This window comes from Peromyscus eremicus, chromosome X (assembly GCF_949786415.1).
Source record: "Peromyscus eremicus chromosome X, PerEre_H2_v1, whole genome shotgun sequence".
NCBI lineage: Eukaryota > Metazoa > Chordata > Mammalia > Rodentia > Cricetidae > Peromyscus > Peromyscus eremicus.
In genome coordinates this window covers 25,676,792-25,748,880 of record NC_081439.1, presented here as the reverse complement: position 1 = coordinate 25,748,880, position 72,089 = coordinate 25,676,792, and the positions used below count along the sequence as shown (strand labels likewise).

Below are 72,089 nucleotides of genomic sequence, written 5' to 3'. Positions count from 1 at the left end.
GATTACTTTGAGACTTAATTCTCTCTCATTCTCTAGTTTCCTCTTTCCTGATCTCATACATATATTAAGATTTTCTTTTTTTAATCTTCATACCTCTAACATCTATTTTAGCATCTCTCTCTGTAAACTAAATTCTGGGTCGATATTTATACCTATATTCCAGTTCCCTGATTATTTCTTTAGTTACTGCTTATCAGTGACTCAATATCACTGAGGTATGACTAGAATTTATATAGCCATATTTTTGAGCTAACACCATAATGAAACTATAGTGAGAAAAACAGGCACGTAGGGAGTGTTCATGTCTGCTTCAGAATGAGATCTGAAAGAGACAAAAATCCTAATAGAGGTAGTAGGAAACAATTCGTTAGTATCTGTAACTTCAAAATAGTAAGATAGTAATACAAGCATGTTATTTCAAGTGCTAGAAATAAATACCAAAACTAAAAGAAGTTGGAAATGTTGTCTTAACAGGTAAAGTAGGAAATAAGGAGAGAGACTGGGAACATAACAAATACATAACAAGTCTTGGAAAGTATTTGACTTTAAATTATGCAGAAAGGCAACTGACAGGAGAAAGAGGAAGAGGAGGAAAGGGAAAGGGAAGGGGCTGATGAGTTGGCTCAGCTTCATGCTCTGGTTGCACATGGTGGAAGAAGAGAACAAACCCAGGTTGCTCTCTGACCTCTACATGCCAATCATGGCATGGATGCACCCTCTCTCTCTCTCTCTCACACACACACACACACACATCATACACAAGTATACAATCAAAATATTTTTAAATGAAATTAGAAAAAATGATCTGAATGTAAATGAAGCTATTGAAGTAGCATGTTACCTTCCATTGTGATTTAAAACTCTAAGAAAAAGGTCAAATGATATGCTCTGGGTGCTGGGAATCAATTTCAAAAGTTTGCTGTGAACCTGGACAATTAGTTTGCTATGTCAAAGGCTGTGAAAAGAAACCCTGACTTATTTAGCTTCATATCCCATGGTGTAATTTATAAATTTTGCAAACTACAGAAGTATGAATAGGCAGCTAACACAAAAAAGTCATGTGTTAATCAAATGGCTTCAGTTTTTTAAAATTACTATAATTTGGAAAATGTTATTCAAAAAAATAAAAAAAACCTCTCTTTGTAAAAAAAAAAGTGTATTCTATTTGCAACAGTAAATAATTAATTTTACTGGTAATTCAACAAATTTGGAAGATTCTGACCTTCATTAAAACATAGTCTACCTGCCTGGCTGAGAAGCCAACTGTCTAAGTCTCTTTTCCTATTACTGTGTTAAAATACCGGGGCAGGGGAGGTCAATGTAGAAAGGAAGAAAGGGTATATTCTGGCTCATAGTTCAAGGGTACAGAGCATCTTTGTGGGACAGTCAAGGTGGCAGGCGCTGAAGCAGCTGTTCACACAGCATCCTTAGTAGAGAGGCAGGGAGGGAGGAATGGGTGCTGCTGCCTGCTAGGCTCTCTTTCTCCACGTATACAGTCCAGGATCCATCCACAGTGGATGGCTCTTCTCATCTTGATGAATGTAATCAAGATGATACATACCCTACAGACCTGTCTCCCAGGTGATTCCCGAAGCTGTCAAGTTAACAAGTAGCAATAAGCATCAATTAACTTTCTGCTCTTGCTGGGAGGAGTAGTTCAAGTCATATCAGAAAGGCAGTGAGCTCTAATAAAGCCCATGTTGTAGTTACTCTAGTTACCTACTGAAAAATTGTAACTGGGAAACCAAACAGGAAGTAAAAGAGAAACTGGGCCTAAAGGCATGAGGCTTTAATCTCTGCTACTAGAAAGGCTAAAGGATGAGGATTGCCCCAAATTCAAGGCCTGCTTAGTCTATAGAATGACTTCAAGAATAGGCTGATGAATTTAGTGAGACCCTATTTCAAAATAAAAGTCTTAAAAAGGGCTAGGGTATAGCTCATTAGCGGCCTGTTTGACTAGCATGGGCAAAGTCTGGTTTCAATCCACAATTTATTTAAAATTCATATGATATATATATATATATAATATCATAAACAATATATAAAACTTCAATGTTTCTTGTAGCCATATTAAAAAATAAAAGGATGGGGCCAGGGAAATGGCTCAGCAGATAAAGTACTTATGCAAATGTGGGGACCACAGTTTTGGATTTAATTGCTGGATTGGTGTGGTAGCATGCCTATAAAACCAATGCTCAGAAGGCAGAGACAATGGATACCAGGAGCAAACTAGCTGGCCAGACCAGCTGTATCAGTGAGGTCTGGGTTCAACTGAGAGACTCTGCCTCAATGAACAAGGTGAGGGGAAATAAAGACTCCCAATGCCAAACTCAGGCATTTGTGCCCCAAACACATGTATGATCACATATGCAAATATACACATGTATGCCTACATATGCAAGCATATACACGGACACACCAAACACACACACACACACACACACACACACACACACATATATGGAAAAGAAAACAGTCAGGTGGCAGTCCATTCCTGAAATCCTAGCACTCAGGAGATTCAGCTACATGGTGTGTTAAACAACAGCCTGGGCTACATGGGACCCTATCACAAAACACAAAAACCAAAAATAACAAGAAACAGGTAAAATTTAACTTTAATAATAATATATTTCAGTTAATTTATATTCATATATACTAAATATTATCATTTTAACACACAATAAAATACTGAGAGATTTTTTGCATTCATTATTTTTCTATTAATTCTTCAAAATCTGATGTTTATTTTTTTATACTTGAAGCACATCTCATTTCAAATGCCTAACAGGCATATGTACCTAGCATCTGCTACGTTCAGCAACACGGGTCCAAATGATCTCCTTTTATGCTCGGGCAAAACTCAAACAAAGGAAAGGAAATGTACTGTGAAGAATGACAGAAGCCAGGCAGTGGTGGTGGCGCACACCTTTAATCCCAGCACTCAGGAGGCAGAGCCAGGTGGATCTTGGAGTTTGAGGCCAGCCTGGGCTACAGAGTGAGTTCCAGGACAGGCTCCAAAGCTACACAGAGAAACCCTGTCTCAAAAAAACCAAACAAAACAGCAACAACAACAACAAGAATGCCAGAGCACAGGAAAGACCTGTTAGACACACCTAAGTTTTCAGGAAGTCTCACCTCTTTTTGTCTAAAGGTCTTGGTGGTGAGGATTGACTTAGGAGAGGCTGCACGTGCCTTCTATAAAGTGCCGAAGAGTCTTTAGGGGTGAACGGTTATCCATTGCATATAGTATACCGTCTGTAACAGGGTAGCCGGCTCTGCTGTTGAAGGGTGAAAGCATCCACAGACAATACAATACATGGACAGGAGTGATTATATCCCAAACACACTTTACTCAGGAACACAAATTTAAATTTTATGAAAAATTTAGAATGCAGTGATTTTTTTTCAAATATATAAAATTATTGAGGCTGGAGAGATGTGATTAAGAGCACATACTGCTCTCACAGAGGAGTTGAGTTCAGTTCTCAGCAACTATGTTGAGTGGCTCACAAGCACTTATAACCCCAGCTGCAGAAGATCTTATAATGGGGGTGTTGGTAGTCATCTAAAGGATTGTCCTGGCACATACAAAGAATTGAACATCAGGGAACGATAGGAATCTGAGCATGGGAGAAAGAGAAAACAAGAGCTTTAGCCTTTCGAGATGGGAGGGGTTCTAAGGCTGGGAGTCTGTTAAGTGAGCACTGGCTTGGGTATTTTATAGGGCTCCTGGGTCCTCTCCTTTCTCCTACTGGTCCTTTTTGGAAAATCCCTAACCTCCCATGCTTTCCAGACATTTCTCCTCAAAGTGTCTTCTGGAATCAAGCAGCTGCCATCCCCATGAGCCCATTTTCCTTATCTACATGACCAACTCTCCCTCAACCTGATTACCATTTCTGCCTTCCACGGGCATCTATACTCATATGCACATAGCCACACACAGCCATACACTTACACATAATAGAAAACGAAAATAAACCTTAAAGTATCTATGTATCTTTCTATCTATCTATCTATCTATCTATCTGTCTGTCTGTCTGTCTGTCTGTCTATGAGCCATTCTTAGCTCACAAGGCACACCATAACAGAAGGAGGGGCCAGATTTGGGCTATTAGCTGTTATTCACTAACTGCTGACCTAGAAGATAAAAACTTTAGTATTTTATTAATTTTTTCTTGTGTCTGTGTTGTATCCACGTATGCATGTATGTTCACAGCTAGCTTTTGTGTAGGTTCTGGAGAACCAAACTCTGGTCTAGAATCAAAGCTGCCGTTATCATGCTTGCACAGCAAACGTGTAATCCACCGAGCCACCTCCCAGTCCAAGAATTTTAACAAGGAGTGCTAAGAGGTTAATTTAATTACAGGATGTGGGGAACCAGAATATATCACTCCCAAGCATACAGGATTCTTGAGTTACAATCAATAAGCAGATACAAGAAAGTCCTTGTATCTGCCTAAAAGCAGGACATAGATTTACAAAGATAAAAGCTATCCAGCTACTGCTCTGTTAGGAAGAACAAAAAATCAACCCCAGAGGGCCTGGAGAGATGGCTCAGAAGTTAAGAGGACTTGTTGCTCTTGCAGAGAATGCAAGTTCAGTTCCCAGCACCCACATGGCTGCTAACAACTATAACTCCAATCCCAGAGGATCAGACACCCTCTTCTTTTGTTTGTTTTTTTGTTTGTTTGTTTTGAGACAGGGTCTCACTATGTAGCTCTGGCTGTCCTGGAATTCCCTATGTAGACCAAGCTGGCCTCAAACTCACAGAGATCCACCTGCCTCTACCTCTTGAATGCTGGGATTAAAGTCATATGCCACTACACCCAGCTCAGACTCCCCCTTCTGAACTCTAAGGGTACTTCATACACATGTTGTACAGACACATGCAGGGAAACCATCCATATACATAAAATAAATATAATCTTTTTTAAATCAACCACCAAAGACCATTTGAAAATCCTACTGGCCTGAAGGCAATGGAGGAGGAATTTCCGTTAACCAGCTTCATAAACAGACTTTATCTTCCAGTCACTTGCCTCCCCCAAAGTTGCTCAATCTCGACTCTGACTTCTTGGTCTTTGCCTTCTCACTTCCCTGAAGATTTCCTGTGCTTAGCTGAAGATTCTGTATCAGCTAAAACCAGAGCCACTTGTTTGTGTGGCTATCTCCTAGTACAAACAGAAGTGGACTTCAGCTTTTCTTTGTTAATCTCTTCCATTGCAGGTATCTGTTATGACTAAAACCCTGTGAGGGATGGAAAATATGTTTTTCTTCTCCCACAAGGACACGTGTTGAAAGGTAAAAACTAGAACTTTGGCCGAGCATGAGGACACATTCCAATAAACTCAGCACTTTGGAAATGGAGACCAAGGAACAAGTGTTCATAGCCAGCCTCAGCCTTACAGAAAATTTTGAGCAAGCCTTGGCTATGTAAGACCTTGTCTCAAAAAGTAAAGTAGGACTATGGCCAAGCATGGTGGATTATTCCTGTAAATCAGAACTGGGTTACAGAATGACATATCCTGTCTCAAAAAGAAAATACAAAAATAAAACAAAACCCTTTGGAATCAGGAGAACACAGGTTCTCCAGCCATCTCTGGTTTGACCCTCATTTTGATATAGGTAAATTCTTACACCCCCATCATAATGATCTTCTCTGGCCCTCAGCTTCTGCCTGCCAGCTAGATAATTACCATGGCAACTTTAGTGACGTCAACAGTAGCTCACACACTTACATTAAATGCATTAAAATCAAAATTAGTAACATTTGAATAGAGTCTGGGCAAATTTGCCATTTAAAAATATAAGGAAAGTGGTTTTGTTGAGAAATAAATAGGATTGCAAAGACATAAATAACTTTAATATTGCTGGGGCTGATTTGGAAACAATTCTTACTATAAATAAGTCAATTATCATTATTATCTATGCATTACAATGAAAGGAAATTATGTGACAGCCTTGAAGCCCAATTCTAATTATTATTTATATGTAAAGAACTAATAGATCCATACCAGAAAATATTCAAATTTCAGACTCTTTACCATAATTAGCCCAAATGTGTGGTTTTGTGCAGTATTTCACATTGTTTCTTCTTTGGCTTTAGTTCACCTTATTTTTAAAATATTCCACTAAATTTCAATAAGGCAAACTCAGCCAAACACTTAACCTAATAATAGAACTAGTTAAACATAAAACCTGAGCTGTCTTGGCAAATTAAAGTAGAAATAGAACAAAAATTTGTTTGTCCTATTTCCTTATTAAACATTAAGATGATCTGATGTTTGCCAGATGATTTAGCCCAAGATTTTCAACCAAAACCCAAACAAAACAAAAACAGAACTGGCCATGGAGCCTCATGCCTGTCATCTCAGCACTGGGAGGCCGAGGCAGGGGAATTCCATTGAACTTGAGGACAGACTGGGCTACACACAGTGAGTTCCAGGCCACTGTAGGCTTCAGAAAAAGACTATGTCTCCGAAGAAAGCAAGGTGTGTTGGCACAGGCCTGTAAGGCCAGCACTTGAGTAATGGAGAGAGGAGAATCAAGAGTTGGTTATGGAGAGATGGCTCAGCCAGTAAAGGTAAGCTCACAACGAAAAGTTAAGAGCCTGAGACCATCTTTAGCTACACAGGGAGTAGGAGGCCAGCCTCGGCCACATGAGACCCATCTTAAAACAATAAAACAAAAAATTTAAAACTATCCCCCAAAAAGAGAAAGCTTCCGAATTAAGTACAAATTACAAATTAGAGAAAATAAGAAGTATTGTCTTTCTCCAAGCTCCTCTTAGCTCCATCCCTTTTCTCTGGCCTTTCCCTGTCACAAAGACTGAAAATCTAAAGTTGATTTAGCGCCTACTCTTGTTACAGTTGGCCATATCATATGGTTCTGGCCATGAGATAAAGGCGGACATCTCTGGACAGCTACTTTATCTGAATGAAAAATGGACAAGCCTTTTGTCCTTCTGTCTCTTCTGTTCCTGAACATAGAAATAATGTCTGAAGTATAACAACCATCTTTCAACTCTGGGCACAGAAGCTACTTTCTAAGACTGGGAGGGAGGATGGAGTCTGGTTCCCTAGAGGTCACAGAAGAGCTATAGACAACCTGCACTGCCTGCCTTGGGCTTTCTTGTTTGATGGGAGTGATAAAACTCTTTCTTACTTATACAGCCAGTGTTTGCTGGGTTTTCTGGTGGTTTGGTGGGGGGAGGGTTGTGGCTAACTGTTTTTATAACTGATAAGCAAGATAAGACAAGATTTGCTTGCCATTTATTACACCTGAAGCATGAATTAGAATTACCTCAAAGACTCATCAACATTCATATTGTTGGGCACTGGTTTCAGAGCTTCTGAGTCAAAAGGAGTTGGATGGTTCCCAAAAGACCCCAGGCTTACGTGTGTGTACACACACACACACACACACACACACACACACACACACACACTGTCTCTGTGTGTGTCTGTGTTAAATACTGAGCCCAGGGCCATGTCCAAATTCTCTACCAGTGAGCTACACTTCAAATTTCATTTCTAACTGATACATCTAGGCTGCTACAAACTAGCCCAGGATCCTCATTTTTAGAAACATTAAATTCCAGGCATAATGGTGAACACTTGTATCCCAACACATGAGAACTACAGGCAGGAGGGTAAAGAGTTCAAGGCCACTCTGTTCCACATAGCCAGTTTGGGGCCATTCTGGGACATATAAGAACCCATTGTTTTTTGCTTTTTACTCTTTTGAGAGGCCTGCCACCCAGCTCCCAAATAAATCACACATGGAGGCTTATTCTTAATTATAAATGCCCGGCCTTAACTTGTTTCTTGCTAGCTCTTCTTAACTTAAAATTATCCTGTCTATCTTTTGCCTCTGGGCTTTTCCTGTTCAGTTCCTATATAACTTTCTTTCTCTGTGGCTTGCTGTGTAGCCAGGTGGCTGGTCCCTGGGTCCTCCTCCTTCTCTGGCTACTTATTCTCCCATATTTCTCCTATATATTCTCTCTGCCTGCCAGCTCTACCTTTTTCTTTCTCCTGCCTCACTACTGGCCGTTCAGCTCTTTATTAGACCATCAGGTATTTCAGACAGGCACAGTAACACCGCTTCACAAAGTTAAACAAATACAACATAAACAAAAGTAACACACCTTAAAATAATATTCCCCAACACCCCATGTCAAAAGATCTAAATAAATAAATATTAAATAAATAAAGCAATATGAAATATGGAGAAGAGTGGGCTTTAAAGACAGAAGAACCTCATCCAATCCTAGCTTTGGCTAAGTAATAATTTTGTGAGCCCACACAAACTACATAGCCCTTCTTTTTTTTTTTTTTTTTTTTTTTTCTTTTTTTTGGTTTTTCGAGACAGGGTTTCTCTGTGTAGCTTTGCGCCTTTCCTGGAACTCACTTGGTAGTCCAGGCTGGCCTCGAACTCACAGAGATCCGCCTGGCTCTGCCTCCCGAGTGCTGGGATTAAAGGCGTGCGCCACCACCGCCCGGCTACATAGCCCTTCTTATCTTTGTTTCTTTTATGGTAGAATAGAGATCATAGGGACTAAGAGGTGAGTCTTTGTTCTCATAGCCGAACACCCCAGCCTCTAGACTTTGGGCTCAGAGGTACAACCCTGCACCCTCACACCACCACCCACTGCAGTCCCAGTTTCAGGCCAGCAGACCTCCTGCAGACAGGTCAGACTACCACCATCCCCCACCAGACCTTGTAACCCACAAGCCCCACCCCTCCCAACCCACCCACCCTCCAAGACTGCAGCTGCTCCCTGAGACAGAGCCTGCCAGCTCAGATAAGAGGTGAATCTTTGTCTTCATACCCGAACACCCCAGCCTCTAGGCTTTGGGCCCAGGGGAACAACCCTGTGACCCCACACCACCACCCATTGCAGTCCCAGTTTCAGGCCAGTCGGCACATTCCTGCAGACAGGTCATTCTACCACCATCCCCCACCAGACCCTGTAATCTACAAGCCCCACCCCCCCAAACCCACCCAGCTGCTCCCTGAGACAGAGCCTGCCAGCACCCAATGGACTAAGAGCTGCTCCCTGAGACACAGAGTCCATCAGCACTGATTGAACCAAGAGCCCCAATTAGACCAAGAGCTCCCATTGGACCAAGAGTATCAATCGGACCAAGAGAGGCTCCCTCAGACACAGCTTGCACCAAGTAGAGGAAGAAATGGGTAGACACCAGTGGAAAAATAGTCAACAGTATAAAGACCAATATGGCACCATCAGAACCTAGTGGTTCTACATCAGCAAGACCTGAACATCCCAACACAAAAGAAGCAGAAGAAATTGACCTTAAAAATGACTTTAAGAAGATGATAGAAGCCTTTAAAGAGGAAATGAAAAATTCCCTCGAAGAAATTGAGGAAAAGACAAAAAAATTGGAAGAAATCAATAAATTCCTTAAAGAAAGCCAAGAAAAAGCAATTAAACAGGTGAAGGAAACAGTTCAAGATTTGAAAACTGAAATGGAAAAAATAAAGAAGACACAAACTGAGGGAATGCTAAAAATGGAAAATCTGAGTAAATAAACAGGAACTACAGATGCAAGCATAACCAACAGAATGCAAAGAGATAGACGAGAGAATCTCTGGTGTTGAAAATATGACAGAGGAAATAGATTTGTCAGTCAAAGAAAACACTAAAGCCAACAAAGTCATAACACTAAACATCCAGGAAATTTGGAACACCAAGAAAAGACCAATCCTAAGAATAATAGGGATAGAAGAAGGAGACGAATACCAACTCAAAGGCACAGAAGGAAGAAATAAAGAAAGAAATTAAAGATTTTCTAGAATAAAATGAAAACGAATGTACAACATAGCCAAACTTATGGGACACTATGAAAGCAGTGCTAAGAGGAAAATTCATAGCACTAAATGCCTACATAAAGAAGATGGAGAAATCTCACACTAGTGACTTAACAGCACATCTGAAAGCTCTAGAACAAAAAGAAGCAAGCTCCTAGGAGGAATAAATGCCAGGAAATAATCAAATTGAGGGCTGAAATCAATGAAATAGAAACAAAGAGAACTATAAAAAAAATTCAATGAAACAAAGAGTTGGTTCTTCGAGAACATCAACAAGATAGACAAGCCCTTATCCAGACTAACCCAAAGGCAGAGAGAGAGAGAGAGAGAGAGAGAGAGAGAGAGAGAGAGAGAGAGAGAGAGAGAGAGAGAGAATCCAAATCAACAAAATCAGAAATTAAAAGGGAGACATAACAACAGACAATGAGGAAAACGAGAGAATCATCAGGTCATACTTCAAAAACCTGTACTCCACAAAATTGGAAAATCTGAAAGAAATGGACAATTTTCTAGATAGGCATCACATACCAAAGTTAAATCAAGACCAGATAAACTATTTAAATATACCAATAACTCCTAAGGAAATAGAAACAGTCATTAAAAGTCTCCCAACCAAAAAAAGCTCAGGACCAGGTTTCAGCACAGAATTCTACCAGATTTTCAAAGAAGAGCTAATACCAATACTCTTCAAATTGTTCCACACAATAGAAACAGAAGGAACATTACCAAACTCTTTTTATGAGGCTACAGTTACCCTGATACCCAAACCACACAAAGATGCAACAAAAAAAAGAGAATTACAGACCAATCTCCCTCATGAACATTGATGCAAAATTACTCAATAAAATACTGGCCAACTGAATCCAGGAACACATCAAAAAAAAAAAAAAAAAAAGATTCACCATGACCAAGTAGGCTTCATCCCAGGGATGCAAGGGTGGTTCAACATACGAAAATCTGTTAATGTAATACACCATATAAACAAACTGAAAGAAAAAAAACCACATGATCATCTCATTGGATGCTGAAAAAGCATTTGACAAAATCCAACACCCCTTCATGATAAAGGTTCTAGAGAGATCAGGAATAGAAGAAAAATACCTAAACATAATAAAGGCAATTTACAGCAAGCCGACAACCAACATCAAATTAAATGGAGAGAAACTCAAAGCGATTCCACTAAAATCAGGAACAAGACAAGGCTGTCCACTCTCCCCATACTTATTCAATATAGTACTTGAAGTTCTAGCTACAGCAATAAGACAACAAAAGGAGATCAAGGGGATACAAATTGGAAAGGAAGAAGTCAAACTTTCACTATTTGCAGATGATATGATAGTATACATAAGTGACCCCAAAAATTCTACCAGGAACTCCTATAGCTGATAAACTCCTTTAGTAATGTGGCAGGATACAAGATTAACTCAAAAAAATCAGTAGCCCTCCTATATACAAATGACAAATGGACTGATAAAGAAATCAGAGAAACATCACCCTTTACAATAGTCACAAATAATATAAAATACCTTGGGGTAACTCTAAGCAAGTGAAAGACCTGTATGATAAGAACTGTAAGTCTCTGAAGAAAGCCTTTGTGCAGGGGGGAGGAGCTTGGACCTGCCTCAATTGAATGTACCAGGCTCTGCTGACTCCCCATGGGAGACCTTGCCTTGGAGGAGGTGGGAATGAGAGGTGGGTTGGGGGTGAAGGCTGGGGGGCGGGAGGAGGGAGGAGACGGGAATCTGTGGTTGATTTGCAAAATGAATAGAAAATTTCTTAATAATAAAAATAAAAAAGAATAGAGATCATAATACACATAATAGTGGTAGAGGTTAAACTAGATACTGCTGTAAGCTGTCAGTTCTGTCCTTAAAACACAGCAAGTATATAATAATTAGAAACATTAAATATTAACATAATTATAGATGATCCTAAACTTATGACACGTTTATTTCCAGGTAAGTCTATTGTAAGTTGAAAATATTGTAAGCTGAGAATGTATCTCATGCACTCAGCTTACCAAACATCAGAGTTCAACAGCACAGCTCATTGCAGAGTCCCAGTTGTTTACTCGCCTCAGGATTATGTGAACTCAAAAACCAAAGCAACACACACACACACAAAGAAAGACCACTGAATTACATACATTGCCGCCTAACACAGAAGCAACCTACCATTACATAATTACATAATATAGTATATCACAGTAGCACGGCACAAAACAAACACAGCTCAGGATAACAAGAACATCTTCTCTCCGTGTTCTTACTCCGTCATTGCTTTGCTATTGAGAAAATACATTTCCCCTCTAGTCTGATCTTCGGGCCAAACATTCCTTGGTAATGTGCACTGCAAGTATAAAATAAGTGGCAGAAAGATCAGTCAACACTATGGCTCTGTTCCCGCCTGGAGCAAAAAAGATAGAGAAGGAGCCACAGCACACTGGCCAGGCTAGACCATTCGCAGTGCTGTTTCCCTGCACATAATTGTGCTGCTTGATGACAACTATTCTTCCTCTCCTTCTCTAGATTGTGAATGACAACTTGGAAGCCATTGGCTTCAATTTCTGAAAAAGAAACCTTGACAAAGAGAAGCGAGGATAAAATTGCAGTCAGTTTAAAGTGGTTGCTGATAAGCTGGCGGCCCTGAGAAGCATCCTCAAGCTGGCATGCTGTGAAGCAAATGGAATTTTCTGTCTCTTCCTCTTCCCCAATCCTTTTCCCTACCACCTAGAGTCTCAGAGCACGTGTTCCAGTCAGAACTCCAAATTCTAAAAATGAAAAGACAGGGGGAGAGAGAGATTCAGATTTCATGGGAATAAGCTGGAATGTGGAGAGCTTGGAAGCCTTTATTTCTTGGTAGAAAAAGAAAGCATTGAATTTTACACCTCAAGAGGAAAGACAAGCTTCTACCATGGTCACATGACCTATACTGGCAGTCTCCTCCTCCTCTCAAAAATGCTTTTCTTCAAAAGGCCATCAGAAACACTCATTTTGGCCAGGTGGCATGTCACACCTTTAATCCCAGGACTTGGGCAGTAGAGGCAGGTGGATTTCTATTAGTTCTATGCTAGCCATATGTAGTTAGAGCCTGTTTCAAAAAGGAAGTCATTCTTTGAAAAATATCTAAATCTGTCATTTTCCAGATAAATATTTGGTCTCTCATAACTCCTTTCTCAGGAAATAGTCGAGTCATGTTTCTTTAAAAATCACAGCTCTCACTCAAAGGAGTAAGAGAGTTTATTCTAGAACCAAACACGAGTGACCATAACCCAGGGACATATACATTCAAGTTGTCCCAAATTCTTTGTCCCAATGTAATAACGGTTTTACAGTTAGAACAAAGGAAATTAATAAATCAAGACATTTCAAATATATTAGTGGCAACAGGTAGATAGTCACAGGGGACATTTCTACTATAAGCTTCATATGCTATCTGATGACATTTTTAGCCTTTGGGTTGCTTGATAACCTGTTAGTACATTCTGAGAGGGTTTCCCTAATTGCTAAGAGGATGTTAGGTCAAACACAGAAGTGGGCAATGAACTGCAATAAGGTGGGGCTTGGGAGGGTTTGCTAAAGATAGCCCAAGATGGACCTGAAAGGTGGCTCAGCAGGTAAAGGTGCTTGATGCCACGCCTAATAATCTGAATTTGATCCCCAGAAAGCACTTGGGTGAAGGAAAAAACTAACCCTGGAAAGCACCAACAACTAGGAACCGTATGTTCAAATACCCAAGCCTGTGGGGCCCATTTCTCATTCAAAGTACCGCAGAGCCTACTGGGAGCCAAGGAAGCATTGAGGTCTGGTGAATGGGAGCTGGGCTTTGGAGTCAGGTAGATGTGGATTAGAAGCCATTGGTTAATGCAGGGGTTGAATGAGTTAATCTGATGCACTGCATGCTTGCACTTCCTTATTTGTGAGGAAGGAGGAATAGTAGTTTCCTTGAAAACAAACCAGAACAGGGAGGAAGAAAAGAAAGGAACGTCAACGCAGAGCTCAGTCAACGGAACTATCGCTGCTGAAAGCCTGGATGTGGCACTTATGAAAACAATGAGTAGACCTGCTTGTGCTGGAGGGAAGGCTTGTCACAATTAATTAAGAGAAATGACAAATGGAAAAAAAAATGGAATCTGAAAATGAAGTCTAGGTTTCAGCAAGTTTTGAAGCCTGAGTTTCGACTTGGTTGGGGAGACAGTGTGAAGAAGAAATCTATTCAAGATTTTTCAAGAAAGGAAATGATATGTTCAAACCAGTTCCACTAAGTAATTAAGACTCTTCCTGTATTGGCTAGAGGTGACTATATTAGATGTTTATTCTCAGATGAGTTAATTTCCTGTTCATACTTAAATTAACACTCCACACCAGTTGAGGATCTGATTTGTCATGGCTAGAGCAGCCAGGCTAAACAAGTCACTAAATCCTAGTCTTGGTGGCTTAACCACTAAAAAGTATGTTTTTGTCTCAAACATCCGATCTACCCATACATGGTACTGGATATCTGCAATATTATCACTCAGAAAGCAAAGGCAGAAGGATTGGCAGTTCAAGGCTATCCTTGGCTACAGAGGCCAGCCTGAGTTACATGAGATCATACCTCAAACTGGGGAGACAGATCAGCGATAAGAGAACTTACTACACAAGCAAGATCTGTATTTGAATCCCTATACCACATAAAAGCAGAGACTAGCCACATATGCATTTGAGGGTAGAGACAAAAGAATCCTAGCCTGGCTACAACAGTGAGCTTCTACCTAAATGAGAGATGCAGACAGATTTCTGTGAATTCAAGATCATCATGGTCTACACAGCAAGTTCCAGGCCAGTCAGAGCTACATCAAGAAATCCTGTCTCAAAAAAAAACAAAAAACAAAAAACAAAATAAGATGAAGAATAGAGGAAGATGACCAATGTCCCATTCTGGCCTCCATATGTGCTCCAGGGTGCATGTACATCACACACACATCACTCTATGACAGGAGAGCAGAGAAAGAGTGCAAGAGCAAAGCCTCTGACCAAGAGATGCAGCCTGATCCAAGAGGCCAAGGGACAGGTGTAGCCAAAATGGCTGAGTTATATAGGGATCAAGCTGAAAGAAGGGGACCAGAGGTCCAGCCCCTGGGTGGGAGAGATTTAGGGCAAGGTGTGGGGGTAGCGAGTGAGAAGTGCTGGGAAGACTGGGAGAACTGGCCAGCATCCATTCTGATATTCTGATAGGCACCACAGTTAGCCATTTATCCCAGGTTTGAAACCTGACAGGGCCTACATTAGATGTTGCTAAGAGGCAGCTATAAAGAACCATACAAGCACACTTTGTTACAGAGTTCAGTTTGATATAGAGTTTGAGTCACTGAGAAACCAAGCACAATACCTCTTTTCTTTTTCTCCTGCCTGGCCTGGAACTCACTATGTAGATCAGGCTGGCCTCACGGAGAGATTCATCTGCTCTGCCTCCAAGTACTGGGATGAAAGGCACATGCTGCCTGGCTGGGCAACAATGTCACTTCAAGATGCATGCTCTGATTAACTTTTGCCGTGTTTGCAAGAGGTCTGTATGTGCCATTCAGTCTCAGCGGAACTGCAGTGATGGCTACGAAATGAACTAAAGTCCACCCGGTAGAAGGCCAGCTTCACTACTACCAAGAAGTCTTCCTTCATCTTTCCGCCTTGTGCAGCTGCAGCCCCGCCAGCCTGGACCATCAGAGAAGCTATGCCAGTCAGGCCTTCCTCCACATCCTTTCAGTAGGTTTACTTCCACTCCACGGTATGTAATTAAAGAATATGCCCTTTTATCCTCTGAGGATACAAAACAGTAAAACTCTGTCTTTGCAGAGATAAAGACATACAACATCATTGCTCTCATAGTTGGGCATGTACTTTTGACATAAAAATACAACTTTTGTTTATGGGATCACTTATTTTTATTGATTGTTCACTTAAGAATAGGCCTTCCTTGGTTCCCCCAAAGAATAAACTAGTCCTAGAAAGCTCCAAAAGTAAATATTTGGGGCTTTTCATAGACTATAGAAATAAATGGATGTAACTGTGTTCCTCCAAATGAATTGAAGAGCATAATGTAACTTAAATAACTCAGATGCAGAAGACAAATGTTATATGCTTTCCCTTGTGTGTAGAATCCAGATTGAATATTCTATCTCTGTCTCTCTGTCTCTGTCTCTCGCACATGACAATGAAACAGAAAAGAGATTATTTTTAAACTTTTGTATTTATTTTTTATGTGTATGAATGTTTTGCCTGCATGTATGTCTATGTGCCACATGTGTGTCTGATGCCTGAAGAGGTCAGAAAAGGGCATTGAAGCCCCTGGAGTTAGAGTTACAGGCAATTATGAGCCTCCATGTATCTGCCGGGAATGAATTTCAGGTCCTCTGCAAGAGCAGCCAGTGCTCTGACCCCTGAGCCATCTCTCTAGACAGTCCTGGGGATTATTTAAGAAAAAGAAAGGAACCAAGAGGAACAGTAACAAGAGACAGGATTGTGGATGAATATGATCAAAGTACATAATACATATGTATATAAACATACAAAACCTGTTTTTTCAAGTACTGGACACCATTTGGTTTGTAGACCATAGTTTGCTAAGCCTTGCTCTGTCAAATAACATGTGCTCAAATACTGGTTAAATACTTGGATATTTTTTAAAGAATTTTTTTTCATTCTTATGTTTATCTATGTAAGTATATGCCATGTGTTCATGAGTACCTATGGTGGCTAGAATAGGGAATTAGATCCCTTGGAGCTGGAGTTGTAGGTGGTTGTGAGCTGCTTGATGTGGGTACTAAGAACTGAGCTTGGGTCCTCTGAAAGAGCAGCAACTGTTTTGTGTTGTTTTTTTTTTTTTTCAATTCTTTTATGTATATGAGTGTTTTCCCTGCATGTATGTCTGTATACCTCAGAGGTCAGAAGAAGGCGTCAGATCCTTTGTAACTGGAATTACAGACATTTGTGAGGCACTACATAGGTCCTAGGAATCAAACTCCGCTCCTCTGGAAGAGTGGTCAGTGCTCTTAACTAGTACACCATCCATCTCTCTAGCCCCATGTAGATATTTTTAAGGGCTGGAATTGGAAGACTAAGTTATAAAAAAAATTAATGCATGAACTTTCCTCAAGTGCTCATCTCTTCCCTTCCACACAGGTTTAGAGCAGGCCAAAGCAACTTCCTTGTCAGCCTCACAAGACCTCCTGAAAGTCAAGGTCTACACACAAAGGGATAAGAGCACGTGACTCGCAGTCTTTGAGAACCAGCTCAGATTTTTTAAAAGCAGCAAAAATGTTTCAAGTGAGCAGATCAGGATTTGTGGGAAATCTGGAACTGAGATAAAGAATTCAGGAATGAAAGTATGGTGTGTCCATTTTTAACAATAGAGCTGTTTCATCAACTGCAAGGCACTGCTTGTGGGGGAAGAATCCTGCAAGATGTACCCCAAGTTCAGAGGTATCATAATCAGAAAAAATGCCAGAGAACCGAGGAAGATACCAGTGTGTTCATTCGTCCGGAAAATAAACCAAGGTGAAGGACTAGCTAGAGATTACCTGTAAGTCCCAAGCACTTCAATACTTATGCACAACCTAAGCATTTGTGTGCAGTCCCCACGTGCGCTTTATTGGCTCATTGTCCTATTGGCGTTCTACTGTCCTGCCCTGCACACCATATTTAGCTTCTTGACCAGGCCGTTCTCTTCCCTAACACCTTACACATAGTACTGTAATACCTGTCCCGTCCACCAGTCCCTTCCCTATAATTGATTTCCCCGCACAGTCTTCAGGCATCAGCCCTTTGAATTTGCCCCCCAAAAGAGTTTTCTGACCACAGTGTTCACCTTACTACAGTCCAGAAAATCTAATCTACATTAAACGTAAGACAAACAATTATTTCACGTATCCCTAGGGAAGGTTCACTGACAGCTAAAGCTTGATCCTCTGTCAGCTATCATATCCATCACAAGCCAGGCAGTATGGCTTACACCAGTCATCCCAGCACTCCAGAGACTGAAGCGAGAGGATTGTCAGGAGTTCAGGGCCATCCTGGGCTATATAATAAAGTCCAGGCCAGCCAAAGGCCCTATTTCTAAAGAATAAAATAAGGCTGGGGGCAGTGGCACACACCTTTAATCACACCATTGAGACAGGTGGATCTCTGAGTTTGAGGCCAGCCTAGTCTACCTAGTGTGTTCCAGGATAGCCGGGGCTGCATAGTGAGTGAAAGCTTGTCTCAAGAAAACAAAGATACCAATTTTACATTGTCAAATATGGGTCACATTTGTTACAGTGGTGTATGTGCTTTGAAACTGATAAAATCCATACTTTGATACACATCAGTAATTTTCAGTAAGACTTGATATCTGTGCTGAAAGGGTACACATACAATGATGTTTCTCTCTTTCATTCTGTGGTATGAGATAGGAGAAAGTTTACCCAAAAGAAGATTCTTGGTGAAACCACAGGTCATGATGTCAGCAGCGGCAGCCTGAGGAAATGCTTGGTTAGGGACCTCCGTTCAGGTAAAGCTAGGTCCTTGACTAGTCTATAGGAAAGAATTTCAGGGTGAGTCAGAGTGAGACAAGAGATAGTTTGGAGTTGAAATCTAAGCTAAGAAATATTAAGCTATGGAGAGGAAGAGAAACAGATGCGTAGGCGTCTTCACGGTGGCAAAATAGAATTTCTGTGGCTTCCTAAAGGGACATTGTTCAAAGGGTGTAATTTACAAGGATCAAAAGTGAAGCAAAAATTAAGTGCAAAGATGCAAGTTGGTCAGCTGGAGAGATGGTTGAGCAGTTGGGACAGCTTGCTGCTCTTCCAGAGGACCTGAGTTCAGTTCCCCACACTCATACCATAGCACTCGGCTCACAACTGTCTGTAACTCCAGCTGGCCTCCAAAGGGCACCTGTATACGTAAATAAATATAAGATAATTTTTTAATGAAAGATAGTTTCCTTACTCCCTGTCCCTTCTTAGTAGGGGCTCACTATATAGTCCAAGCAGGCTTGAAACATCTTCTGTAGACCAGGCTGGCCTACAGGTAGACAAAGATGGGTATATGTCACCACCCTGCCCCTCTTTTCCTTTATCTTAAAGAACTTTCTGTGTGGTACATGTCACCACCCTGCCCCTCTTTTCCTTTATCTTAAAGAACTTTCTGTGTGGTACGTGCCTATAATCCTGGCACTTGGGAGACAAATGCAAAAGGATCACACCCAAGTTCAAGGCCAACCTGGTCTGTGTAGTGAATACCAAGCAACTGAAGGCTACATAATGACACTCTACCTGAACTAGCACCACAAACAAAAATATATTTTTTCTTCTGTAAATGAAATTGTAGCGTACATTGTTTAGATTTGGGGGGGACGGAGTTCTAATGTGTTTAAACTCAAGGCCACAAACACTGTAACCTTAAATAGTGTAGTTTATTTGTTGCTTCAACGTTCCTGTTGGAGATAGCTTAGAAAGTGAGTGCTCATCCTGCAGACAATGTTGATTTTTATCCGCACTGTTGAGGTTTCTGACTCCCAGCCAGGTTCTGGAGTAAGAGATGTCCCCTTAATTTTCCCTGCCTCCATGGGAAAACTCCTTATCAGAGAATGTGAACGATGATCAAATCTGGAGAGAGGGTAGGGGAGTGGGGAGTTCAGCTAAGAACTAACAGGACACAGGAAGTCATGCAGTAGACAGTTGCAAAGCTCTCCTTTGGGAGCCCCAAAGTTGAGTTCAATACTAAGCCAAGCAGCTTAACAGACCCTGGCCAGAGCTACATACAGTTCAGTGAGATGCGAAGGCCACAGAAAAAGGTGAGTGGCTGCTATAGTACAAGTAAGAGGCTCCTTTTCTTCCTCCGGGGACCCTCTCCTCTCTCAACATGTGTCACAGTTGGCAGCCGCAGTTCACCCAGGCTCAATATCCACACACTGTGGGAATTCCCTCTTCCTTCTCTTCATACCCAGCATTTGACGCTCTGACCCTCCGGAGGGGGAGGGGCAGACTGTGTTTCTGGCCATGTTCGTGCCCTGCTGTTTTCCCCTCTTAGCTAAACTCCTGACCTGACACAATTATAGAGAACCAAGTTTCCGCTTTCCCTGGGACTATGAGTTGTGCTTCCTCTCACAAATGATTTGTGGCCAATTCCAGTTTGTAAGTATCCCCTTAAAGTCTGTCTGACCCGGCTAACCAGATAGCTTTGGCTCCCACACGAAACTGAGCTTTACCTCCACCAGTCAGAGACTCTTTATTCTCAGGGAATGTCCCAGTCTAAGGAATGCCTCGTTTGAATCAGTGCAATGACCCTTGGTCTCACATCTGACAACACTGAAGATCTGTCCTCTAGGGACACATCTTAGGTGAACATTGTACCTCTAGTAGTTCTAGACTCTTGCCCCCTCACCCACCTGTTTCATCCCTGGGATGTATGCTCAAACCTGAGTCTAAATTTGATCTTCAGACCCTTAACTGTGAGAGAAACGATTACACATGGCCATGCTATGCCATCTTCCCTATACTCAGAGTCCCAATGACATCCTTGATGAACCCTCCTTTGTGGTCATTTGAACCTGTGCTTAACTTCCAAGCTCCTCTACCATCCACCCTTCGACCTGACAACTCTGCTCCTACCTCCCTGTCTTGGCTATTTCCCCCTCCTCCTTCCTCTCCATCTTCAGATCTCTACCCAATAGCTCCTACAACCTACCCAGATACACTCTTTTCCTAATGCGCTAGCTCAAGACCTTTGTGTAGTGGATTACTTAAAACTCACCTCTTCTCTCTCAGAGGACATCCCTTCCCTTTGTGGTGTCACTAACGGGGACTTTGGCGTTATCCAGCTATATATCCGTGTGTCTGACCTGAAAGCAAATGCCTCGGGTCCAGCCCACCATTCATACTCCCTGCTGTCTCCTGTCCAGCCTACACTTCTGGACTTCCTTCCTCTTCCCTGGCCCCCAGTCCTTCAGAAAAAAAGATTCCTTTGCTGTGAATTGTTTTCCAGGCCAGCAGATGCCTTGGCACCCCAAACTGCAATTACATACAGGATTTGGAAGCAGAGATTTTTGACTCTCTGTGTATTATTCTCTGTCCTGCTTTTTCTTGCTTATACAAGATAGTTTGCTGCCCAAGGTCATTGGGAACTTTGTTGTCTTGGCCAGTTCTTGCTGGAATGTGAGATTCTGTAACTCTGGGGTTCATCTGAAACCAAGACAAAATGGTATAAAAGAGCCCTTTAAAAAAAATCCAAGCAATAATAAAGTCTGCCTAGGATATGCAACAGACAAGAGCTTTATAGTTTAACAGTGTGCTGTGGACAGGTTATCTTAGATTGTTACTTTACCTCATTAGTACAAATTGCACTCCCTTTCCATAAGTTACTAAATGTGTTTGTTCTGTTGCTCTGTCTCATGACATTATAGAAGGAAATAAAGTTAAAAACCAGTAAATGGGAGAGAGAACAATATACAGAAGCCTATAAGTATGAGCTATATTTTTGGTAAGGGAAGTATTGTACGAACATTTTTGCTGTGGAGATAAGCACGGGTCTGTTCACTCTAGCTAGGGTACTCATGACAAGGTGAAGCAAGTGTCCTCCTCAAGTCTAGCTTGGGAAGCCAATGATTCCAGTTAGAAGAGTTGCTTATAGGAGCAGGGGTGAGGGGTCATTTACAGGGGCCTGGGCAGCACACGGGTGACCGCACTAGTGAAGAAACATGGCAGTGTCTTTCCCAACAACCATTAACTGCTAATAGAGCCTCAGGGAAAGGTGGTGCCTCCTGAGGCCCTCCCACCCAGCAAACACTACCTACCTACTCATCCTTGAAGATGAGCAAGGTCACATGAGCCTCTCCCCTCTCCATAGTGGGTCATTAATGGCTCAGCATTGCACAGTTTTCCTGTGGGTAACTACAAATGTTAAGAGTTCAAGCAGGCAATGGCCATTGCACGCTCAGAGGACAGCATTCCACCCCTTCCTCCATCTCTTACACGCATTGTTTCCTGAGCCTTGGAAGAGGTGACATAGATGTCTCTCTGCTCTGGACCAAGCTAGGGCTGAGGGGGCCCCACTGTCACCTGCTGTGCCTGCACAGGATCTCTGGGCCAAAGCTGCAGCTAGCTGCTGCCTCTCCATTGAGAATTGTGGCTACTGGGAGCACCTCAGGTTAGTTTCTTGGAGAGAGACACGTACACAGCTAAGTCTGGGGGAATAACCCCCTACCTTTGGAACAAACGTAGTCTTTTCACCTGCCCTGCTCTATGGTTTATAACTTCACAAACATTCTTGTGGGATTTAAAGCCTTCTAGACACTCACAAGCATTGAATTTGGCTGTCAATCGTTTTCCTTATAATACTCCAGCTCTACACAAATCTTGCCATATTTGCTTTGGAGTGACCTACGCAGGCCCCTCTGTGTCCCTTTTCTTTGTCTCATCCCTTCTTGGTTCCTTTTGCACTTTCTGATACCAATTTACATGCCAGTCTGTATCATTCAGACCTGCCAGAGTCTCTCCTATCTTGTAGAGATCATGACCCTCCTGTGCTGGTTAGGTTGTATTGTTTGGTTTTGATTTGGTTTGTTTGCCAAGTTGATAGAAACTACAGTTACCTAAGAGAGAACCTCAATTAAGAAAGTGCCTCAGCTGAGTGATGGTGGCGTACGCCTTTAATCCCAGCACTTGGGAGGCAGAGGCAGGCAGCTCTCTAAGTCTGATGCCAAAATGATCTACAGAGTGAGTTCCAGGACAGCCAGAGCTACACAGAGAAACCCTGTCTCAAGAAACCAAAAAGAAAAAAGAAAAGAATGCCTCCATCACATTGGCCTGTAGGCAAGCCTGTGGTTTTCTTGACTGTTGGTAGATGTAGAAGGCCCAGCTCACTGTGGATTGATCCTGGCATGGGGCAGGGGTATAAGAAAGTTACCTGAGCATGAGCCTGGAGAGCAAGCCAGTAAGCTGCATTTCTTCATGGTTTCTGCCTCTGCTCCTCCTTGAGATCTAGCCCTGGATCTTCCCCCGTAATGAAATGGGATCATCACACATAAGCCAAACAAACCCATTCTTTCCTCAAGCTGCTTTTAGTCCTAGTGTTTATCCTAGCAACAGAAAACTAACTGGGACAGCACCATTGGTCTCCACAAAGCCACTAAAAGCCCCAAACAGTCTCAGGATCTCTGCTGAATTAACTTGGTCCCTAACCGTCCTGTGGAAACGGTGCTACCAGGTCTGGAGAACTGGACATCCAGCACACCTCTCTCGTGATAAATTTCTTCAGTAACGCCTGTCTGCCAGTCCCTGATATGTATGGGGCCCTCTGCCAGGGACAAGCAAGCGTTCCAAATGGCTCCTATGAGCTAGTGTATCGTGTTTAATTTTCCTCATATTGTTTCAGGCTATACAGCCTTTGTCTTAAGGAGGGATGGGTGCTTACATTGCTCAGTTTCTCCCCTTATAGGGCACTCAGACTGATCCCGTCTGCCACCATGTCCCATCATGAGCCATACTGTGAAAGGCTTACTCATTTCTCATTTAAAGGCCTTTCCCAGTTCCTGCAGTGAGACATTACTAAGATCTCCATTTGTTTGCCATAGCATGGACTGTCCCTTCCTTAGTGTTAAAAGTCGGTCGGGAAGGTTGCTTCTACCGCGTCCAGTTCTCTTCTTCCTCAAAGCCCAATTCTTTCCATAGGTTCCATGGGCGGGGGGTGGGGGGGATCCAAGGAAAGATTATTTAGCACAGATCTAATTTGAAACTTTTTCCTTCATCCCCTCTATTACCCTGCCAGCTATAAGAAAAGACAATCTGATACGTCCGCCTCATCTCCTTATTTTTTATTCATTTTTTTCCTGCCAGTTCAGAGGTTATTGCAGAGGCTAGCACCTGGACCTTCCCCCTTGTGTAAACAAATTCTCCGCAGGCAAACAGCTTGACCTGGTTGCATTCTTGTTGCATTGAGCAAGGACCATGTGACTAACACCACAGACTGCTTAAGATCCCACTCTATCGTGCTATTTGCACAGGCTGGAAAACATTCTCCAATTCATCAACCATTTTGAAGGTGATTCCCCTCCCTGTGCTCCCTGGTGGACCACACACAAGGAGGCTTATCATTCCATACCACTTAGAGGAAGATGGCCTTCTTGGAGTTCCCACCTTCAGAAGGAGCAGGCTCAGTTGTATGTCTTTTTCCCACAGCAAGAACAATACAACTGCCACTGTAACAAGAGGACATGGCATTCTATGCACCATGGGAAAGGGCAGCACTGTGGGACTGACCCTGAAGACACTCCAACCTCACACAGCTTAGCTTCAATTGCATGTCTCATCACTCACAGCAGAGACAGTGCGGGTGTTCCTCCTCAACTCATCTTTGCGTCTGCCATGCCCCACTCTGGGTGCTAAGTGTCACATGGACCTTTTCTTGTGCCAAAATGTCCATTCACCCCAGGAATGTCACTAGTGACAGGCCAATGAAAAAACTCCACCTAACTTTATTTTGGTGAACCAATGAGTTTAATTGGGGTTTCTTATAGGAGCAGGAGTGAGGGGCTATTACAGGAAGAATATGTCATCCATGGGGAAGGGCCACTCCAGTGGGGGTAAAAACAGGCTCTTTCTTCTTCAACAATTGTTAATTGCCTCTACATCCTCAGAGAGAGATGGGGACTAGTAAGTGCTTCCCCCTAGCAACTGTCAGCTGCCTGAAATTCTTTGGGGAGGGAATGAGGACTTTTCATCTCTCCATGACTGAATGTTAATGGGCTCAACCTTGCCCAGCTCCTATGCAGGTGATGACTGCTTCCTGGATTTCAAGGGAGCAATAGCCATTTTATGACTGGAGAACAGTGTTCTATAACAGATAATCAAAAGGAAGACAGATTTTTTTTGGGTGGGGGGGATAAAGACTTTTGTATGGTAAAATAAGATTTTGTCCTAGGGTAAAATGGATGACCAAAATGGAAAAAGAAATACGAAAACGAAGCCAGAAAACTCAAGCACATTTCAGAAAGTCTGAGTAAATCATCCAAGATTTGTGAAGGCTAAAACTTAAAGGTGGTATATGTATGATAATTGAAGGTAAATAAATTCTCTAAAGTCAAAGTCAGGTACATTGATATAAAACTACAATCTAGTCCTCTGGTTAGCAGTGATGCTCTCTTAAAGAACAAAGAGATGGAGGGTGTCGAGGCTTAGGACCCCAACACAGGTGTTCTCTGAGACTAGTGCTGCTCTCAGTCTTCATCAGAGAAGCTTCTTTTTGCAGGGGGCAGTGGCTAATGCAGAGACTCGCAACTGGTGAATGTGGAAAGCAAGTGCAGAGTGCTCAGCCCTAAGCTAGCATCTATGTCTCCTCCTTTGAGACTCGGGGAGCATCCAGAAGAGAGAACAGCAAGAATGTAAGAGCCAGAGGTTGGGAAGGGTGCTGCACATTGTCTTCTGGACACTGTACTCAGGAACTCACCGCAGCTGGGGTTACCTGTACAAGATTGGGCTCGTCGTCATTTTGTCATCCATGGGGAAGGGCTAATGAGGTCATGGGGGTGGGAGTTATCCATGTTTCAATAAATAAGCCCAAGTCCCTAAGAGTAACCCCTAGGTAGTTTTGACTGACTTTAACAATAAAGAAAAGTGGTTAGTTTTTAGTCACCTACCTGGTCTTGAACACCCAACTGAAATGTATAACTCAAAATAAAGTGATTAATAAGGTCACAAAACAAAAGTCACAAACCAAGAACTGCCTGGGTCTCTCATTCTGATCCAGTTCAGCCAGGGGATCTGCAGCTCATAAAGCCCAGCAGTTCTTCAGTGACTGGCCTCAGACAATTTTAAAGGGGCAATATTCCAATGGTGATCAAACTCCACAGAATTACTGGCTAGGTTTACCTCTCTCTGATATTGCTCTATTTTCCAGAAAGCACTCAAATACGAGACAAGAGAGCCCCCATTGAAACAGTAAACCAATTAAGAACTTACTCTTTCTCTTCAAAAAATACCCTAAGGGTCAACTTCAGGTAAGTCTGTGGACCCATGGTCCATAGCTCCTCCTTTTAAGATTATGTCTCTTTTTTTGTTTGTTTGTTTGGTTGGTTTTGTCAAGGCAGAGTTTCTTTGTGTAACAGCTCTGGCTGTCCTGGAACTCACTCTATAGACCAGGTTGGCCTCGAACTCACAGAGATCCACCTGCCTCTGCCTCCCAAGTGCTGGGATTAAAGGCGTGAGCCACCCACCTGGCTTAGGAGATGTTCTGACAGCACTTCATCTCACCCTTACCAGTGCCCCACCAGACAAATCATTACTTTACTGCCATAAAAAGCCTTTCAAGAGGCTGGAGAACTAGCTTGGTGCTGAAGAGCATCTGTGCTTTTTCAGAGCACCTGAGTTTCACTAAGAGCACCCAGACAGGCAGCGCAAAACTGCCTGTAACTCCACCTCTAGGGAATCCGATGCTCTCTTAGCCTCTCCAGGCTCTTTCACACACACACACACACACACACACACACACACACACACACACACACATTAAAATTTTAGGTTGAAAACAAAATAAGCTCTGAAACTTCCTTTCAGCAGCTCTGATCTTTTGTCAAAACAAATCTGTGCGGATCTGATCAATGAAACTGCAACCCTCTGTTGGTATCTCCTCTGTTGCAGAAATCCTCATCACAACTCTTTTTCTCAGGCTTATCCTCAGCTTTGCCCACTATTGCCTGTCATTCAGTCTTCAGTACATAACCCCTAACTCCTCCTATGAACCTATAGCCTGGCCAGCATAGGGGAACTATGATGGAAAAAGGTTGACAGATAGATTTCACTCATGTGCATCCATGAGAGGAACTCAAATATCTACTAGCTCTGGTGAATACTTTCATAGGGTGGATATAGGTGTTCCTCACTGAAACAGAAGGGGCCTCAGAGGTAACACTGTCTTTATAGAGCATGTTATTCCTCCCTCTGGACTCCCCTAGTCCCTAATGTCTGAATACAGCCTGAGTTTTATTTCCAATATCACCTGGGGAGTAAGTAATGCTCTAAAAATTAAGTTCTTGGCACCATCAATCTTCTGAAAGGATCAAGGTAATATAACTTACGACATCGTAGAATAAGCTCCTTCCAGACTCAAGATTTCTTGGCCCAGTTGGCTCCCAATTACACTTTAAGATTCTGCATTAACCCCACATCCACAATCCACCTCAACCCTTTGAAGCACTTTACAGTAGGCCCTTCCTCCAAATGGACTTCCTTTCAATCCAGAGACTCATTAACTGTCACAGTGTGTTGGTAGACTGCATTGGGACAAAGTGCCAAAGCCATCACTGAGTACCAAGATCAGTAGAGCCCCGGGCCTGACTACCTCTTTGTGATGTCCTCCTGACATTAATCTGGAAAAGTAAGTCTATCTCACTGTCCCACAGCATAAAAGGAAGCTGTCTGGACTGAACACTATCAAGTCCCATTCACATCTTCAACTGCAGTCAATTTAAAGGCTGTCACCATGAGTTAATTTGCTGTTTCACCCCCAGAAGTTCAAACAGCCGATTCTTGTGGACCCCTTGGAGAGCTCCATCTCCTTTTTTAATAATTGTTCTCTAACATTTATTCACTTGTGTGTGCGTGCGTGCGTGCGTGCGTGTGTGTGTGTGTGTGTGTGTGTGTGTGTGTGTGTGTGTATGACCTGAGGGAGTTTGTTCTCTCCTGATCCTCAAGAACCCCCAGACCCTAATGAGTAATCACAGTTCTTTCTCTCACCTTTCGGAGTTTTGTGATTAAAATTTTATAAAGCATTTTCTTCCTATCCTGTAGATGTCCCACAGGACCCAACCCTTTTCATGGAATTTTAGCCCAGAACTGTTCCTCTGGGAAAACTTTCTACATTATTATTTCCCCACAGCCATCACTTACCTCAAGTCATGAGCCCTGGCTTTACTTCTATTGCCCAATATATCCGGGCTCCTAGATTGGATCGAGGGTTTCTTTGCATCCTGATAATCACTGTTTTTATGCTTTTCACCTGCCATCCTAAAATCACTCTGCAATGGCATCTCTAATATATTTTCTGCTCTTCTCTCTCTTAGCATCCTCTGACTTCCCCTAAAGGATAACTAATATGGTGGTGGTACTGTAATCAGAGGCTTACTAACTGTTGTGGTGCTCATGTCCCTCTCTTATGGAACTAACCCCTCTCCCAGAGTTGGTCCTTGGTCCTGGCTTGGATCGGAGACAAAGTATCCAAAAAGAGAAATTTGCTGCAGTTACCTATCCTGAGTAACCGACAAAAACAACCACGAGCCTCCTCCAGGCAATCCTGGCTTATGTTGCTGGTGTTTCTTGCCTCCTGTTCCTGCTACAGCATAAAGACAATAGCAACTCTAACTCAAGAGTTTAAGTCAAAATGCACTGCAGAATCCCTGGTTCATAAGTTCTAGGAAGTTCTTCTAGACAGATTTGGAGTTTCTTGGGTCCTATGTTCACCTTCTTGATGACTTTCTGCTCTGTGTCTGAGTCCCTGTTTATTTAGCCTTCAGATAGATAGAACTGCTGTGTTCTTGATAACAAGACTGTAAGTCCCAGGTGGTGAGTCTTGAGGATATCAACATTACCATTGATATCTATAACTGCCTCCCACCACCAGGGATCTCCTGATCCCGTGTCATCACTTGAACTCTGATCTCCTGCAATAGCTAGTCTTGCCTTCTCTAATGTGCCTCTAGAGCAGTGGTTCTCAATCTGAGTTGTGATCCCTTTCTGGTCAAACAACCCTTTTGACCTCTGCCTAAATGACCACATATACCCTACACACGTGTACACCGTCCCCTTAGAATGCCTCCATGCTTAGAATTTCTCTTTACTGTCTTGTCTGATGCACTATACTGACATCTACTTCTCTACCTTCATCTATACTTGGTGAATTTATTCCCATTTGTGGGTCCCTGACCTGTCAGTACTGACTCTGCACATAAGAAAAAGAGAAGAGAAGGAAGGAAGGAAGGAAGAAAGGAAGGAAGGAAGGAAGGAAGGAAGGAAGGAAGGAAGGAAGGAAGGAAGAGGTGGGGAGGGAAAGAAAAGGGAAGGGAAAGGAAGTAAGGAAAGAAGAGGAAAGAGAGAGAAGAAGAAAAAGAGAAGAGAGGGTGGCAGGGGAGAGAATAGGAAAAGCAAGAAAATCTGGAACCCAGTGAAGCTAAGGAGGTTTTGGCTGTGGCATAGGATTTAGGGATAATAGATGGCTGGTTGGTGCTCACGATTGCTGGGAATCTTGGTGCTGTGGTATGCAGGCATCACAAACTGTTGTCACGTTATCCAGACAGTTTTAAGAGGATTGTTCAGGCTGCACTGTACAAGTGTGTATGTCTGAGCTGAGATGGCAAAAGAAATGTCTTTTCTAGTCACGTCTCCTACTTTCTTTAAGTAGATGTGAAGTCCCAGAGTGTCTTCATATTAGGGCCCAAGAAATTAACCCAAGCCAGAAAGGAGACACAAGACCACTTCCAAAGAGAAGACATGAAACCAGACTCTAGTCTATTCATACTCTCTGTAGGGGTTGGTCACAAGAGCTCACTGACATGGCTAGAAGCCATGTAGAAACAAGGTTCTCTAGCAATGGAGTTTATAGGCAAGACTAGTCTAAGTTTAAGGACAGGATGGCAAATTAAGGGTAGATGAGTAGTGCCTGCATGGAGTAAAAGTAGGTGGGGCTATGGAAGCTTGATCTAAAAGGGAGTCAGGATCACCATGCCCCTCCCCGTTTTTTGTGGTGCTGGAGATTGAAGCCAGTTACCACTGAGCCACTGAGCTATATCCCCAGATGAACAGGTTTCGATGTCCATGGACACTTTCTGGATCTCTAAATATGGGCAACTAAGTTAAAATGGGTTCTTTTCATAGTACTCAGAAAGCACTCTGAAGAACTGGCTCTTTGGCTTCCTATCTCCAGGCCAAGGCTGCTGTGAAGTCCATCCCTCTGCCTCACTCTCCCAACTGCTGGGGAATCCTTATAATGGCAAAAGAAGCTAGTGTAGATTAAAGGGCACAGAAGATAAGAGCCTCTTAGATGCATGGCATGGCATTGAGGAGCCAATAACGACCTCGTAGTGGACTGGTCACCATCTGGTAGCAAGTACACCTGATTATTCCATGTCAAGGCTCATTCTTAGGACAGTCAGAAAAGGATAAGATGGGAACAAGTTATCTAAGCAGAACTGAGCAGACAGTAACGGAGACAGCCAGAGGAGAAAATAACTTGTGTGGACGGACTTCAGTAAATGCAGGTGAGAAGCTGAAGAGATGAGGCCAGAGCCAGAGTGTGAGGAAGGTAGATGCTAAAACTATGAGTTTTAAGAACTATAAGAAAATACTTTATGGGAGTAAGGAAGAAAATGCCCTAACTTTATCTATCTATCTGTCTGTCTATCTATCTGTCTATCTATCTATCTATCTATCTATCTATCTATCTATCTATCTATCTATCTATTGCTACCACAAACATTTATTTAGCAAAAAGTTCGATATGAAAATGCACATGACTTGCTTTTTTCTATTATGGTAAAATAGGCCTTCTGGAGTGGGAACAAGAATTGCTATCTTCTCACGTGACCACTATTGCAATACTATTCTGCTGTGCACTGATTGTCATCTCCACACATCCCATCACAAGGTCCAGAAGAAGAGCAAAGCCCCACTGCATTCCTTGGATGTCCATCCCAACTTCACACCATGGCTCCCCTATCTCCCATGTGTGCACACACACTGGCAGCTCCAACTCTATCATCACCCCTAAATGATGACTGACATCAAGTGACTTGATTTTTTGTTTCACAAAAAAAAAATATGTTAAAGTAGGCTTTCTCCATCAGATGCTCTTAATGGTGTAGGATAAGCTGGTTCTTTGTTGGAAGGTGTTTGTGCCCTCTAGGCTACTTAGCAGCATCCCTAGCCTCTACCCAGATGCCAGTGGTAGCCCCCTCCCCAGTTGTAACCAACAGTCTAACTGTCCTTTGGGAAGTCCTTGGCACCTTTCTAAAATGTTCTTGTGCTTTGTTGAAGATGTTGTACCAGCTGAAGTCAAAAGTACATCTTAGCTAACTACTGACTCTGGGGAAGGGAATTCTTTTGTACACGTAAAATCAACAAGTCAATAAACTTCTGTTGGGTTTTTTCTTTTTTTTTAATGTCAACATTCATTTTGATGTTCAAAGAAACCTTTCCAATTTGGAACCTATGGAAATGATTCTTGTACAGTCGAATTTGAGATGCCTGTATGACTATAAAACTGGGTGGAGGGATCAAACAAACACTTGGAGAATCTCGAGATAATTATTCTGGATAAAAGTTCTGGAGTTATCAGTCAATATTCTGGCAGGCAGTACTAAACTGGGCTCAGTGGGAGGAAGAAAGAAAAAGAGAGAGAGAGAGAGAGAGAGAGAGAGAGAGAGAGAGAGAGAGAGAGAGGAAGGAAGGAAGGAGAGACAGACAGACAGACAGACATGAAGGTAGGAGGTAAATGTGATGGGATGTCCAGGGGGAGTGGGAGGAAGCAGTTGGTTGGAGAGACTCTAGATACATTTTATACATGTATAAATTTTCCAAAGAATAAATGAAATTTTTTTTAAATCAGGAGCTCAAAAAGTCTTCAGTGGTGTTAGCCTACACAGGACCTTTTACAACCTGCCAGGCAGGATGGTCAGATGGCGAAATGGTGGGTATGACTGTTATGGGGGTAACTAACTGCTCTCTGATTGAATTTTAGGCCCACTTTACAGGAGAAATCCATGCCTGATAACATAAACCTGGTAAAAGCCCATAGCTGGGACAGTCCTGGGCCCTAGAGGGGAACCTGCTGTATGCACGTGATGTCAAACCTGAATCTGAGTATTTGTAGTTATACCCGTAGATTGGTGCTGCTCTCAGCCTCGATCAGAGGTGCTTCTGTTTGAAATGGGCAGTGACTCATGCAGAGACTCATAACTGGTGAAAGGGCTGCGAAAACTGACTACTGACTGCTCGCTCGCTCATCCCTAAATGAGACATCTGTATCACCTCCTCCCAGGCTCAGAGAACACCTAGAAGAGAGAACGGCAAGACAGTAAAGAGGCAGAGGATGAGGAGGAGAGCTGTGAATTGCTGCCTTCTGGGCATGGTGTGGCTCTTGCACCCATGAACTCACAGCCTCAGTGGCTACCTTCATAAGACCTGCACAAGCCTGGGCCCATCACCGTTTAGTTAGCCCTGGGGGAAGGGGCTCTTAAGCCCTCTCCCCCAGGAGTTTCAAGCAGTTAATGGTGGCTGTTGGGAGAGGAGTCAGTCCTCAGCGGTAGCCACTGCTGAAGTAAAAATCCCCCACTCATTCTCACGCAGGCAACCTTAATTAAATGCAGTGGACCAAATGAAAGAGATATGAAAACCCTAAGAGGACTTGCAGGGAAGAAGATGTTGAGTGGGAGGTGGAAGAGGATGAAAGGATAATAGGGGCGAATAGGATCAAAATACATTGTATCCATGTAATGAAATTGTGAAAAAAAGAACTCTTTAGGCAAGAAAAATGCTCGGGAGTTCAGGGCTGGCTTGGAAGGTGCTTGTCTAGCCTGCACAAAGCCCTAACTTCGTTCCCAACACTGCATAAACTGGCAATGGCCGTGCATACCTGTAATCCCAGCACTTGGGAAGTAGAGGCAGAAGGAGGAATTGAAGACCAGCCTCCAATACAGGACCCACACTGAGTTTACTAAATGGCTTATGTTCCACTGTCCCTGTGCCTCGGACAGTGGAAGAGAGACAGGGTAAGGGTTAACCTTCTGAGTCTCTCACAGAGCAGTTCTGGATAGTTTTGTCTTGTTTCACCAAAGACCTTTCTCTTTAAAATCAGCCTTATTAGACGATAGACTGAAGAGGCAATTATTTGTAAGGACACGTGTTACAGGGGTCCATCAGCTATAGTTAGCCCTCGGGTTTGTGAGGTTCATTGTTTGTTGCCATTTTTTTCTTGGTATTTCTTTAAAGTTAACTTGGTAAATTAACATACAAAATAATGCTCCTCGTCATAACATTTTCATTATTAGATATTGTGGTACTCTTCACCCCCATACACACACTGCCTTCCCCTTCTTTCCAAGTCTCCCCCATTCCTCCTCCCTCCCAAACCCCTCATCCTTTCTGCCCATTCCTTCTCACTCCCATTCCCCCTCCCCTTTCGCACTCCTCTCCCTCCTCCCTGCCCCTCCCCCTCCTCCCATCCCTGTTCTTTCCAATCCCTCCCCCTCCCCTTTCCCATTCATCTCCCTCCCTCCTCCCTGTCCCACCCCTCCTGCCATCTCGCTTCTCTCCCACCCCTCCCCCTCCCTTTTCCCACTCCTCTCCCTCCTCCCTGCCCCTCCCCCTCCTCCCATCCCTGTTCTTTCCAATTCCTCCCCCTCCCATTTCCCATTCATCTCCCTCCCTCCTCCCTGTCCCTCCCCCTCCTCCTATGTTCTTCTCTCCCACCCTCCTCCTCTATCTCTCCTCCCCTCACCCTTCCCATCTCCTCTCCTGTTCCTCCCCCTTCCTGAGGCCCACCCTCCTTTCTTCTCCCCCATCCCTCCTCCTCCTCCTTCCCTCCACCCTCCCTGGTCTTCTTGTCCAAAGGACTTAAGTTTTAAGGTAACGCGCCTTTGACTTTTAATAAAGGAAATACTAAAATAGATCAGACTGATTCCTTTATTTAAAACACATCAAGTTATTGAAAGGATGATTTTATGTAAATTGTCCCTTAGGACAATTGTAGAGCTAAAGAGAGTCTCTCTAGATGTTGATATGGAAAGACTCTTCAATAGCAATTTGGTACTGAGTTTCCTCATCCAGCTGAAGATTCACGAAATCTTCGTAGTCAAATTGATGCCTCTGGTTGAGATGACTAACGAAATTTCTCGTCAGCTGGGTAGGGTCGCCCCATGGAAGAGAGAGGCAAATTGGGCAAATGACTGGAACAACATGAGCTCTGTGGTTGCTGTTGCAGTGATCCAGCAAATGCTGCCTGGTCATGTTTACTTCCTCACACAGAGGGCAATCAAAGGTGGGCTGATCAGGTGGGCTTGCGTTGCCTTCTTCTTGGTAAGCCTGAGGTGGATGCCTTGCTTCGTTTCCTGAGGTGGATGCCTCGCTGTTGCTGTTGCTGTTGCTGTTGCCCACGGAGTCTGGAGACAGTTGGAATGTTGGAACAGCTGAAGAAACTCCAAACTCATCTTGGTACTTCTCGCAAGTTTTGTAGTGTTGTCTCATGCGGTAGAGTTCGATACGTTGGGAACAGCAACGGCAATTACCAGGAAAACTTCTCATGATGGTTTCAAGGTCAAGGGCCCTCTCTGGGCACGCTCTCTCTCTTCTAGTCACATTGCCACGGCACAGGGGGCAATGGATCCGGCTCTCCTTCATTGCAGTCAGGAAACATTTTCTGCAGAAAACGTGCTGACAGGCCGCGACCCGAACCGGCGTCTTGAAGACTTCTTGACAGATCGGACAGTAGAAATCGTCTTCGGTGTAAGGCGTGGAGGCAGACTCGTCCTCGGCCATGGTGGTGACGAGTGGAGGCCCAAGGCGATGGCGGCTGTCGGCTCGCGGCTGCTGAGGTGGCGGTGGCGGCCCGGAGCTCGACTCCATCGGATCCTCCAAGCGGCGCTTTAGGTCAAGCTGCCTCTCTCCGCGGCCCGATCGGTAGACAGGTGGCCCTGTGCTGCGGTCCTATTTCACTCCGTTTCTGCCCGGCAGTTGACTACGCTTCGGAGCAGGGGATCCCCAGCAAATGAAAGGTGGCGCTCTGTTCTCATGGGCCTCAGAACCCACCAGATCTGAAGCTCATGGTAGTGGGGATCCTTCCCACTCCGCCAGCAGCTCCCTACGGTTGAGCTCTGGTTGCTGCTGCCTGCCTGATGGTCACTGCGGAGTGGATAGCCACATGAGAGCCGGAGGCGGGGTCACAAGGACGGCCTCCATAGCAACCAGCGCGTCGCGCCTTCAGCTGGTTGTGACGTAAGCTGCCAGGTCCGTTTACTTTACCAAGATTTTTTTTTTTAAGTCCAGCTGGGCCTGGTGGCGCAGGCATGTAATCCCAGCCAATAAGGGAGGCTGAGGCAGGATGATCGCGAGTTCAAGGCCAGACTGGGCAACTTAGGGAGCAACTTAGGGGAGCCCTTGTCTGGAAAAAGTAAGAGGTCTGCGGATACAGTTCAAAGACTCCGTTGCATGTGCAAAATGCTAGGTTTAATCACTAGCATTGCATAAAGTCCCCCCAAGCACCTACACACACACACACACACACACACACACACACACACACACACACACACACTGGCCATGCCACTTTTAAAAGGCCAACAGAGAAAGAACTAAGTGCATCACTTAAAATTCCTAGTGAGGCTATTATCTTCATTAATTCAGCTTTTCAGTCCTCCCCTTTCATTAATGGCAGCTGAAAAACCTATCAGTCCTTAAACTTGACAGGTGAGACCTATACATCCAAGGCAGAAATGTACAATCTAAATAGCTGGCCTCTTATCAGACCCCTGCTTTAGAATTTTCCTATCTGTGCTGCAAACCCAAGCAAGGAATTGTGAGATGTTAACTATATACGAGCTCGAGAAATTATCCACTCTCAGGTCCAGGCAGGTGAAGTGCTTTCTTTCATGTCACCCAACAAATCAACGATGTCCTAGATGCTTTTACAACATTGACAGCCTGACTCTTTGCCATCAACTTGCATTTCTGAATGGACTCAGTGTCCCTAGTCACCTGGAGCCACTGACAGTGATAGCAGATGTCTTAAGGAGAGTTTATTTTTGTTCACTTAAAAAGTTCCCACCCTTGCCGGGCGGTGGTGGCGCACGCCTTTAATCCCAGCACTCGGGAGGCAGAGCCAGGCGGATCTCTGTGAGTTCGAGGCCAGCCTGGACTACCAAGTGAGTTCCAGGAAAGGCGCAAAGCTACACAGAGAAACCCTGTCTCGAAAAACCAAAAAAAAAAAAAAAAAAAAAAAAGTTCCCACCCAAGTATTAGCTTAAAATGCACCTTTTACCTTCAGCATTACTGCCCTGCCAGTCCCTTAGCTTGGCGGGACCCGGAGAAAAAACTCTCCAGCTACTGCCTGTCTTTCTACATGGCACCACCTATGTTCCTGGCCACTCATGTGAGGGTGCTCAGGTATGCTAAATCCCAAAAAGGGAACAGTGAGACAGGCTTGGAGTACAAAAGACACTAAAAAGGACAAGTGATTCTAGTCCAAGTTTGCCTCCTGCCTGACTTTATGCAAACCATGAAATACCAAAAGCCTCTGATCGCTCATCTGTAAAGTGGCACCATGAGCCAGGATTGAAATAGTTCACAGACTTCTGGAAATATCAAATGAGATCGTACTTATGCAGCTATCCCAAACCTCTCCTCACACTCATGATGCTTGTTTCCTGTTTGGACCAGTTACTAGATGTGCCTGTGAAGTCAAGGGAAAAGAACAAAGCCAGAGATACACTAATGGACTGATTTCCTAGAAAACAATATCTTGTTAATCAGCTGCCCAATATGCTGTAACATATATTCCACAATTTACCCACTTCCTGTAGGATGTCTGAAATAATTGGCCTACAATATTTCTAAAATGTCTTTCAGGCATCTCTGGATTTATAACACGCATATGTATTTCTAAAATGGAGACTGAATTCTCACAGCATCATGCATCCTTCCAGATTCCGGCTTCCATTACTCTTTCTTTTAAAATCACCAGCCTTGTTAGGAAACGCAAGTCTCTAAGCACAAGTGATGGGAGCAATATTCCACTGTTAACCTGGAGGTGACAGCTTAGTAACCATTGATAATAAACTTGAGACTTCTCTCTGACTCAGGTTTGCTGTTCAACTTCTGTAAGGTGGCATTGCTGCCACCACTATTCTAAATGGCAGTGAAAAAACAAAAAACAAAAAAACAAAAAAACTTCTCTACCCCAATCCAAAGGGAGCAGGAAGAAAAGAGAGATGGTTCTAGTAGACAGCAGAGGCTGGAGCTGCAATTGTCCTAATCCTTTGCTGCCTGACACCACAGAGCACAGAAAGTAAATGCTTTTCCATATTTCCTTGATGCTAAGGGTTACTAGATGACCCAGCTCTGGCCCATGAGACAGAGATGAAATTTTTGATTTCTTTTCCCTTCCATATGGTGTATGGCAGTAAGAATCCATAGTCAGACTACCCTGCAAAAAGTTATTTGAATAATTTCTTCTGTCTGTGATTTCACCACTAACTTACTACAACTGAATTTATTTTATTTTATTATTTTATGTTTGGAGCTTTTGATGTTAGGAAACAGTTTGTATATTTTTTAGAAGTATGAAAATAATTACATGACTCCCAAGCTAAATATACAGAACAGGCTATATGAGAAAGGTCAGTTCCAGGCTTCATTTTTCCTACTCAATTTTCTCTGCCCTCCTATGTATGAGCATTTAAAACATTTCTGCCTTGGCTGGAGAAACGGTTCAGTGGTTAAGAATGCATACTACTCTACCAGAATCCAAGCTGGGTTCCCAGAATCCATGTCAGGCAGCTCATAACCAACTGTAACTCCAGTTCTAGGGAATCCAACCCTATCTATCCTCTGGCCTCCTTGGGCATCTGAACACATGTGCCATACATTCACACAAACAAATATACATAAACATAAAAATAAACCTTAAAAAATTATAAAAAGTGTTTCTGATATGGGTCTTACAATATAGCCCTGGATTGCCTAGTACTCACTATCTGAACAAGGCTGGCCTCAAATTTGTGAAAATTCTTTTGTCCCTACTCCTCAACGGCTGGGATTATAAGCATGCATCACCATACTCCAGCCCCTTCTATATTTATCAATGGAAATTTTATGAAAAAATTTTCTTTTTCCATTAATCATTTTATCAAATATTTATATCAGTATGGACTTGTGGAAAATTATTCTGTTCATTGTATTTTATTCTGTGATTATTTGTTTAGTATCTCATATTGTCCCAGATTAGTGTATTGAAAGCTTCACCCCAAATTCAGGAACCTCAATGCAGTAGAGACATGGCCACTTGTCCCAACATGCCAAAGAGGTGTGCAGCAGTGAGGAGCAGAGAAAGTAATAAGCATGGCCCCATTGAGAAGAACAGATTAAAAGGCTCAGTGGCCCCCAAGTCTATCTTCAAAGGGCTGACAGGAAATGTAAGATTTTACAGGAGAGGAAATGGAGAGGATTGGTCAGGCTGGTGGTCTGACTGATCATTATCTCATTCTGCAAGGGGTTCAGGACAAATTGTTATCACTGTCATCGCTTTAGGGGAGCCATCTGGCTCCCCTGAGATGCTTACTCCTGTTGGAGGGTGCAGCTTCTGTTCCCATTACGAGTAATTGTGTGCGTGCGTGTGTGTGTGTGTGTGTGTGTGTGTGTGTGTATGTGTGTGACTTTATAAGAAACTACCAGAGTGTTTCCCATGACATTTCAGAGCTCAAAGCTGAGGGGGACAGTTCTAGCTCCTCCTCATATTGTCTCTAGCACTTGATAGGATCAGATTTTGTTTCATAAAGTTGGAACTATCTTTAAAAAATATTGATTTTATGTGTATGGATCCTGTAGTATGTCTGTGCATCACGTGTATATAGGAGCCCATGGATGTCAGAAGACATAACCTTGGAACTAGAGTTACTGTGGTTGTGAGTGTCCTTGTTGAGAACTAAACCAGGGTCTTCTACAAGATCAGTTAAGTGCTTTTAACTGTCAAGGCACCTCTCTAGCCCCAATTTTGGTCATTCTGATAGGCACAGAGTAGTGTCCTATTATGGTCTGAATTTGCATATTCGAAGGACTTACAATGTTGACTGTGTTTTTAATGTGCTTATTTACCACCTATAAATCTTCTTTGGTGGATTTGTTCAAATATTTTGTCTATTTGTCTTCTTTTTTTCTTTTTCTTCAGACAGGGTCTGGCTACATACAGGCCAGGCTGGTCTACATACAACTCCTGCTGATCGTCCTGTCTTAGCCTCCTGAGTGCTAGGACTATAGGACTGTGTCTATGCTCATTTTCATTGAGTTGTTTTCTTACTTTACAGTTGTCAAACACACAATCAGTCTGACTTCTAGGGATTTGCCCAAAGTAATGCAAACTTAATGCACACAAAAAATCTGCCATGGATATTTTTTATTGGCCTTATTCATAACCGGCAAAAGCTAGTATCCTCCATTAGAGAATATATAAGCAAATTGTGGTATAGCCATATAATAAATGTTACTTGTCAATAACATAAGACAAACAACTGAGAAATGCCACGATGTGAATGAGTCCTGAATGGTGGATGGAAGAGGCCAAGACAAAAGGGCTACATCCTGCCCAAAGCTACCTACATGACATTCTGAAGAATGAAAAACTGCAACAACAGAAACCAGATCCTGTTGCCAGGAGCTGGGGTTAAGGAAGAGGATAATTAGAACCAGGTGGCGGGACTCAGGGCTTACAGCTATAGTACTGACATTTTGGAGGCAGAGGGAAGATCACCATGAGTTCAAGGCCAGCCTGGGCAACATAATGACTGTGAGACTGAGACCCATCTCAAAAATAATAATAGTAATTAAATTAACAAAAGACACAAAAGTAAAAAAGAGAATGACCAGTGGGGAAAAAGGGAACAGTGGAGGGGAGGGATCGGAAAAGTCAAAAGTACATGACATACTTGTATGCAAACATCATTATGAAACCTATTACTATATAAAATTAGTATACATTTTTTAAAACCTATGGAATCAAAGCCAGGGGCCTGGGGATGCAGCTTGGTGATAGAGTGCTTGCTTAGCTTGCCAGAAGCTCTGGGGCTCCATCTCCAATACTGAAAAAGTAAAGAAAAACAAGCAAAAAGCTGGGCATGGTAGCACTCCTGTAATTTCAGCACTTGGGGGGCTGAAATAGGAAGTAAAACAGGAGGAAAGGAGGGAGGCAGAGAAAGAGAAAAGGAAGGGGCAGGAGACAGGGAAAGGGATGGGAGAGAAAGGAGCCTTGTGTGGTGATAGGAATATGGATCTTGTTAGTCACAGTAGTTACAGGACTGGTAGACATACTATGTCATGGTAGTTACTTGTGTTTGTCAAATCGTGTAGTCCAAGACACCAAAAAGATTGAATTTCCCTACATATAATTTATTGTTCAGGGAAAAGAAAGGAGAAAAGAAAAACAAAGAAGAAGGTGGATAAGAAATAAAATCAACATCTAAAACTGCAAACCAGGTTCTGTCTTGTCAAATGTTGCCCACAACGCTGGAATTATCCAATTTATTTATCTATAAGGACAAGTATGCCATTTCCGGTGCTGTGATTGTGGGCTCTGAAATAGCCTTAAAACATCATGTGGACAGAATCCCTTGTGTGTTTGGGACAGGGTTTTTGTCAAGAGAGGATGAGAAAAGCAGCTGCTTTCCTACGCTGGTGAAAGGTATAGGATGGGAGGCTTAAGGCCGGGACTCTGGAAATCTTAATTTAAGAGACACAGGTGGGCTGATGACACCCTCTGAATAGAAGGCAGGAAATCTTGCCCAGCTTTGTTCAAGCCGGTGAGTCATTTTGAATGAGTCTGTTCAGAACAGCAATTCCTTAGGGCAACGGGCATCACTCATTACCAAGGCTGGGAAGAGATGCCAACCCACTCAGAGGCACAGCTTTCTCCTCTGTCCCCTTCTAAACCTGAAAGCAGGCATGTTCTCATCCTTCCGTCCTTCTTCCTGCCCCAGTCAGGCTTCTCTGTCAAGCATAGATCCCTCAGTGCCCTTTTTTACTGCTTAAGTCAGAGGCTGGTCAACTACAACCTGTACAGACAAAAAAAACCAAAGGTCAAAGCAAAACCCCCACTCTAGGAATGGAACCATAACTGCTTGGAGCCTGACTCAGTGACCTGTGATGCCTTATACAAACAGTAAGAGCTTAACTCCTAATGAGCCCTGTTGCCTAATCCCAAATGGCCAGTCTCAAGGAGAGGGGGTATTATGAAACCTGCTTCCTGATACCTGCAGGATGGCTCAGCTGATAAAGATGTTTGTAGGCAAACCTGCCTTGCTAAATTAGATCCGTGGGTCTCACGTGGTGGGAGAAAGAGCAGATTTCGTAAGTTGTCCCCTGACCTCCACTTACATACAGGCAAGAAATAAAGATATTTAATTAAAATTAAAAAAAAAAACCCTACTTCCTAACAAGATAGTGAACTACCCTCGCTTACTTCTTACCTGTCCAAATAAGACCCCACACAAATGATCCATGAAGTAAGGCCAAGTAGTTTTATTGTAAAAGAACCCATTACCCCACCGAGAGGAGACACTCACTCTCTCTGTCTCTTTGTCTCTGTCTGTCTCTGTCTGTCTATCTCTGTCTCTCTATCTCTCTCTGTGTGTGTGTACACAGTAACCATTCTTTAAGCTTTTATTTCAGTCCTGGTCTAGTAAACTTTCCTCCCATGCCTCCTCTTAGGCTCCCCTTTCCCAACCCAACATTTGGTGGCCTGGCTAGGAAGCTGTCCCCTTGCTCTCTTTAGATATATGCTATGCGGTATGTTAATATGATAAAGTTCCCCGAAAGGGTTTAATTCAAATAGGTCTTTATGTTTAAAAAAACTTGCAAATTTAGTCTAAATTCCTTTTAATTAATGACTTAAACAAATCTAACAAACTAGTTATTTTAAATGTGTAAAAAAAAAAAGATGCCTCGGCTTCATACAATGTCACTAGAAAAGTTAAATGTTAAAAAGCCATGAGCAGTAACTGACAATGTGAGCTTTAATACCCTTCTCCAGCTCTATCTGTTATGTGAAAGACAAAAAGTGATCAGTTTTGCCCTGCGTCCAAGCTTTTACTCATTGGAAGGTTTTGTTTTGTTTTGTTTCGTTTTATATTTGTTTGTCTGTTTGTCTGTTTCTTTGTTTGTTTGAGACAAGGTCACATATGTAGCCCTGGTGGTCTGGATCTTGCTATGTAGACCAGGCTGGCCCTGAACTCAGAGATCTGCCTACCTCTGCCTCCCCAGTGCTGGGATTAAAGGTATGTAACATCATGCCAGGCAATGGTTTTGTTGTTTGTTAATGTTGTTATTTTAAGCTTCAAATCATATCAGGTATTTTTAAAAGAAAAATAAGAGAAAGAAACTTACAAGTGTGTGAGAAAGAGATATAGAAATTTCAAGAATAGAAAGACAGTTCTGGTAATAAAAAAATGCTTTGAGATGAGAAAGGATTTTACACGTTATCAAGATTATTGCTTATAGTTTCTACTGAATTTGCCAGGCTCCATACAAGTTGAGGACATCGAGTCTTAACAAAGTCAGGCTTCATTTTAAAACCTCCTCAGTTTGGGTCCAGCTCTATCTATTGTACAGCAGCTAAATTTTAAAGCACAATCAAGTTTTCCAGACTTGTGGAACTGGCCCTGAGAGTGTTCAACAGTCATGTTTAGAGGCCAAAAGCAATTCTGATAAAAGGGCTTAGAGAACAGTCAATACTTTGGCCCTTGCCTTCCAAGGTCAGCTAGCTCCCAGGCAACCAGGCTGACAACAGCATACTTCTAAGAGGGTCCTGCAGCTTCAGTAAGTCACCTGTCCTCTTGATCAGCCATGGAAACGACCGGAGATAGCCTCTAACCTGTCTACATTCTGCAAAGAGAAGAATCATTACAGAGAAAATCTCTGCGGGAAGCCACATGGTTCAAAAAGCCATGACCCACTCCAAGAAACGACATGATGGAAAGTAATCCCCAAGGAATCTTAAATGACTAACAAAAAGAAGTTAATTTTTGGCCACCTACATGGCCTTAAGCATCCAACAGGAAAGTACAACCAATAATAATAATATTATAAAATAAAATTCTACCAGCCCCCAACATGAACTTTCAGACTGGGATAGTTAAGTTGGGGACTCAGTGCTCTTAAAAAACCCACAAAACAGTCATTCAAGCAACCAGATTTGGCCAGTTGAAAAATCCTGCAGGGAGTTACTAATTATGCTGATCTGTCTAGGATAAAACTTAACATTTATTTTTTAAAGCACTCAAAATGAGGTCTGAGGAAGACTTATCAGAACACTGAACCAACCAAGGACTTCCACTCTCTCTTTCAAATGGACTTGAGGGCCAAAGTCAGAGAAGTAAATCTATGATCCCTTGATACATTTTCAAATTATCCAAATCAGAGATGCGTAGATAAAACTTAAGGTCATCTTTACATAAACCTCACCAGAAAAATCCTTTCTTCACTACCACTGAAAACATGATTTTGGCTGGTGAGATGGTTCAGTGGGTAAAGGTACCTGCCACCAAACCTAACAACCCAACTTCAATCCCTGGTTCCCATTTGGTGGAAGAAGAGAAATGGCCTCTGCCCTCCACCCGTGCGCATACAGACACACACAAATTAAATAAATAAAATGCAATTGAAAATCTTTTATGTATTTCAAGATGGCCTAGTGGGATTACTAATATAGGTGGGCTCTGTGTATAGAAAATTACAACTCTAATGTTTTATCTTCCCACCCACCCACCCACCCCCAAATGCCCAGCACAGCTCTTAACTTCTCCTAGGTGGCTCAGAGCCTAGAGGACTCCAGAGGACCCCCAGAGGACCACTGAGAGACTCTTTTCTAAACCTTTCTCCTAGGTTAGTTGTCTCTTGCCTCATTCAGACTCCCCAAAATAATACAACCCAAGCCCTCTGGCCCAGGACACAGCAGACCCTTGCCTTCCTGTTCACTTCCTTCATGGGTTAAACTTTTCTTTCCTGTCAGGTCATTGCTCTATCTCTGTGTTGTCAGTGTTTCAATCATAGTTTAGACAAATGTAGCCACGGCTTGTCTCTCCCACAGTGCATATTCATTATTAAAACTTTTATGTCAACTCTAGTCTGATAGATACTTTTATCCCACACACTGTGTAACTTGTTCTGGGCAGAGCACAGCCCAAGGCCACAACCTGCCTGTTCCCTGCATTTCTGTGCCCTCTGAGGGAAGTGAAGGGTTTTTCTTTTTTTTAACATTTTTTTTAATGACTGGAAAAACATCAAAGAACAATAATATTTCATGAGACGTGAAAATTATGTGAAATTTCAGTTTTGTTGTCTGTAAATAGAGTTTTCCTGGAACGCATGCATATCTATTCATTTCAGCACTGTGTGTGACCGCTTCAGTAGCAGTTAAGGGTCAATGGCAAAGTTGAGAAGCTTCTGGAATCTAGAATCTAGACAAACCACATGGCTTACAAAACCTAAAATATTTGTCTGGCCTTCTTTAGTTTAAAAAAAAAAAAAGATTGCCAACTACTGATCTACTGATTTGAGCACTCTCATTCTGTTGTCTCTGTGTTGATGTCCATACATTTTTTTTTTAAAAAGAGGCTCAGTGGCATCCCCTCCATGTTCTGTCATAATATCTGGCTACTCCAGCACAATATTTTATTCTGTGGATAAGCAGGATAAAGACACATAGCACCACAAGAGAGAAAGAAAGAATTTTAGGAAAGCAGCAGATTCCTTGGTTTTGAAACTATCCACTTAAGTACAGTTAGAACCATTTGTATTCATGGGCTGTGTACAGATTCAAGAAACTATTGGCCAAAAATATTTGGAAGAAATTGTCTCTGTACTAAATATATACAATGCCAGGATTCCCTAAATGTGAGAACGACATACATAGCATTTACTTCGTAGTATTATAATTCACCTAGATATGAATTAAATTATAGAATATTCACGTATGTTATATACAAATACTACAGTATTTTACATGAGAGACTGAAACACCCATAATTTGGGTGTGCACAAAAATCCTGGGACCAGTCTTCTGTAGATCCTGAGAGATGACAGTACTGCATGGGAGCACATACCTCTTTTTTGGCAGTACTTGGCATTGATCCTAGAGCATCATGCATGTGAGGCAAGCATCCACCATTGAGCTACTCCCTTAACACTAGTGTACATTCTTATGAGACTTTGTAGTGCCCTAAGCTACATATTCACTAAATATTATTTGAGTCACTCATCTCAAAAACAGTCCATCAACTCCAGAAACTTCATGTATTTCCAATTTAAATAAAAGTGTAACAACCATTCCCAAACCTCTGAGGGTGAATTCTACTCATTCCAGGCATTTGTCCACTCACCTACTTACACTCTAGCATCACTCTCGTTTTCTTCTGATACTAATCACATTATGAGGCCAGACCGTGCAGCAAAGAATGCTGCATCTAGAACAGTATTCAAAACCAAATATCGACATTTAAATCTTGGTCCTACCACTAACACTGGATGAATTTTCTAACATCTTAAAGCACTGATGTCTATGTCTTGGGAATAGGAATGAAAATTACATCTTATGGAACTTCTGTAAGGTTGTAATAATTATATAAATGCAGCATGCTTAGATGATGATGATAATGATGATGATGATGATGATGATGATGATGATGATAATGATAATGATGATGGTGATATTACTTTTCATCTTATCTTCTGGCCGCTTTCCCTTCCTCAGCTTCACTAAAATAGTTTAGCTGCTATTGGGAAAGTCAATCTGTTAAGGAGTTTTTCTCAATCAGTGTGGACAGCAGATCATTAAAAATATCAATTGGTTGAACTTTATGATTAATTATTCCTATATGCTCACTTGACTAATATTTGGTCCCCAAGCAAAGACTAAGCAGATTAGATTGCTTTCATTCTGTGTTAACAAAAATAGTCTCATTTTCAATTAGTAGGGTCAAAGATATCTCACTAACCAGAGATGATGATCAATTAATTATGAGCTACATTGCTATAAGGAAAAAAATCTTTGCTTCCTTTCCACAGTCTTATTATCGTTGAAAAACATTATTGGTCAGGCGTGGGAGTTCCTGCCTGTAAGTTCAGCATTTGGAAAACTGACATAAAATGATCAGCATGAGTTTAAGGTGAATCTGAGCTGCATAGTGAGTTCCTGTCTCAAACAAAACAAACAACAACCAAACAGGATTGTTGGATTTTATGAGTTTGAAACAATTTAAAATTTGATTAACAAGTTCCATGAAAGGGATGGCAAGATGGCTCAGCAGGTAAAAATACTTGCAGCATAAGCCCGGCAAGCTGAGTGCCATCACTGGGAGCCACCCAGGAATGAGGAAATTGACTACCCAAAGTTGTCCTCTGACTGACTCTACATGCAGGCAGTTGGCACCCATGCGCACACACAAACATCATTCACACACAAGCAAATAATTAATAAAATCATTTTTTAAAAAAAATAGCCAGTGAGATGACTCAGCAGGCAAAAGGATTCACCAGTAAGTCTATCAATACCTGAGACCCACATGGTGGAAGGAGAGAACCATCAACTTCCAAAATCAGTCTCTGACATCCACACATGCATTGGAATGTGTACATGCTCACAAATATATGCAGACACAATAAATAGATAAGTGAAATGAAAGAATTTAAAACTAAGGAAAAATAATTTCCTTTAAGAAAATACTCACTTGGGATCATAAAGGGTCAAATACAAAGAGATAATGGCATATCATGTCATCCCAGCTGCTGAGAAGGCTGAGACAGGAGGATTGTAAGTTTGAAGCTATGCTGGTAAGTTTTTGTTCAACTTGACCCAAGCCAGGGTCATCTGGAAAAAGGAGACTTCAACTGAGAACACACCTCCATAAGATTGGCCTATAGGCAACTCTGTGTGGGCATTTTCCTGATTGAGGTAAGAAGGCCCAGTTCAATGTAGGTGATGCCAACCCTAGGCTGGTGGTCCTGGGTGCTACAAGAAAACAGGCTGAGCAAACCAGTAAGCAGTGTTCTTCCACAGCTTCTGCTTCAGTTCTTGCCTCCAGGTTCCTGCCCTGCTTGAGCACCTGCTCTGAGTTCCCTCAGTGATGGACTGTAATCAAAATATGTAAGCTAAATAAACCCTTTCCTCCCCAAGCTGTTTTTGGTCATGGTCTTTATCACAGCCATAGAACCCTCACTAGCATAGAGATCACCCTGAGCAACCGAGTAAGACTTTGTCTCAAAATAAAATTAAATAAATTAGTGAGTGAACGAATGAATGAATGAACAGAAGAGAATAGTATGTAACACAGTGACAGAGAATTTATCTAGTATATCCCTTGTCTTGCATTCAAGCCACAAAACCAAAACAAATAATAAATAACAATAACAGAAAAAATACAAATACAACTTGATCTAGTTGCTGTGCACATAAGTGTTGATTTGATTGATATTAGAAAATAAATGTAACCTTTTTATATTCAGAACATTTACCTTTCTAAGCACTCTTCAAAGCATTTTCTTTGATTACTGATTTTCTGTTTGTTGATCTAGAGTTGTTTGCTTGTTTGTTTTTAGAGACAAGGACTCACTCTCTAGCCCAAACTCATAGCAATCCTCCTGCCTCGGCCTCCTAAAATGCTGGGATTACAGGCATGAGCCAAACTACCACAGTGGCTTGATTACTGATTTACTGCTGGAGTACTAATACAATGTAACATTGGTTTGCCCTTGACAGAGGTTCAAGATTATAGAAAAATGGTGATTACCCATTATGCCCAGGCTTCCTTTCAAAGACTGTGGCTATGGATAGAAGTGGTATGTTAATAATGACAGGCAGCGCCAATTGGGAAGCTAGTTACAGGTAGCAAGTTCAGAGGACCAATTACACTGTCACCTTCAGCCAATATATTTGTTCAAATGTCTCTTGTGGCTTTTTAAAATCCATTCAATAACCATTATCTGAATAGCTACTGAATTTCAGGCCATGAGACAGTACCAGGGATGGGCTGGCACTAAGCTGGGAGCCAGCAGCATGGGTTCTAGTCCTTGATCCCGCACTAAGCAGCTGTGGAAAAAGGCCACGAGTTGTTTTGAGTTCACTAACGTGCACTCATTTCAATGCAACTCTTTACAGATGTCTCTTGACTGTTCTTAACCCGTTAGGAGACCATTTTCTTCTGATAAGGTAGTGACTGAAAGTGTTGTTGAATGATGTCCTCTGGGCATAAAATGGCCATTGCCCTCTTGAACTCTCAATAGCTGTGATTCCACGTACAAGAAATGTACAAGATTGGGTCCATTTTTGTTCCATCATGCAGGGGGAGGCATGTGAAACCTCTTCAAGGATAGGCAGTTAACAGTTGAGAAGAAGGAGGCTCACAAGACCCTGCCCCTCCCAGAGGATATAGAGGCAGTTAAATGTTGTTAGAAGGGAGGGGCTCAAGAGTCTCCACTCCTTCCTGAGAATGTATAAAGAGCTAACTATTGCTAGAGTGGAGGCTCACAAGCACCTCCCCCACGATATATAATCAGTTAACTATTGGAAAGAAGGGGCTCACGAGGCCCTGCCCCTTTTTGAGGATATATAAGAAATGAATGGTTGCTGAGAAAGAGACATTTTCTTCTCCCATGAGCCACTTCTAAGATGCCCATCCTGGTACAGCTAAGCCTTCATTCATGCTTCTGTAAATCGCTCTAACTAAACTCATTGATTCACCAATATAGACCCAGGTGGAATCAGTTCTTTGGTTTGTCACTGGTACCATTCTCGGCACGATGAGAGCCTTGTTCATCTCCTCAGTAGAAGTTCACACAAGAGTTGGCTGTCAATGTGCGGTATGACAGAACCAAAGATGAGTTGGGGATGAATGCTTATTGAATTGGCTCTGCTGTGAGTGAAAAGATATGCAGATGTAGCCAAGCTATGTGCAGGTAGAAAATTTTCAAGGGCAGTCCCTAGGGATGCACTTTCCCATGTTGCATGGAATGGCATGTCCTCTTGTTGCAGTGACAGTTGTATTGTCATTGTTGTGGGAAAAAGACATCCAACTAAAGCTGCTCCTTCTGAAGGTGGGAACTCCAAGAAGGCCATCTTCCTCTAAGTCAGTGGTTCTCAACCTTCCTAGCGTTGCAACCCTTTAACATAGTTCCTCATTTTGTGGTATTTCATAACTGTAATTTTGCTACTGTTCTGAATCATAATGTAAATATCTGATATGCGACCCCAGAGGGGTCGTAACCCACACATTGGGAATCCCTGCTCTAAGTTGTATGGCATGATAAGCTTCTCTGACAAAAACAAGTGAACACGCTGACTTGCCTGACATGACTGTTGAACTGAAAAGGTGTCACAGTCTGTGAAAATGGCACGTGTGGGGTGTAACCTTAAGCAGGCTGTGATGTCAGTCACAGAGCCCTTGCTCTGGCCAATAAGAATGCAACCGTGGCTGAGCTGTCTACCCAGAAAGAGGTTGCCTGCATGAGGGCAAAAAGGCACGATGAGAAAAAAAGACAAGTGGGTGCTGTCCTCTGCACTAGCTTCTGAGCTGCAGGAAAAGCAATGGGAATGAGAGAAAGAGAATGACATGGAGAGGATGGCTTACCATTTCTTAACTGGGGGAAGGAGTAACAGAATGAGTAATATTATGTTGGTGCCAAACAGCCCTTCCTGGGACTCCTGAATGTGGAAGCCATTGGGGAGAATGGAATAGAAAAGACAGGGAAAGTCAGGTCAAGCTAGAAAGCCTTGGAATTCTAATGGACGTTGGTCAGAAGCACTTACGGCTTTTTTAAAAAACAACTCTCTCTTACTATACTGAAGATTTCATATAATGCAAATCTGATAGTACTCATAAAATCTCTCAGCCATCTGCTTGTAGAGTTTCTTTGCTCTAATTGACTCCTATGAACCAGTACACCACCCTACCCCCAGTGAAGACCACGCTCCCTAGTTGAGCCTTAGCCCCAGACAGAGATCCGCTTTTTCGTTTCTTTTTTTTTTATTTATTATTCTCTCATACATTACAATCCTACTGCAGTTTCCGCTCTCTCTCCTCCTCCGAGTTCCTCCCCCTCTCACCTCCCCTCTCTTCCTCCTTGTTCTTTAGTGCCTGAGATGATTCAAAGTAATGACCTCCGAGAACACAAAAAAAATGGAGGAGGGAAAATTAATAGGATGAAATTCTGAAGGAAACAGATGTGACCAAATGCTCAGGTGGAGAGTCGCTTCATACAAAAATACGTTTTTTTGCAAAAAGAAAAAGATAGTAAGAGAATAAAAGAAATAGAACAGAATTCGTAGACAAAGAAGGCATTTTGAAATGGACAGACAGGAAATGGTTGATTTCAAGCTACTAGCTGATCTTTTTCTGGGAGAGGTAAGAAAAATCTACTGAAGTCAAGATGAAATGTCTTAAGGTCCATTAGTAACAGAACAGACTACACAGGAAATTGTATAGAATACCTACACACTGTGTCTGAAGTATTTCTCTTCCTTCCTTCCTCCTTTCCTCCCTCATTCTTTCCTTTAAAAAGACTGAAGCTTTTACTGTCGGGGGGGGGGGGGAGGGGAGTGGGGGAAGGGAGAGAGAGAAAAAAATAAAATAAAGGGTACCTATCTCACAGTTACTGCCACCTTAAACAAAATTTTAGTCAATCCAAATGTACCTGTAGAGCTCTTTGTGTAAGGCTTTGTTAACAGGTCTGTCACATGACTTAGTCAAGTTCTGAAGTACTTTTGCTGATTTTCCCTAATAGCACATTGTCACTTCTTAGAGTAGACAGTATCTTTTATGTCCTTTTCTACACCTTACGTTATCCAACTAATAGTCTCATCATATTTGGCTCAAGAACATCTAAATAATAAATCTAATGTGATCCAAGGCCAAAAATTGCTCTGAACATTATAGCCAATGATCTACCTTTGCCTGCCTGGGCTCTCTCCAATGCATAAAATCATATCCAAACCTGGTATGGTAACATATGCCTATAATCCTCTCACTTAGGAGGTAGAGGCAGGAGGTGCAGGGGTTTAACACTGGCCTCTGCCACATCAGCAAGTTCAAACCAGCCTGGGCTACATGAGTCCCTGGCTCAAAATAAATAAAATAAAATAGAGCCAAATAAAATAAAGTATAAAATCCCATGCATATTTCGATGGCCACCATACCATTCAACATTGTTTCTTTAACTGTGAGCTGTTTGTAACTACCAGTTTGAACCCTACAGATTATTTCTGAAGTCTCTGAATAGCTTTAGGATTTCAGCAAGGGCTGGAGAAACCAGCTCAACCTTGGTGTGGTGCCAAATGAAATCAGTTGAGGCTTCCAGTAAGTCACAGCAGCGTTCACCAACACCAGGGCCTTCTCAGTGGGGTTCCTCATGAACTGTCTAAATTTCTAGAGAAGGATATCTTCCTTCCTTCCTTCCTTCCTTCCTTCCTTCCTTCCTTCCTTCCTTCCTTCCTTTCTTCCTTCCTTCCTTCTTTCCTTCCTTCCTTCCTTCCTCCCTTCCTGTTTAGACAGTCTTACACTACTGCCCAGGTTGACCTAGAGCTTGCTATGTAGGCTACCTAGGCTGACCTAAAACTCCACAGAATCCTCCTGCCTCAGCCTCCCAAGTGCTGGAATTACAGACATGGGCCACTATACTCTGGTTACATTTCCCCTTAAAACTTATTATTACTTAAGAAAAATTGGTTTCAGACTTGGTTTCTCTTCAGTCCTTTGCACAACGATGCCAAAGTGAAGAACAAAACAGGGTTTCCAATCTTATTAAATTTCTTCCTGGCAGTGGGAAAGCATTGAGCTGGCGGAATAAATAGCTTGAATCTCAGAAACCTATTAGACTGACACGCACTCCTGTATGCTCCATAGCCTTAATCATCAACTCATTTATATTCTCAAGGATTGAAGGAAGCATATTAAGAAAGGACATTCTTGCCCTGAACAAAACTGTTCCATTCCAATAGCAAGAAAGATTGAAGACCCAAGAAATATCTTGGAAACAGCTACTTGATTTCCTGAAGCACATCAGTGATACCCAGAATTTATCAAGGTCACAGTTCCACATCTCAGATTGGGAAATCGACTAAGCAGTGTGCATGGTTTTGAACTTTAATCAATACATTTTTCTGTCTTATATTAGGAATAATGAATTGTCATCAACAACATATAGCTCAACCCAAAGCCATGCTGAGAAAATAGCTAGTAAGTTTATGAGAAATGAGATAATGATCAATACAAAACCTTCAGAAGCTTTTTTTAATTTTATAAACCTTATTATTTAAAACAGCTGGAAAATAAATAAAAGCATCACTCTTTAAAATTACCCAAACCCAAAGTCTACACAACTCAATGAACTTCTATGCAGTTAGAACTGGCATTTGGAACAGAAGCTGCAAAGCTTCACAGAAGGCTTTATAAGACATTGAGTGGATCAGGAAAGTAATGCAGTCTACCTTTCTAGCTTTAGCTCTTCCCAAACCACCCATGTGATGGCTCAGCTGCAATTCCTGCAAGGGCAAGAAGCGCCAGCCAGAACAAACTGGCTAATGGACTTGAACAGGTGGAGAGGGAGGGAGTGGGGGAGATTGATGAGAGGGAGAATAAAAGCATGAACTTAAGGTATCAGGGGCAGAAGACACTATACAGCCCTTGCTGAAAGCTCAAATTATTTCTTTCATATCAGAACACCAATGCATAGACAGAAAACAGGACATTTTTCAACCAGATAAACCTTACTGGACAAAATAATGCTGAGCTAAATTCACTCTCAATGACCTTTGACAGTGATTGGAGGAATGCAAAAGAAAAATTACTCTATCAAATGACAGTGCTCCTTGACACCAGTTCCTCCCGTGGCTGACATTAATCATGAACTACTATCCATAAAGGATTTTTAGTTAACAGCAAAAGAAAGCAAAGCCATCTTACCTTAGTGCTTCGCCAGACAGTAGTTTCAGGATTCATTTGCATGGACTACACGCTGAGTCAGGCACCCTGAACTTGATTTTGATGTCGAAAGGATTGTGAAGGGTGTCATGACAAATCAGAGAAGAGAGAGACTTTGAAATAGAGGCTGAAGTACGATTGAAGGTGATTTTGTTCCCCTGACTCCCCCTTTTCATCAGTGACTATAAATTATCAGTCCAGGGTACATAAACTCTCTTAAGTGACCAGAGAAGAGTTATTTCATCTTGGTCTCTGTGACTTTACAAAAGATCTAACCGAGGGCTAGGTAGTAAGGGACTAGCAAGATGGCTCAGCAGGTAGAGGCACTCACTGCCAAGTTGGATGGCTTGAGTTCTATTCCCAGAGCACACATTGTGGAAAGAAAGGAGTGACTCCTGAAAATTGTCTTCTGAATGCCACATGGGTGCCATGGTATGCTTGCAAACACATAGCCCATACAAAGATAGATAAGTAGGTAGGTAGGTAGATAGATAGATAGATAGACAGACAGACAGATAGTACAAAAAAGTATTTTCTAAAACAAAACAAAGAGTCAGTGGCACTCATAGTTCAAATCATTCCCAGAGAAAGATTTGTTCATGAACTGGCATAATCATATCTCACAGCCCTGGTACCCTCTGGGTCCATGTAGTGCAGACTCATAGCCTCAGTAGTAAGGGGGTGGGCCTACCATTATCTAGCTTCAATTCCTGACAGAGACCAATTCATGTTAAAAGAGTAAGGAGAAGACAGACATGGTAACTCATGCCATGTGCTGTTAGTTTCTGTCAACTTGACACCAACTAGAGTCACCTAGAAAGAGAGAACTTCTTCTGAGGAATTGCCTGCATTAGATTGGCCTACGAGTGTATCTATAGGGCCCTTTTAAAAAAATATGATTGGTGTGGGAGGACCTAGCTTCTGGGTTGTATAAGAAAGCAGGCTGAGTGAGTCATGGAATCAAACCAGTAAGCAGCATTATTCCATAATTTCTGCTTCAGATCTTACCCCCAGGCTTATAGGCTTCCTGCCTATAAGTTTTAGCCTTGGCTTCCCTTGATGGTGGACTGTGACCTATTAAGGTGAAATAAGCTCTTTCATCCCCAAGTTGATTTTGATCAGTATTTTATCACGACACCAGAAACCAAACTCAGACACACATATAGTCCCAGAAGTTGAGCTCAAGAAGGATCAGGAATTCAAGTACAGCTTCAGCTACGTGGTGAGTTTGAGGCCATCTCTGGCTACATGAGACATGACTTCAAAACAAACAAACAAACAAAAAGTACCAAGGATATAGCCTGAGGAGTACTGCTTGTTTAGCCTTCACAAGGCTCTGGGCTCGACCTGCAGCAACACATGAAGCTGTGCATAGTGGCACACACATATAATCTCAGAATTTGGAAAGGGGAGACAGGAGGTTCAGATGCTCAAGGTTATCCTTGGCTATATAGCAAGTTCAAGGCCAACCTGTAGTACATGAGACCATGTCTCAAAAAAGAAAAGAAGAAATGTGAAAAGAAAGGATTCATGAACCAAGCCATAAAGGCAGTCTGTGGAAAGAAAAGGCCAAAAGTGGGCCCGTAAAGCATCCAGAAGGAGTACAAAACCATTGTGGACCCTGACTTGCAAGGTAGTAATTTGTGGTAAGATGTTACTGCAGCAATTGGAAACTAATACACCAACAGCCTAGGCAGAAACGATGAGGCCAATTTACTCCTCGTCCCCAGATGACCAAGATTCAAACCCCATCTCACTTGTCAGCAGAAGTCTACTCCGGGATTTGCTTTGACTCATCTTCACAAGTAAACGCCCAGGTCTTTCTAAAACTTGCCTTGTCTGCTGCCAATTCACTCCTCTCATGGTTGCAGGCCATGGAATAAAATAATAATAATCAAGAAAACAATAAGTAAAAAGGGGAAGAGTAACCAGTGATGATGAAACTGTACATTGAAGAAGGTATGACATCTTGAGGATTCTCACATGTGATTTAGGGGAGGTCAAACCCTGTGGAGAGTGGTGTGTATTCTTTGAGTGCGATGGAGCCTTTTCTCAGCTCTTAGTGGGCTTGACTCCAAGAGCTTAGCGTGACAGAGACTAAACAGCCACCAAAGGCACCATAACCAGTGGCCTTTGAGTTCAATTTCTCATGCCTAAGAAGAATAAGAAAACCCAGACCATGAGTAAGTAGAGCAAACAGATTTACTTTTAAATATTTATTTATTTAATTGTATGTGTATGTATATGTGCACCATATGCATGTGGAAGCCCTTGGAGGTCAGAAGAGGCATTGATCTAAGCCCCTGGAATTGGAGTTAGAGGCAGTTGTGAACCCAATTGTGAGTGCTGGGGACCAAACCCATGCTCTGCAAGAGCAGCAAGCACTCTTAACCACTAAGCCATCTCTATTGCCCTAAACATAGATTTATTAAGAAAAAATTGAAACAATACTCTTAATAGTAGAAGTGGCTTCAAAGGAGGAATGCAGTCACCTTGACCCACTAAGTGGTCTTTTATGGGCTTTATAGTGGGAATTGGATTGGTAAGTAACTCGCTGTTTTGGATGAAGGAGCATGCATGGGACATGTGCACCTCTAACTGGCTTGCCATGATGAGCTCAGAAATTATTAACCCCAATAAAAATGAGTGGGACCTCAATTTTGATGTGACCCCACTGAAAAATATAAAGTGCAAATTTCCCTAGAAGATAGACCTATGTGGAAAACAGAGGGCCACTGTTATCAGTCCTTCATTGACCCCAGTCATTGAGAAATAGGGTAGCATTAATTCATAGAAAAGGAGACTCCTATTGTGGTGAGATCACCTTTCCAGAGATAGCTATGAGCTGAGGACAGACAATAGTCCATGAAACTGATGGATGCACAGACTTTTCAAGGGAATCTGACTCAGCACCAACAATATCTGTTACAATGGCGTATAACAGAGCTCCAAAGTGGTCCTTGAAGAAGTACTATGGCCACTGCCAGAAAAAGCCAACATTGTATTCCTTCTCTTCCCATATACTAACAAAGATACCTCTGAATTGTCTGTTTTCCCTGCAGTCAAAGGACCCACAGGCATTTCTTTCTCCATTAAAGACATCACCTTTGAGTGGACAGATGGCTCAGCACATGCCCCTCTTGCAAAAGACCCAGGTTAGGTTCCCAACACCCACTTCTAGTGGCTTATAACCACTTATAACTCCAGTTTCAGGGAATCTAATGCCCTGTTATAACCTCTGCAGGTACCTGCACACTTGTGCATATACCACTCACCCTCTATACACACATGTTTATACATAATTCAAACATCGAAAAATAAATACATCGCCAAATCTTTGTTTTAGTTCCAGCATTTTCCAAGACAATTGAGAGCTCTCACTCTCCTATTACCCCAAGAAGCACACTGGACCACAACAACCCAATATTAGTATGTATTTATAAGTCTGACTCATATATAAATGAATAATATGCATGTACAATGTCAATGGTCCAATTCATATTGAACCAAGTTCATGGGCTGGGTTCGATTCAGGGAAGAATTCTTCCTGAACACTTTCAGAGGTGACACAGCTCTGTGAATACCTTGATTTGGGACTTTTACAAGTAGAAGAAATAAACTTCCATTGTGTTATGTCACACAGTTTGTGGCAATTTATTACAACAGCTGAAGAAAATTAATGCATAGGTTTTCTTGCTTTTTCTCTAGTCATTGAATTTTCAAAGTCTTAAGAAATATTTATATTCATCTGCTTGAATATTCATAAAACACCTCTGAAAACATAATCAAGAAACTGACAACACTAGCTGCCTTTCAGAAAGGGAACACAGTACATGCAGGATAAGGAACACTTTTCCTCAAAAAGAAAAAAATTCAAACATGTGATGTTATCTGCTTTAAAAATAAATGAAATACACATTTTGAAAGTCTTGCATTCAAACTCAACCTACCTAGCAACCTTCCTCTTCTCCCCAAAGACCACCACCTGCATTATTTTGTTTGTGGTTAGTATGATGAACTACTTGAAGCAGGCTACATTTGGGAAAAAATTTATTCTGGCCTATGGTTCTAATTGGAAGGCTAAGAGGCTACACTAACCATGATTTTCTTCTGGCAGAGTCTCAGAATGGCATAGAACTTTGTATGGCAAAAGTCGGAGCGCAAGTGTGTCTTTCTGATCTCCTCTTCTTGCAATGAAGCCACCAGGATTCAGTCATAGTGGGGGATGGCAGAGGGTGATTAACAACTATTTAACCCTAACTGCTTTGCAAAGGCCCCCACCTCCAGACACCATAGTCATTGTTTTTAACTGCTTACCACCTCACAATGGGGATGGAATTTCACCACATGAAACCTTGGAGGAGACTCTAAAGCATTTCAAACCATAGCAGTACATTCTATTTTGGTTTGGCTTGAAACAGGGTCTAAACACTGTAGCCCAAGTTGGTTTTTGGGACTCACTATGTAACGTAGGCTCGATGGCCAGTGGCTACATCACTTTAAAAAAAAAATGCCTCCCTCTCCCAGCTCCTCTGGTTTCATCCCCATGAGTGCTGGCATTAGAAGTATGAGCCACCACATCCAACCCATTCTGTTTGTTTGTTTGTTTGTTTGTTTGTTTGTTTGTTTTCCAAGACAGGGTTTCACTGTGTAGCTCTGGATGTCCTTGAACTAGCTCTGTAGACCAGGCTGACCTCTACTTCCCAATTGCTGGGATTAAAGATGTGTGCCACCACCACCCAGACCCTTTCATTTTGTGCTGATACAGCTATTCAGGGATCACCAACGCTCTTATAAGTAACCTGGTCATATCAGGCTGTGCCCTACTTTGAGTTACTCTATATCCTTTGAAACAGTGGTTTTCTTAAGCTGTAACTTACCCTGGTGACTTCACTTTATACAGCAGCATTTGGCTCATTCTAAATGCAAACATAGAGACAGGCTGGCTCAATGAGTAGAGTGGTTACTGTGATAACATGAGGACCTGAGTTTGGATCCCTAACATCCATGTAAAATCTGGCTGTGGCAATATATGTCTTAACTCCAGCACAAAGAAGGTTAATAAAAACAGGTGGGCCCTGGACACTTACTGGACAAACACTCTAGCTCAGTGGTTCTTAACTTGTGGATCATGACCCCTTTGGTGGTTGAATGACCCTTTTGCTGGGTTTGAATATCAAATATCCTGCATATCAGATATTTACATTATGATTCATAACATTATCAAAATGATAGTTAGGAAATAGCAATGAAAATAATTTTATGGTTGGGGTCACCATGATGTAAGGAACTGGATTAAAGGGTCACAGCATTAGGAAGGTTGAAAACCACTGCTCTAGCTGAAACAGCAAACTCCAGGTTGAATAAGAGACTCTAAAAGTGAGGGGTTGATGGGTCCAATCTTGTGTGGATAACTATGGCTGCTGAGTATGCGTTCATGTTTTCAACGACCATGTCATATCAAGAAGGCAGCACCCTCCAGCTCTTATAATCCTCCCATCTTCTCTTCTGCAATGTTGCCAAGGCCTTGAACTAACTATGTGATGCAGGTGTCCCATTTAGGACTGATCGTGCAGCAGGCGCTTAGTCCCAGCACTTTGATCAGTGAAATGTCTCTGCAGTGACTGCTGCAGAGTGCAGAAGGAAGCTTCTCTGACTAAAGCTGAGAGTAGCTTTAATCTGTGGCTATAAACGTAATTATTTAGAAGGCAGTTTGGTGGGCACAGCATGTCCATTTAGCAAAATAACAGTAAAAGCTTCCCCAGTGGGGCTTATGACCTCCCAAACCACAGGCGTGTAGCCAGGTTTATAGTACCAGGAGCAAATTCCTTCTCTTTCATAAACTGAAGACCTGAGACTGCTTCTGGGGTCCAGAGCAGAGGAAACAGGGCGTCTCCCTATAACACATAGTGCTGGGGCTTGGCTCTTTCATAGAGGCTGGAAATCATACCTCCCATGCTCTTCTATCCCCATGGTGGGGGCTCAGCTACACCCTCATCCCTCTGATCCACCTCTCAAGTGCTAAGACAGGTTCTCTTGCCAGAGTTGCGTTCCTCACCGTCACTAGCTACCACTGCATGCCTCATGCCCGTCCAGCCTGCAGCCCCGCTCCTTCTAGGTACTGCAAATCTACCTCAAGAGACCTCATCTTCTTCCTTTCCCTACATCTTTCCCCAGATGAAACCCTTCTGTTTCCTTGCTCATGTCCTGCAAAGACATCAGGAACCCCTTGAGCCATTCCACTCTATTGGTAGCTTTGGCTGTCAGGAGGGGACCCAAGGCTTTATAAGATGAAATCCTGGTGACCTTTATTCTCAAGTCTTCAGAATGGGTCCTCTGATTTTTTACCCAGAAACCCTCTCTTCTATTATGAAACTCCAGTGTGGCCCCTGGCAAAACTATAGGCCTTTGTCAGGAGACACATCTTAATATCTCTCCTCCCTTATAAGGGGACAGGGTATATGGGTCTTTGTCCCTATTGTCTAGACATTTTAAGATACCATACTGGTGGCATGCCTCTGAGCAGAGGGAGGAACTTCATTACTCTATGGTGGCTCTTTCTTGTCCCCAGCACCTCACCTATTATCAGATGACTAGCAGAGGCCTAAACCACAAGGATCTCAGCATTCTCCAACACCAGGACTATATCACTTGGGAAAAGGGAGCACAGATTTCGGGGAGAAACTCTCTATGTCTAAAACTTACCAGGAACTGGACTACCAGATGCTCTGGAGGAAAGCACAGGCGAGCGAAGGAGGGAATCAGGGGTCTGGCAGGAGTGGTCCAAAGAGACAGACCAGTTGCCTATGGTTCACAAAGGAGGACCATTCTTCCCAAAGGATGTTGGGAGGGCTCCAGAGGATGCCCTTAGGAGGCCCAACCATATATAAGAGGAGTGTGCCCAACCACAATCTAATGGAGTAGAAAGAAACACATACATCAGGCATTGTTGATTCCTTCTCCCCATGTTCCCCGCCCCCACCCATCCACTTTCAGATAAGAAATTAGGCGTCCATCATACCAAGACACCCCTTTGGGCATTCCTGAAGAACTGAGCTAAACTTGGCCCCGGCTTTCTCAAAAAAAAAAAAACAAAAAAAAAACCTGGTGAGTTATTTTCTTCTGAAATACAGGTTAACCACAGTATAAGCTGGGGGATAGAGAAACATGGCCACTAAGTGGCAGTTTCAACTCTAACACCATGTGACAGCAGACTTTGTTTTGCAGGCGGGAGGGGAAGTGGAGTGAGGTCCCACATGTTAGGTTTTTTATGCTTTGAGCAACCAGTCTGTTCTGTCTCTCAGATATAGGGTTGACCCCTTATTTATGACCAAAATGGAGAGCTCTATACCATCACCTTTGCCCTCCATGTGCCTGGGAAAAAAGGCCTAACCCACTGAGGAGCCCCTGGAACCTTCTAACCCAACATTTTCACACACACACACACACACACACACACACACACACACACGCTATTCTTATCCCAGGGCTCCACTAAACTTCTGTCTCTGGGAATAAGAAACTAATTTGGGCCCAATCCAAGACGATATATCCCTATTTCCTTACAAGATCTAAAATGGATAAAGCAGGACCTAAACAGATTTTCAGACAACCCTGACAAGTACATAGAGGTCTTCCCACATTTAACTCGGGATTTTGAGTTGACTTGAAGGACACACCATTATTTTAAGATAGATCCCAACCAGATCTGCAAGGCTAAGGATCTTGGAGGCTGCCCAAAGGTTTTGGGATAACTTAGATACTTATTATGGACCTCAGGACCTACCCAGTTGAGGACACAGAAGTTCCTTCCAAGGACCCTGATTAGGGCTATAACCAGCAAAGAGACTTCAGAGAGCTTGCCTAGCAGAAAGACTAACAAATAGCCAGGCCAAGCCCCTTAGTTACATTAAATTATCTACCATAGATCATGGGGCATAAAAGAATCTCACTGCCTTCCTGGGAAGGCTAAAAGAAGCATATACCACTAAGTCCTGGCAGTGTAGGACAGATAATTCTTATATATAAATTTATCACCCAGTTGGCTCTGGACATCCACCAAGAGCTCCAAAAGTCAGCCTTGGGTCTGGAGGCTCCTCTTAATGACCACTCTGTTTATTCCAATTGGGGTCTTGAAGAGGAGGAAATAAAGGCCCAAAGTGAGAGTATGAGAAGAAAAGGCAAACACAACTCCTGGCCACTCTGCAGACAGGAAAGGTACTGCTCCTACCCTCCAGGCAACTGCCATACATACACTACAGGCCAGTCCATTAGAAACAGTGCCCAATTAAGGGCTGTGGAGGCCATGCCTACAATGTAGCCAAATGAGACATTGGCAGTGAGAACTGAACAATGCCCAGGATGGACCTGATGGCTGAGTTCCTTGTGACCATCCAATAAGGCCTATGACCCCTGCTGGCACCACGTACTTCTATTTCTACCAACAAGGAAGAGCCAAAGTTGACCCTTGATATTATAGGTAGGGTCATTATATTCTTGTGTATGGGTGCCTCCTACCCTGCTTTTACTTTGCTCCTGGGAAATTGACCAAAGCTTCTTAATGGAGTTGAAGGAAAGTCCTAGATCCAAAGCTTTGTGGTCCCTCTCTTCTGTCTCAGAGGAGCTTAGAGTTTTACTCCTTTGGGATAATGGCACAATGTTGTCCCACTCATTGGATAGGGTATCCTAACAAAGCCGGCGGGAACTCTTGTTTTCCCAGGTGTTATAGAGGCATCTCTCATTTTTTCAGACTTTGGCTCAGATGGCATTGCCCCTTCTCTCCACAGTGGAGAAGAATTCATCGGAGGTTGATGCAACTGTCTAGGACACAGGGATCCCTGGCAGCTCAAAAACTGTGCCTCTAGTAAAAATTCAACTTAAGAACTCTTCCATGTTCTCCCACAAGAGATAGTGCCCTTTAGGCCGGAAACCATAGCAGGCATCCAACCCATGCAGCCTCTTGTCAATCAACTTCTTCAACATGTGCTTTTGGTATCCTATACCTCTCATGCAACATCCTCATCTTGGCAATAAAGATCACAACTTTTTTCTATATACCATTATGCCCAGATTATCAATATATATTTTCCTGTGAGTACTTCTTGCTCACTGGGCAACACCAACAGGTGACTTGTGTTGTCCTGTTGCATAGGTTCCTAAATAGCCTTCACCTGTTTAGACAGACTTTCATTCAAGATCTGAGGGATATGTCCCAACTGGGTAAGGATATTTTACAATACGCAGCTCATCTTCTGATTTATTCACCACCATGAGATCTGGCCAAATGCCATGCAGGATCACCCTCAATTTCCTGGCTGATTGAGAGTACTGGGTCTTGAGGAAAAAATTATCAATTATTGTCTCAAAGTGTAGCATACGTGGGTCTTGTCCTCACTCCAAGAGAGCTAACGATCTCTCCCAATTACATCAGGCAATTATCCAACTGTCCTTCTCCATCTTGGGGCCTTCCAAAAGCTGACTGGCTACTGTCACCTGTGGATCCTGGAATACACAGAGCTGACAAAGCCGCTGTAAAGGGTCCTAAAAGAAGAAGGAAAGGACTCTCTAATCTGAACCTCAGAACAAAGTTCCTCATTCAAACCAACTGAAAAATGGCTTTTACCTGGCCTGGCCCTTTTATGTTCCTGAATGAAGAGGAGTGGTCCTAGGTGTTCTCACTCAGAAAGCGGAGTCCACTTCACACCCTGAAGGACACCTATCAAAGAAACTAGACTCGGTAGCCATGATTAGCTTCAATTGTATCAAGACTTTGGCTACAGTATCTCTCCTAGTTGAGGAAAGAACCCAAATCTCCTTGGACTATATACACACACCATCATGTCTCTGACCTATTTAAAGCTAAGGGAATATTCTAGCTTGCTGATAGCCATAATATAAAAGTAGAAAACCCAAAATTAATAGTCCAAAGGTATAATGTCATTGGTCCATTCATACAGCCTGTTTCCATTCGAAGAGGATATAGAGTCACCTCTCTATGATGGCCTGAGGTCTTCAACACTGCCTATGTCAACAGACTGGACCTTATGGAAAGACCTCTTCTCAATGTATACTATTTATACTGGTTTATAGCCAGAAGCCATTTTCTTCACTATGGTGTCTGCAGAACCAGCTATGCGGTGGTCTCATTGGCTGAGGTCATTGAAGCCAGGCCTCTGCCGGGGAAACCTCTGCACAGCTGGCTGAGTGGATTGCTTTGACTAGGACATTTCTCTTCAGTAAAAACAAAAGAGTCACCATACCCACTGATTCTAAGTATGCCTTCCTGGTCTTCCATGCCCATGTTGCCATTTGGGTGGAAAGGGGGCTACTAAGAACCCTGTAAACCCAGCTAAAAGAACCTCTGTAAAATCTGGGCCTCACAGGCAAGGGACTTATTACCAATGTTTAACTAAACTGACAGATCAGCAAACTGTCTTCTAAATATCAATGCTTCTATATATACAAAAGCAGTCCCAGCCTTAATCAGAGAAGCTTCTCCTTACATTTAGCTTCAGTCAATGTAGAGGCTCATGGACCCAAGATGTAAAGAATATGCCATGGTTGTAGGTCCAGCCTTAAATAAGACATTTATTCCACCCTCTCCAAGGCCCAAGGAATATTGTAGAGCAGGGGCCAAGAAGTATGTAAGAGTGGAAGACAGAGCCAGGCAGTGGTGGTGTACACCTTTAATCCCAGCACTCTGGAGGCAGAGCTCTGTGAGTTCGAGGCCAGCCTAGTCTACAAAGTGATTTCCAGGACAGTCGAGGGTACACAGGGAAACCCTGTCTCAAAAAACAAGAGTGGAAGACAGAATGAGGGGCTTCAACATGCCATTCTGTAGACTCCATATAACCATCACAATAATCATTAACTCACAACAGCTGTGGTCCCCTACACTGGGCCCATATGTGATTAGTCCTATCAATCATCAGTCTTGAAAGGGAGAGGAGCTCACAGGGCCCTATTCTTTACCTATGAACTATTATTGTCTACTGACAGATTCGGGATGAAGTGGAGTCATGGTGTGCTGACTACTGCACTCACCAGGCTCCAACAGATCATTTCAAAGCCATGGTTTCATGAAGATTACCCTGGTTAAACTCAGTGGGTCACAAAACAAAACAAATCATGAACTTAAATGAACTTAAGAGAGCTTTATGGAAAAAGAAGGTGGGCATGGGGTGGTAAGGAGGGTCAGGGTGAATGTGGTCAGTATGTACTTCATACATGTGTGAAGAACAAATGTATTTAGGACACATTTAATTAATAAAAATATTTTAAGTGGGTCTCAGATCGTGGAACCTCTCTGGACAGTAGCCATTTCTATTGAAGCATTCACTGCTGGAACCACTGAAATGAGGACTCTAAAGTAATTTAAGGTAACCATAGGGCCAAGCAAACAACCAAAAATGCAGCAATGATCCCTAAGGAGCTAGAAATGTCCCTTATCACCACCAGTCCCATGTAGTCATACATGACAGCTTATACACCAGAGGAAGACTGGGCCACAGTGAAGGGATATACCCGTTTTCTGACAGGGTAGTACCAACAGGGGCAGGGGCAGATTCTCCCTCAGAACTCACAGTGGAAGATTCTTTTTTTTTTTTTTTTTGAGACAGGGTTTCTCTGTGTAGCTTTGCGCCTTTCCTGGAACTCACTTGGTAGCCCAGGCTGGCCTCGAACTCACAGAGATCCGCCTGCCTCTGCCTCCCGAGTGCTGGGATTAAAGGTGTGCGCCACCAACACCCGATACAGTGGAAGATTCTTAAGGGAATCCATTATGGCTGACATTTCAGCAGGGACAAAACGCAGTCTTTGTAAGGGTCATTTGTCACTGAAGAGCTCTTATAAAGTTATCAATCAAGTCTCTGAAGCCTTTGAAGTTTGTGCCTAAAATAATCACAGCACAGGAAGTCACCTCTCCCTGCCCAGAGACATGGCCAACACCAAGGGGATTTTGTCCAAGTGTCAACTTGCCATGGATCTGAATACTTGTTGGTGATGATTGATTCCTTTACTCAAGGCTAGATTGAGGCTTTTCTCACCGACAAGAAAGGCTTCAGAAGCCCGAAAGGCCATTTTTCAGGAAATTATACTTCATTTAGCCTGCTTCCGCCTACTTCAGCTTGACAATGGGCTTGCCTTTGTCTCTAAGGTCTCACAAATATATGCAACTTCCACCATCATGCCTACTTTCTACCAAGGACACCTGACTCCCATTATAATGACATCTTCACTCTGCAGAACGTAGTCAGATGAGTCATCACCTCTATTCACTGAAGGATTCAGAACCCAAATCCTAATGGGTGGGGATATTGGCGGCTAGTGCTAGGACTCAACAAAATAAGACATGAACAATGATAGTTGCTGGTGATCAGCCCTGACTGAGCCAGCTTAGGACATAAAGAGCAATAGCTGATGATGATAAAAATTTAGCTGGATAAGTTCATACTGGCTTAAGATTTCCCTTTCAAGGAAGGATGTACAGAGTACTGTTACCTTTCCCTAGCGAACTTTCCAACTTCAGAAGTTCTTAGATCTATATACACATTCTTACATTCTGTTCATTTATCTATAACAGACTGAATACTAAGTAAAATGGGCTTAAAAAATCAAACTCCTTTCCTGGAAGTACCCACCCTGAGGGAGACACAGATTTACCCAGGAAATTAGGGTTCCGTTTTTGAGTTCTTAGTCTAGTTGATAGAGTAATTTTAAAATGGACTCAGAAGGGAGCTTGGGCATTTTTTTAGAGCTTGAGAGAACCGTTACAACAGAGCAGACAAACTAAATATTGACAAGTTCTGGAGGAGGGAGAAGGAAAAAGGAAGACAGAAAGCCTTACCCTTGAGTTCAGGCCTGCAGTGGTGGTCTCAAGGCAGATGTAGAAAGGTTTGGGGGTAGTCTTCAGAAATATATTTGAAAATGTCCAAAGTGTCAAAGCATGCATGCTTAGGATTTGGGCTGGTATCCAAAGAAGAGGGGAAAGTTTCACTTTTTTGAGAACGCAGAAAACTGGACAGGCTTAGCAGCAAAGATTGGCAAGCAACTGCATTGAGGGAGGGATTTCTGGGTAAAGAGGATAATTATTTGCCCCATCTCCTTAGCATGTCTTCTAGTGAATCGGCTTTCCTAAGGGGCCATCTCTCAAGTCGGTGATTGTTAGGACCAGTTGGATTAATGTCCAAGGCAAATCAGAACACCTTGTCTCTGCCTGGGGCCAGAAATAGGACTCAGATTCTATTCTTTTGATCAGGTGGAAGTAGTTTTTTCATAATGGGCCTCAACAAAGCCCCTATACTTATACCTTTTTACATTTTTTTAAATCTTAAGTTGGAAAAATTGTGATACTTTCTTTTCTAGTGTTACCAAGGAAACAGAAGGTGGCATCCAATGATGACTATGAAGGAGGGGGTTCATCCTTATGATCTCCAAGTCTCCTAATGCCTGCCTAATTATCTAACAACAGGGGAAGGGATAACAGTGAGAAGAGAAATATAAGCCCCATAACTGCCCAGATTTGTGCCATTGCTCTTTTTCTAAAAAAGCATATTTTTGCTTCCTTGTTTGCTGTGTTTAAGCTGGCTGTTTGCTCTACTATTGTGGTCTATATGAATTCTTCTCTCTGGGGAGTACAAGAACCAAAACTGGTGCTGTTTTAAAGAGAGAGGAAACTGGAGACCTCCCCATAACATTACCAAACCCCCATCTGAAGGTGAAGAGATATTTGCTCATGTCACCCCAGGAAAATGCATGTACTTTTTCTTCAGGGACCTTTTTCTGTTCGGATGACTGGCAGGTACATTTGCATTAATTCTTAAGGGCTAGGATAATAATATGACATGTTCTTTACCAGAAAGCCTCCTGAGGCTTGATAGTAATTCTATAATCTTCCAGAGAGTTCAGAAAGTCATGTATCCACCCAGAACCAGAGATACAACTCAGATCCTGTTATTTTTATCAAAATTTATGAAACAGAGCTGATTAAAAAGAAAAATGAATATCCGGGCATAGTGCCTCCCACCTTTAATCTAAACCCTGGGAAGACAGAGGCAGACAGATCTCTTAAATTCCAGGCCAGCCAAGGATACATGGAGAGACCTTGTCTCAAAAAAAGAAAAGTAGTCTCAATCATATGAGATCTGAAAAAAAAATGGAACTAGAGAGATGGCTTAGCATTTAAGAGCCTATACTGCTCTTGCAGAGGACCTGAGTTCAGTTCTCAGCACTCACATAGGAAGGCTCACAATTGCCTGTAACTCCATTTCCAGGGGATCTGGCACTTATGGCCTCCTCAAGCACCTGAATTCAAGAGTGTGAATTCACACACACACACACACACACACACACACACACACACACACACTTATAATTTAAAATAATTAAAATTTAAATTAACAAAGAAAAAGAAACCTAAGACCCATAAGGTGGCACAGTGGGTAAAGGCTCTTGCCATGAAGCCTAACAAGCTGAGTTCAATCCCCAAAATCCACATGATAGAAGAAGTGAACAGACTACCATTAGTTGTCCTTTGACCTCCACATAAGCTCCATGGCACATACACATGCACACACATACACATGCACACACATACACATGCACACACATACACATGCACACATAGCCCCACAGCAATAACAACACAAAGATTATTCTCAGCACAACTACACAGGACCACACCATAGCTTGCTCCCATACCCTTTTGGGATGCACACTGCCTTCAAGACTGGAGGGCACACCTCTGGTACTCTGCTGTCTACTGTATACTTTCCTGAATTCTAGAGGGACCCCATTCTCATGAGAACTACAGGTAAAGTAGGCCCCTCATGTTCCAGCATATTAAGTCCTGTGGCAAACCCCACTAAACATAGATTCCCAAACAAAACAAACAACAGCAAAATCGAAACAAACAGAGAAGCTGTACTTCGAAGCCCAGTGAGACCCAACTGAACACCACACAAAAAACCCCGTACCCCAAGAGACACTGTCCAGAGAAGGCTCCAAGTGGAGCTAATCATGTTAAGCAATCAAGTCAGCCTCAGAAAGTCAAGTAGCCCATGATTTTTCTCATTTGTAAGTCCTAGTTGTCTAAAGACACATAAAATTCTGTGTGAACTGATACCATGGAAGTAGATGACAAACTGTGTAGTGGAAAGAAATGTAAGCAGAGCTCACGGGGAGGGAAAGAAAGAAGAGGACCAGGTTTACTGGGGGAGAAATATATACCTAAGGCACGTTATATAGTTGCATGAAAACAGCACCAATGTCCCGATCAACAAGTCAGTAGAGAAGGCTATTCCCAAAGAAATCCCTCACATGAAAGTACAGCTATCTGTCCAAACAGATGTAATAGAAATCTCACCAGAGACACACCAGAATAGGGAGAACTCATCCTTCCAACGAATGAGGTTAAAAATAGTGGAAGCATTAAAAAAGGATATAAGTAAACAGCTGAGTGGATTAGAGAAGAATTCAATAAAGGGTCTGGAGAGAGAGTGGAGATCGAGATTCTGAAAAGGACCAACAGAAATGTTAGAAATGAAAGTCTCAAAGGAAAGAGATTAGATGAAACATAGAAAATATATGAAGGCTTGAAGTCAAGGTTTCTAGAGAAGGATATGGCTGGCTGCTTTGAAGAGTTCTGCAGGTAACACATAATACTAGTTTTACACCTTGTTAACAAAGGCCTATATTCCTCTACTAGAAATTTAAGCCAACCCCATGCCTGTAATCTCTATGCTTGAGAAGCTGAGGCAAAAGGATCCAAAGTTCAAGGCCAGCTGGTCTACATGACCCTATATCAAAACAAAACATAATAAAATAAAATCTAACAAAGAATAATAGGAGCTCTACTGGTGTTGATGAACACCTCTGTCTTGGACTATGCACCTCCTGGAAAAGGCATAGGGTGGGGGTAATGACCCTTCCTTCTCACTGTCAAGTTGCTCAGAAACTCAGTGGCAGTGTTTTGGGACCAGAGACAGAATAGCGCTCATCAGCCCTACTCACTAGTACGGGTTAGCATGCCTATGAGAGTGTGCCTCTGTGTGTGTGTGTGTGTGTGTGTGTGTGTGTGTGTGTGTGTGTGTGTGTGCCTCTGTGTGTGTGTGTGTGCCTATGTGTGTGCATGCCTGTGTGTGTGTGTTTGTATGTGTAACAAAATGAGGGGGACAGGAGTCCAGCTTAGTGCACAGCACAGGTCCCTCTCTGATTCTGAGGAATGGGAGAAGAGGAAGAGGTTATAAACGAAGGAGTCAAACAAGGTTTGTGAGGAGGCTGAGCCTGATGGTGCAGGCCTGCAATCTCAGTTACTCAGAAGGCCGAAATAGGAGGACTGCATGTCCAAGGCTAGCCTGGACAGCTTATCTAGACCTTGCTTCAACCTGGAAAAAAAAGAAACAAAAGGAAAGAGATGTTGCTGCCTGGTCGAGCAGCAACATCTAGGATGTTGCGAGGCCTCTAGACTCAATGTCCCGTGCTGCCCCAGATAAAACAAAACAGGAAAAGATTAGTGTTTCTTCTCTGTGGCAGATACAAAAGACAGACGATGGCATTGGAGAAGGCAGGGCTCCACTCAAGCAGAGGAGCAATAGGAAGGAATGTGTATCATATTCCCAAGAAAGGGCTTCATCACTATGAGAAAGGCCTCTGTGGACTTCAGAGCAGGATGCTTCCCCCTGGAACAAAACTTTCAAGTCGAAGGCAACAGACTGGAAGTCCAACAGGGCAGAGATGAGGGCATTTGAGCAGAGATGAAAAGGATACAGGCAGCAGGCAGAGCAGCCATTATTTGTCCAGAAATCCCAACCTGAGATTCTTGTGTATGAAGAATTTAAGCTACAATGTTTGGGTTTCCTACCCGTTTTAGCTATGGTCACCCACAATCCCATCTGTCTTTATAGGAGCGCATCTCAGCTGGGTATTCAGCAAAGTTGTCATATCACTGGGGACATGTTCAGTGATGTACCTGGTGGGTTTCTTTGGGAGAAAGGTTGTTTTGTTTTGCTTTGCTTTGCTTTGTTTGAGGCAAGGTCTCTCTATGTACATCTGACTGTCCTGGAGCTCTCTACTATGTAGACCAGGCTGGCCTGGAACTCTCAGAGATCAGCCAGCCTCTGCCTCCCAAGTGCTGGGATTAAAGACCTGAGCTGCCACCACCCATCTTTTTTTAAAAATTAATTTGGGAATATATAAAGGGTTGGGAAATTTATTTATCTGTGGATCAGGGATTGAAACTTAGGCTTCACACACTCCAGGGAGTCACAGCACATGTGTGGCCATGCTGGGCATTTTACATGGATATTGGGGTTTTAAACCAGGTCCTTATGGTTGCACAGCAAGAGGTCTTACACACTAAGAGATACCCATTTTGACAGCTTTTTAGGAGAAATCTTTCTTTGAGGATTTGGTTTGGTTTGGTTTTTTGATTTTGTTTGTTTGGTTTTTGTTGTTTTTGTTTTGGTTTGTGTTGTTGTTGTTGTTTTGTGGTTTATTGTTGGTTTTGTTAGATCCAATGGATAATCTGTGTCCCACAAAGGAGCAGATGAAGAAAATGAAAATAGCTTGGCAAGGCAATTTCTTTTTGTAAAAAGTTTGGCTAGAACTCAAGCCCAGACAGCAGGCCCATTTTTGACAAGATGGCTTCTGTCTTTCATCCCTGATATAGGTGGTGACTGCTTCTCGTGCCATTGTTGGGAACTCAACTTCACAATCTGACATGATTGGCTAACTGGCACAGAAGGGAAGAGGAAGGTTCAGGAAGTAAGAGCCTCCCTCTCCCAGGCACCTTTCTTTGACAGAAAAAAAAATGTTTCTGCCAGTTTGTAGCCAGGGTCTGCAGTAGCTCAAGCTGATCTCCAACTAGTGGTATTGCTGAGGATGACCCTGAACTCTTGATCTTCCTGCCTTTGTCTCCTAGGTTCTGGTTTCACCGGCAAGTGCCAACTTGGCTGGCAGAAGAAGCCTTTCTAATGATCTCAAAGTCTCTTCTGGATTTTTCTTTCAGTCTGGCTTACAGCATAAACACTGAGTACTGATATTAAGTAGTAAATTCTATGAGATCTTTCCTCTAATGTGCACTTGCTGTTTCTGGGACAGTGTGCTCCTTTAAACCAGCCCACAGTTGATTCACTCCTATCTCAAAGTTTGAGAAATGAATAGATACAAGGGAGAAAAAGACACAAACGAAACACTAGGGTTAAAATACAAGATCAAATCAATTGTATCAACATGAATAGAAAAGCCATTTTTAAAAAAAGGATGCTGATCGTGGCACAGTGGTGCAGACCTGTAATCCCTACCTTTGAGAGGTGGAAGCAGAAGCATCAGAAAGTCAAGGTCATCCTTGGCTGCACAGTGAGTTAGCACTCAGCCTGGGCTACAGGAGTAGACCTTGCCTCAAAACAAACAAGCAACAATCAAGCAGACAGACAAGATGATAATCCTAAGAGTTAAGGATATTGCCACACTTTATAGATAAATACAATTGAAAGAACTAATAGCGTGGAGAGAACAGTATTTTCTGGAGTGAATTCCTGGTGCTTACATACACCAGACCTGCAGGACCAGAAGAGGCCATGGTGGATTACAGGAGTCTGAGGAAACTACCTGGAAAAGACTTAATAATTTCCTCCTCTTCCCCTGACACATGCCAGAACCCTAAGGAAATTGGCTGCAGAAGCCAATCTCTCCCCTTCTCCTCTCCCTCATAGAGTTCCAGGTGGCACCTGCTAGAGCTAGTGGAATCTGACAAAGTTCCCTTTCAACTCATGAAAGCTGTGCTAGCCGTTCACTGTATAAATTTGTGCTGCTCTTGGCCTTGGTCAGAGAAGCATCTTTTAGCAATGACCAGCAGTTAATGCAGGGACTCAAAGGGGTCACAGTGCTGAGAATAAGTGACCGTGGGTGCTCAGTGATAGGTAGGATGTCTATATCAACCCTCTTTCACCAAAGCTCCGGGAACAGGGTGGAAGAGGGGGGAGAAAGGATGTTTAAGAGCTAGAGGACAGGGAAGGTGTCACATGACCATTGCACTCATGAACCCACCCTAGCTCCACAAGATCTGCAGGAGATCAAGCTGGTCCACATTCCAGTCTAGAGTGGGGGGAGGGGTTGGCTAAGCCCCACCATAGCTGAGGAGCTATTGGATGTTGATGGCTGCTAGGGAAAGAAGGGGTTTTTTAGGGGATGTAGCCACTGACAGGTTGCCCATGCTCCACTGGAGGGTCCCACATCCATGTGCATATGGACAGCACTCATTAGTCTTGGTGAGTTATAAAAAGAAAAAAGAAGAGGACATGAAGTTGGGAGGGGATGTGTGTTGTATGGGTGTCTGGAAGGAGTCAGAGAGCATAGTGGGAGATGTATGTGGTCAAAATTGTATAAATATATGAAATTGTCAATAAATAAAAAAATATTATTTTTTAAATATGAGATACATAATAGATACCAAAGGCGCTCCACATATCCACTCAGAGACAAAAGTGAGGGTTTCATTCACCACACATTCATAAATTCCTAAGCAAATGGCAAACAGCACA

At 42.7% G+C, this 72,089-nt stretch overlaps 1 protein-coding gene across 1 annotated transcript; it reads right to left on the bottom strand.

The window, feature by feature from the left end:
* Positions 1–33,513: 33,513 nt before the first annotated feature.
* On the bottom strand, positions 33,514–34,760 carry LOC131899180 (E3 ubiquitin-protein ligase RNF138-like). The gene has a single exon (XM_059250573.1). The coding sequence runs from the start codon at positions 34,445–34,447 to the stop codon at positions 33,593–33,595; it is 855 nt and encodes a 284-aa protein (XP_059106556.1). The 5' UTR covers positions 34,448–34,760; the 3' UTR covers positions 33,514–33,592.
* Between the last annotated feature and the right edge of the window lie 37,329 nt (positions 34,761–72,089).

Excerpts from the sequence above, each read along its gene's own strand:
- LOC131899180 (XM_059250573.1), bottom strand. The coding sequence starts at position 34,447 with ATGGAGTCGAGCTCCGGGCCGCCACCGCCACCTCAGCAGCCGCGAGCC.